We start from the raw sequence: 72,089 nt of genomic DNA on the forward strand, positions 1-72,089 counted from the left end.
CAGATAAAAGGCTTGGTCATATTATTTAGTGAGTTAACCTTCATCCTCACCCAGAAATTATGTGTATTCATAGGTGCACAGAGGTTCTCCTGCATATGGTTCTCCCTATCAAATGCATAAGTGTTCCTTCTGTGTACTCAAATAATTATCATGGGTCAACCTCATCTACCAAAATCAACAGGAAATCCCTATATACGCATTGGAGTGCAGAGAATAAAAAGGGAGTCGGATTTTGTTCGACACCACATATAAAGATTAGACGGATAACTAAACCCAAAACCAAGCCTATTTAAAAAACACAACTCATCTAATACATCTCAAAACAAAGAAATGACTTCTACACTGGATGTCTGCATTAATTCAAGGGAATTGCATCTGCTATGGCTTCCAGCTACACAGGGCTTCAAGATGGAAACTCTCCCTAGCTGTTGATCGATAAGACTCATCACTTACTCTTTCACTTAAGCAAGCAAACAAACAAAAAAACACACAAGATAGAAGAATAATTTCTATTATTTCCAGCTACCGGGGAGCATTTATTAAAAAATCATTCAAGTTACTTGTGCAATGTATAAGTGCAATTGTGAGGAAACATGTTGGGTGTATGAATCCGTTACCTGTCCATTTCAGTCCTTATCTTTGGTAGACTTACAAGTTCTTCTGTGACTTATCAATGGTGCAATTCTTCTAGCTGTGTCAAAGCTATGGGTGTGCACATTGTTTTCACACAATTTATCCTTTTAAAAAAAGAAATAAAAGATAAAATAGTAAATAAATTTTCAATGTTCAAATGCTTTAATGAGAGAGAAAAAAGTTATATCAAACAGAAGTTTTCGAAGCATTTTTCCTTTTATTTTGTCAGCCTTCTAGAGATACTTTCTAAATTTTATTTTTTATCTCTTAAAGCAAACAAGGTCAAGTCTTTCTTCTTTTTTTCCTGTCAATAATCGTATTAAAAGGGTGAATATACTACCTGAAATTTTGTGCATGTTACATTGTAGTTGTAACCTTTTCTAATTCAAAAAGAATAAGAGATGGTTGTGATTGTGCAGTGTATCAATAAAGTTTGAAGAAATTTGTACCTTTGGGGAAATTTTATCTGAAGTACAATTTTATTCTTTGGCTCCACATTTCTCAGCATCTAAACCTTTTCCTCTGCAACTCACTTGACATCGTGTCCATGTTTATTTTAAAAACTGCCCAGGAATTCCTTCAAAACAATTTACATCAAAACATTTCAGGACAATTTAATAGCACAACACAACCACTCAACCCATGGGACCAGTTCTGTGGTTTCATCTAAAAATTCCCTACTTTAGGAATTTTCTAGGGCCTCAGATGATCACATGGCATATTTCTTCTGGAAGTTACTTATTTACAATATTTCTACCCCGCCTTTCTCAAACCCAAAGGTGACTCAAGGCGGCTTTACAACATTGGCAGTTATTCTATGCCATTAAATCAATGTAAAAATTACAATAATCACTTAAAACAGAATTATAAAATACATACATTAAAATCTTTTTAAAAAAACATATAAAATCACTACCTTCACTATTAGCCTTGTCATCCAAAAACATCATCTAAGCCATTTCAGTATTCAATTTCACATAGTTCCATGTTTATCTATAGTATTAGGTTCCCAAAAGCTTGATCAAAAAGCCATGTTTTCACTTTTCTGAGAAAGGTCAGGCTGATCTAATATCCCTAGGGAGGAGGTTCCACAGCTGAGGGCCACAACTGAGAAGGCCCTGCCTCTCATCCCCGCCAGTTTCACCTGTGAAGGTGGGACCAAGAGGAGGGCCTCCCCAGATGATCTTAAACTCCTAGATGGTTCATAGGGAGAGGTACGTTTGGAGAGGTAAGCTGGGCCATTCGGAGAGGTAAGCTGGGCCGGTTAAGGTTTTATAGGCTAAAACCAGACTTTGAATTGTGCTCAATAGCAAACCGGCAGCGAGTGGAGCTGCCATAACAAGGGAGTTGTATGCTCCTTAAACGCTGCTCCAGCGAGCAATCTGGCTGCTGCCCTTTGGACCATGTGAAGCTTCTGAACAGTCTTCAAAGACAAACCCATGTAGAGTGCATTGCAGTAGTCTATACGGGATGTAACCAGAGCATGGACTACAGAGCATCATCCTAGAAGACTTAGTAAATTCTTAGAGAGGATACCCATCTAAGGATTTTCTAGGTCCTCAAGTGATACTTTTTAGTAACTTCTGGCAGAAATCATTCATTGCAATAGGGTTTGCTATTATCCATGCTTTCCTGTTGAATAGTAGGCTCAGAAACATATCCACATGGATGCAAAGGTTGTGTTGTATACAAATACAGAGATAACAATTGGACCAGCAAAAGCAACCGAGTCAGTGCAAAATACATGTGATATTTTTGTCACTGAACATCAAAGACGGCGAGGTTGGGTGCCTTAGTAGAGATTTTGCAAATCACTAGCCATGGTTGAAAAAGACTCCTCTCTAGCACTCCTGGTCACAATTCATATGTCAGTGGAACACAGCGCAAAGCCTGAAACCTTAGTCCCTAAGCAAGTTCAAATGGGGGGACGGGACAATCCTCCTGGTACCATAACCCCATGCCTTTTAGGGTTGTGAAATAGTCAGTGTCCGCACAGTACAACAGAGCAATTCATTAAGGATTTTCACTTTAGACACTGACGTGCATGTACCAGGAACAAAATGTGCAAGTAGAACCCAGTATTTGCTAATTGTTGAGTTCAATCCATGTAAGACAGTGAACCGCTCATCAATGGCTGCACAAACGTTTTCCTTCCACACACATGCAAAACAACACCACAGGAAACAATTAATGACTAATTTTTGTATTATGAATATTACTAAAATTATTTTTAATTTATATAAATGTATATAATATTGATTAAATTTATATTGTGAAAATGACACCTTCAGCAATTAGGTGGCCTCATTTAATGATATAGTGAAATTTATGTATTTTGTAAATAATGTGAAATTGTATGAACAAGTCCTTAGGACAGTGTTTCTCAACCTGGGGGTCAGGACCCCTGAGGGGGTCGCGAGGGGGTGTCAGAGGGGTCGCCAAAGACCATAAGAAAACACAGTATTTTCTGGTGGTTAGGGGGATTCCATGTGGGAAGTTTGAGCCAATTCTATCGTTGATGGAGTTCAGAACGTTCTTTGATTGTAATGAACTATAAATCCCAGCAACTACAACCCCCACATGTCAAGGTCTATTTTCCCCAGACTCCACCAGTGTTCACATTTGGGCATATTGAGTATTCGTGCCAAGTTTGGTCCAGATCCACCATTGCATGAGTCCACAGTGCTCTCTGGATATAGGTGAACTACAACTCCCAAACTCAAGGTCAATGCCCTTCAAACCCTTCCAGTGTTTTCCATTGCTCATGGGAGCTAAGTTTGGTACAAATCAATTGCTGGTAGAGTTCAGAATGCTCTTTGATTATAGGTGAACTATAAATCCCAGCAACTACAACTCCCAAATGACAAAATCAATCCTCCCACAACCCCAGTAGAATTCACATTTGGGTGTATTGAGTATTTGTGCCCAGTTTGGTCCAGTGAATGAAAATGCATCCTGCATATCAGATTTTTACATTATGATTTATAACAGTAGCAAAATGACTGTAATGAAGTAGCAACAAAAACAATATTATGGTTGGGGATCACCACAACATGAAGGACTGTATTAAGGGGTCACGGCATTAGGAAGGTTGAGAACCACTGACTTAGGACAATTCTCAATTCTCCAGAGTGCTGGCATTTCCTATCATCATTCTAAATGGATTCCGTAAAATATATTTTTAAAAGCATCAGAAGCAGCACTTAAGTCCCTGTAGGTCAGGCCTAGTGGTGATGAAAAACAGTCTGCTCACCACACATCCATATAAAATAACCAGACATTTTTTACAATATTGTGTTGTTGTCTGCTTTCAAGACATTGTTGACATATGGTGACCCTAAAGTGAACCTATCACTGAGTTTTCTTGGCAAGATTGGTTCCCAATATTACTTACATTTCAAAGAGTTTTACAACAAAATAATTCAAGATTGGTTTTTCATTTCCAATAGTAAACAAATCTTGTTAACCTCCCAATAACCCAGCGTTTCTCAACCTGGGGGTCGGGACCCCTAGGGGGGTCGTGAAGGGGAGTCAAAGGGGTCGCCAAAGACCATCAGAAAAACACAGTATTTTCTGTTTGTTATGGGGGTTCTGTGCGGGAAGTTTCGCCTAATTCTATCTTTGATGTGGTTCGGAATGCTCTTTGATTGTAGGTGATCTATAAATCCCAGCAACTACAACTCCCAAATGTCAAGGGCTATTTTCCCCAAACTCCACCAGTGTCCACATTTGGGCATATTGAGTATCCGTGCCAAGTTTGGTCCAGATCCATCCTAGCTTGACTCTCTGGATATAGGTGAACTACAACTTCCAAACTCAAGGTCAGTGCTGACCAAACTCTTCCGGTATTTTCTCTTGGTCATGGCAGTTCTGTGTGCCAAGTTTGGCCCAATGTCATCATTGGTGGAGTTCAGAATGCTCTTTGATTGGAGGCGAACTATAAATCCAAGCAGCTACAACTCCCAAATGACAAACTCAATCCCCCCCCCCCAAAAAACAAAACAAAAAAAACTTCACCTGTATTCAAATGTAGGCATATCGGGTATCTGTGCCAAATTTGGTCCAGTGAATTAAAATACATCCTACATATCAGATATTTATATTACGATTTATAACAGCAGAAAATTTACAGTTGTGAAAGTAGTAAAGAAAATAATGTTATGATTGGGGGTCACCACAATATGAGGAACGGTGTATAGGGGTCGCGGCATTAGGAAGGTTGAGAACCACTGCAATAACCAATGCCTTCCACATGAAGCCGTTTGTTGGAGATTAGTCTACATAAGAAGACTTCTCTCTATGGGAATAGAACTGAACCATTTCATATTTTCCACCTTCTGCAAAGGGGCTGTCTGATGTTCCTAAGCAGGGAAGCCCCCCTCAATGAACTTCAACACATCAGCTAGGGAGTACTGGTATGCATCAGTAGAGCTGGGAACCAAGATGAACATCAAGAGATTCCAATGTACATTAGAATTCAGCAGTTTCACATTGTTCATGTTCAGCCAGAGGCTGTCAGATGTTACTAAAAGCCAGCAAAGTGAACATTGTGCATTGGGGCTACTATGTATTGGGTGCCTATATACATCAGGCATTCTCGGTGCATATCAGGACACCAACTAGGGCATGTGTGCTGGTATGGCTGTACCAGGAGCTCCTACTTCATTCTCTTTCTATTGAATGTTTGCATGTATTCCAAGGTTCCATGCATTTTGCAATAAGGTGGTTTCCCTTGCTCTGCAATTATAGGGCCAATGACCTGTCAATCATCATCATGTTCTTTAGTTCTGCCACTTTCCCCAGGGCTCTGGAAGGGAAAAGAAAGACTTCAAGGCAGTCTTTCAGTTTTGGAAGCCCAGTTACAGGACATGAGCTTTCCCCACCTGTAGAGAAGCTTCATTTCTCACAACATCCGGGGGAAACAGCCCAAAAGCTTCTAAGGAAAACAGTTTTACAGAACAACCCTTGTTGGGGTTAAAGATACAGATCCACACCATTCGTGGAGAAAATCCAAAATGACTCCAGCTGGAGAATCTACAAAGCCTTGGCTGGTAGGTCTACGTGGGACCCAAGAAGCAGTTTGGAGCCGGGAGTAGGGCCCACACCAGCAAAGTTTAGAAAGTAGATTGCCCAAGGTTAAAAAGGGTTTTCCTTGTTAAAGAAAGAAATAATTCTCTTTTGTAGAGAAGTTAAGAAGCATTTGTTTAATTTTGTTGAAGATCTGAAGTATTTGATTGTTTGATGAACACTTAAGCAATAATAAAGGACTTTGTTAAACCTTTCAAGCTTCTAAAGACTTTTGTATAGGAAAATCCTTAGGGCCTCTCAGTCGAGGCACCCCGGCTTCCCACTGGGCACAAAATGCACGTCCTGTTCAAAAGCCAACTGCTATAGGCCCAGCGCGTGACAGCACAGCATGCCAGTGAGCATTGGTAGATGCCAATGTGCATCAGGACATACTGGTTTCCTGATACCCACCTGTGCAATTCACTAGAAGCATTCTGTAGTAGCACCTTTTTTAGATAGCTGAGTGTGCATAAAGTTACACAGCTTTGACCATGATATAGAACCATGGCTGTTATTTTCACATTCCGGTAATATTTCAAAACAGGATTTTTGATCAGCTGTATTCCCCTCAGGACCAGCCTTTACATTCTTGCTGACAGGCCTATTGCTGGTGTCTTCAGAGGAAAATAAGTCTCCTGAGCGTGCTCCGAGGGGAGAAGGGGAGGAGGCAATCGATAAACCCTCTGTTGGGAGCACACAGGGATGATCTTATAGTGTACTCCATTTACACCTGACTCTTAATACCAGCTTAAAAGACAAGTATGTGTTAGATGCGGACCAATTTAATCAAAGGTGAATAAACAACACTTGGCTGTTAGACAAAACATGAGTCAAGTCAAAAGCAAGACACATTTTGTACACTTTTTAATATACACCAAATTAATGTTCTTTTCTTGGATAAATATGCAGACCAAAGTACAACCACATTTTGGGTTTAACATCTTTTCACTTTTTACAATGCAATTCTCCATTGAAAAAAATGCATACAGAAATTATTACATAAAAGGCTGCACCATACAAAGTTCAAACATCAAAGAAAATGGAATAAAATCAACTATTTGGTGGATACACAAGTTTGCAAGATGTCCATATGTAGGAAGTTACATACAAGAAGTGCATAAGTTTTTCAGGCACCCTTTTTAAAAAGGAAAGCAAGTCTAAATAATAGATAAATGGGATAGAATAAACTCATGTCTGTTTGTTTGTTTGTTTGCTTTTGTTTTTTTGTCGTGTCAGAAGTCGCTTCTGGTGTGAAAGAATTGGCCATCTGCAAGGATGTTGCCCAGGGGACGCCCGGATGATTTTGATGTTTTTATCATCCTTGTGAGAGGCTTCATTCATGTCCCAACATGAGGAGCTGGAGTTGATAGAGGGAGCTCATCCGCCTCTCCCAAAATTAGAACCTGCGACTTGTCGGTCTTCAGTCCTGCCGGCACAAGGGTTTAACCAACTGCGCCACCGGGGGCTCCATGTCTGGGGTAAAAGTATGTATGAAGGACAGTAAAACAATGTCAATTCACTGCCTGGAAAACATAGACCAAAAACCTCTTCATTTATCTCAATGAAGGTTTGCAGAGTCTTTGACTTTTAGAGAACTGCAACATGACTCCGTATCACCATTGTGAACAAATAAATAAGGTAAATCCTTTTATACTGCACAGTTATGCACTATATTATATTCCATGTTGGCTGCTTGTCTCCAACCTGTGGAATCCTGAGATTTGCAGTTTAAGGACGGGTACTTTAATGTCCTGTAGGCCTGAATACCCTAAGACAGCAGGTTCTGTCCTGGAAGCTATATAGGATCAGCCTTTGTTAATACTTGCATGGGAGACCACCAACAAATGCTAAGTGTTGTGGTCTATATTTCAGAAGAAGAAACTGGCAAACCCACCTCTGTCAGAATTCCCTGTCTAAAATGTTATGAAACCCATGTGGTCTCTATAACTCAACAGGAAACTTGAAAATAGCAGAGACTGTGTACACACACAAACCCCTAGCCAAAAACTTGAGTGCCTCAACAAACTACAAACCACATGATTCCACAGGATGCATAGTGCTACAACTGTATACAGTGTGGAAACGGGATCTGGCGTTCTGTAGAGGAGATTCTTACTTTAGAAAAAAAGAAATTGTACTGTTTCATTATTGAGGTGGAGTCCAAAAAGGGGGCCTAGATCGAGAAAGATACTCCACGTTATATGGGGAGGATTAAGGGAGGAAAACCATTTCCCCCACTGAAAAAGAAAGAAAGAAAGAAAGAAAGGACTCTCTCTCAGTGATTTCTTTTTACACACACAGTCTCCGCATTTCCATTTTACATAGAATGTACAGACAGGACTGTCCAAGGACATTTTATACCTTACACAAAGGGTATGACAACATCCACCTCTCATTTCAGGCATATATTCGGATAAGAGCAAGAGCTGGATCTTGCTCCAACCCTGGTGTGATAGGTTAATTTCTTCTTCTGCACTTGCAAACAGTAAGTTATTTTAAGGAATGTGCGGCAGACTGTCTTGTCTACACAACTGTCTCCCTCAGCATTTTGCCACTGCTCTCATCTGCTCTTCATCATCGGTTGCCTGAGACATTTTTCCCACTCTGCCAAATGGGCATAGAAGACCAAAATATATATCTGAGTCTTTCACACTTGATTACACTAGAAGGGATAAGGAAAGACTTCAGATTCTACAGAGACTCATGCACATAATGGAAGAATTAGGAATATCATTGGGATCAGAGTATTTTGTTTGAGGTTCACTGTGAAGCCCCAAACTTGGGAAAGAATGACATCTTGATCTGCCAATTGCTCATTCCCAAAGTAGCCTTACAGTTACAAACCAGAAATAGAAGATACTGTGATGACTCTCCAGATTTCTAGTTTTGCACCACAAGTCCCTTTAGCCTTATTTTTTTTTTTTGGTCGTGTCAGGAGCAACTTGAGAAACTGCAAGTTGCTTCTGGTGTGAGAGAATTGACCGTCTGCAAGGACGTTGCCCAGGGGATGCCCGGATGTTTTTCCATCATTGTGGGAGGCCTCTCTCATGTCCCCGCATGAGAAGCTGGAGCTGATTGAGGGAGCTCATCCATGCTCTCCCCGGATTCGAACCTGTGACCTGTCGGTCTTCCAGCACAGGGGTTTAACCCACTGCACCACTGAGGGCTCCAGCCTTAATCGTTGAATAAGGATAATGGGAGTTATATTCCATCAACATCTGGAGAAACTTTGCCCACCCCTGCTATAGATAATTCCTAACTGAGAACCGTCCTGCTCCCCATTTACCCATCATTTTATGGCTCTTGGTAGTTATTCAGTCATTTGACTAAGAGCCATCACATATTTATTGATGGTCTTTCTAGCCCACCTTTCTCAACCTTAAGGCGGCTCAAAGCGAGTTAGAGATTGGCAACAATTTGATGCCACACATTAATAAAAGATACAATTAAAAACACATCCAACATATTCCATAACAAAACACAAATGTACATACAAAAAAAGTCAACAAATGACCTCCCCCTGCATTACCTATAGCAGTATCTCTCAGAAAATGTCACAAATACTTTCTGAGGCCTTAGCAAATGCAGCTGTTTTATATGTGCCATGTGGGTCACAGCCTGAGAGGAGCCAGCATATTCGACTATAAGAGCACTCAATCTGTAAGGAAGCCAATATCTGTCCCAAAAAATTCTTCCTGGGGTTTTGATATTACTAGCAATAAAGTAAAGAGTGTGAAATATCCTCTACTTCTCCCATGCCACAAATGCAGAGCCTTACATTTGTTGGAAGCAAAGAAGCATCAACACTTATATAAAGTGATTTGTGAGAGTGGAGTCTATAAAATGCTTGCGCTTTGCTTTCACCTTGCTATATTTTTCTTTGGTCTATATGCTCAAGTCTTTTGCTTTCTTCATACCTGCAGGTATCACTTACAACTTCTCTCAAGGAGTTAATCTCTATTTTCCTTTGTCTGGAAGGAGCATCCATGAGGCTCTAACAACAGTAATGGAGTATACACACATGAGAGCCAGCTTCTGGGGCTGAAATATGGATAAACTTCTTTTGTCAATATCTTTTATCAGATGGATTTCCTGATAAATGTAGGTTTTCTTTTTAATTTTCCAAGAGTATCTAGAGAGCATCTGTCTCTACCACAAATTCATATTGCACAAGCCCATGTGCACTCAGATTAACATAGATTCCAAAACAGTCCTCCAAAAATGGTCCTTTTTTGTCATTCCTCCATGGCCATGAAGTTGGTATCCACAGATCCAAACAACCATGAATCAAAAATATTGTGGGAAAATTCAAAAAGCAAATTTTGAATTTGCCACATTATATCTAGTAGACATGGATAGAGCCGCGTCGAATTACTCGTTACTCATAATAATTTCGGTAAAGTTAACTTTTTGAAGCGATTTTGAAACATTTAAAAAACCCTTTGCCCTTTCAAAGCTTTTTCTGCCATTATTGTTATGACCCAGGAAGTGAGTCAAAAATGATTCCACGTATTTTCAGCCCTCTAGCCTGCTGAGAGAAGTTTTAGGGAGGGAAGGGGTTTTGGCACTGGCAGCCATTGCTGTATATAAAGGGAAACACATGGCTTAGACGCTCATTCGGAGCTGAAAAGGGAGAAAGGAGAAGGGAGAAGGGGAAAGGGAAAGACTAAGACTAAGACTAAGGGAAGGGAGATTGTGTTGAAGGGAGGTTGGAAGAAGAGCAAGCAAGCAAGCAAGCAGAAAGGAAGAAGGGCTGAGAGAAGGGCTGTTGCCAGCCATGCCTGCCTTCCTGCTTACAGTGGGGAGCCTGCCTTGCCGCTTGTGTGTTGTTGCCATTGGGGTTTGGGTCAGGTGGGCACATGAGGGTAGTGTGTGGGTGAGTGGAGTGGGTGGAAGAAGCAACACGGAGGAACCAAAGCACTCACTCCAAGATTTTTAAAAGCCAATATTGTACCTGGTGTCTCTGGCCTCAGTGTTTTCTAGTTTGTGTTCCACATTGCCTCAAAAGAACTAGATCTCCCATCAATTCAAGCCACTCTTTGAACACAAACTCTCCTTCCCAAAGTAGTGAAATCAGCTTCCAAGGCAAAAAGGGCAGAGCTGTTTGTTATTTTCTTTGTTCACTGTGAGTTGCCTAAGAAGACACTAGAAATCCCAAACTTTCATGCCTATACTTTGCTAATGTTTGAAATCAGGGAGCGAGAATCCCCTGAAGTTTGCCCAGTACCATTTGCTGTTTTTTGTGTATTGCACAATCACATCTGCCATTAATGAGGCAATTCGGAAATTTTGGAAAATTCCAAAAAAATTGTACAGAAAAATTTGGAATTCAATTCTGAATTGAACCACCAGCACTCTCTACATCCAAAATGAATTTTTAACCTTTCTTTAAATCAACCAAGCCTTATATCTAGACATACCCTGCCGTAGCCTCCCACCATTTGTTCATGCACCATTGGTGGAGAGAAACAGTGCCAAACCCATTTTCCACCACCTTGTTTGCTGAATCTGCCCTTCCTTGTATCCATAAATAAAGCTATTTATTTCCCTATATTTTTTCCATACCAACCATATACCTATAGATATAAAAGCATGCTATACATTCCTATTACTTGCTTGCCCCCACCATGCTACTCCCTGCAATATGTCTATCTATCAATCTGCCTTCCATATGCAGCCAGCTGCACTGACATATCCTTGCATCTATTGTGCCAATCCATCCAGGCATCACCTATCAATCCATCCACCTGTCTCACTTTAAAACTCAACTTGTACCTTTCTCCAGGAACACGTCAGCATAATGAAATCTTTCCTCTTATCTCTCTTTCAGCATTCAGCAGAAGCTCAATGTAGCCAGTCTATAATACGCCAGTTAAAGTGAGCTGATAAAGAAAATGTATCTTGTCCAGAAAAGCCAGCAGACTATGTGTGTATGTGCTTTTTCTTAAATAGTGTCCTTGTAAAAACAACATAAATGCTTTCCACAAGACAAAATCGTATTAAAGATGCCTTTGTCTTTGAATGAACTGGTTCCCGTGAGTGAGGAGGGAATGAAAAGAGATCAAAAAGGAGCTGTGCATAACTCTTCTCCCCTAGCCTTATCTAATTTGACCTTTAGGAAATGTTATTTGGATGCTGCAAAACCAGCAACAATTACAGCAACAAAAGTTGTGGGCAATTGGTCTTTCATTTCAATGTAAATAAAATGTCAAGAGAAGGAAAAGAAAGAACATACTGCAGGGACCGTATCTGCAAAATAAACCCTTTCTTTCTTAGGACATTTTCTGGATCACTTTTTTTCCTGGATTTGATGCACACTTGTATGGGAATAAGCAGCTCTGAACTCCATATAGCACATATATGTAGACATGCAAACAATTGTGCTGTTGGCCTAGCAATGAAAGTAGACTCAAAGGAGTTGGGAAAACTCTGTTTTACTTATTGGACCTTGCTTCTGAGGGTTGCAGCACATTTTCAGGTGCATCTTCCAGTCCAATGTCATAAATACTTTACAAATAATATATTCACCTTGCGTCCCAGGTTAGAAAAAGAGATGGAATGCAAATAAAGGGATGGAGGGATGGAGAATGACATTGTTGAGGAGACATTTGAGAAAGCTCAATATGAGGGTGCTACAAAATACTCCCTACCTTGAGGATTTCTGAAAAACTCTGTTCTGTGCTCTGACACAACTATTGTCTCCTGCCTTGGGTTAGTTCATAACACAAGTGAAAAACCTACCATCAGAACTATCATTTGCATTATAATGCTTCTCCTTTCCCTCCTTGTTTGAGAACAATCAGATTGTAGGGCAAACTGGGGAGGTTCACAGAGAATTTGGTTATATTCATCAACTGTTTCCACACTTCTTTTGCATATTACACTACATGCTCCCCAAGTAGGGGTTGGGAATCTGTGGCCCACCAGATGATGATAGATTCCGACGCTCATCAGACACCTCTGGCACAAGATTAAGCAAAAGGAAGAATGAAAAGGAGATTCCACCTGAACATGAGAAAGAACTTCCTAACTGTGAGAGCTGTTCAGCAGCAGAACCTTCTGCCCCAAAGTGTGGTGGAGGCTCCTTCTTTGGAGGCTTTTAAACAGAGGCTGGATGGCCATCTGTTGGGAATGCTTTGAATGTGATTTTCCTGCTTCTTGGCAGAATGGGATTGGAGTGGATGACCCATGAGGTCTCTTCCAATTCTATGATACTATGGGGAGTGTAGTGAATTCCCTACTTGTTAGGCTAGGAAAAGGCTAAAAATGTAGGCCCAGGAAGTTTGGCAGCCATTTTGGAAAGGGTGCTGGGGGGCATCCATTTTAAATCCCATTTCCTGAAGGGGGCATGCTTAGGTACTTGGAGGGAAATGAGAGGAGTTAGTGATTGGCTAGGAGAAAGTGGGTGGAGCTTAACTTAGCAAAGGGAAAAAATGACTTTAAGGAGGCGTTTTAAAACCCTGTCAGGGGAGATTGAATCTGGGTGTCAAAGGAGAAGGACTTAGGAGTCTGGAGTGGAGAAGAGATTAGTGAGAGAGGCCTAAAGTGATCAGTTAGCTAGCAGAGATAGCTAGTGGGAAGAATATAGTTATTAGGGAAGATAACTGGGGAGTGGAAAAGCAGGTCCCAAAAGGAAAAGGACTGTCTGTGTGGAGTTTGGGGTTACTTTCAGAGAAGAAGTCCTGTCAAAAATCTCTGGGGGGAGAAAGGAGTTTTGCTTGCAACTAAGTTTGGAACTGCAAGTTCTTTTAAATAAACATCTTTATTTTATTGTTCACAACATCTGCCTCACGTGTGCCTCTGTGTAATAAGTTTCAAAAGCAATCTACTGAAGAATTAAAAGGTTTAATGGTGGCTGTGTATATTCTAAAGGAGAAATCCTTTCAGTGTTTCCTCAGTGCACAGGCCTGAGTGCAAATCCAGCACACTCTAGCCAACAGATACTTCAAGTAAGCCCAGGGCTTTACACTACTTTTAAGTTTGGTGGGTGCCAGAGGTCTTTCAAAAGGTTTTCCGGCCAGAAGAAAGTTCCAGCTTTATTACAACTTTTTGATTTTTGGGTTTTAATTACCTAAAGCCACATTCCAATACAAGTGTTGTCTAGCTAGTGGGGATTTACACTTAAATGATCCCCCTATCTTTTACATATTGGTAATAAGCTTCCATCTATTATATTTGGTTTGCAGCATTTGGGATTTGTTCACAAATAAATCCTTAACTTTTATAGGGAGCATGGTTTCCAAAAAATTCCTTGTTGCCCTGCCAATATGTGCCATTTCCATACTGGGACAACAGGCAACAAAGCTCAAAAACCTTAATTAAAAGTGACTCAGACAATGAGGTGGGCACAAGGTTGATGGGGTTTGTAGTCCAGCCTCTGGAGTACCAATGGCATCACTATTCTTGCTTTTGAAGAACAAACTTTTATCCCTCCCCATCCAATAATGATAATAATAGTGATTTAGCCCTCTCATAAGGAATTCTTCTGAAAAGGCTAATGGCAAAGGGGAGATAATAGGAGCTAGACTGGGAGTTGCCAAGAGACAGAAATTGCAGGGGAGTCATTCCATACCCCTCTGTCCTTGCTACCTTCTTCAAGTAGGGAACAAGATAAGGGCCAATTACGATAAGGTAGCTGTTTAAGTTGAAGGGAAGCAAGACATTGTGAAGTTTCTCAGTAATCAAGACAGACAATGCAGGCTTTTTTCTCTGAATGTGAATACAGCAAGACAGCTGAATGCTGATTTGAGACATTTATCATCCCTACAGACAGACTCACATTAAAAATAAATAAAAAAACTGAGTTGCACAAAGAGGCTCAGAGATGTCTTTGGCCTTAAAAGTAGAGGCCATTTCTATTCAGGAGGCTTCATCCCAAAAAACCATGTTTCCATTCATTTTCTGCATTTGCATTCTTAAAGGTACGACGACATCACTCATCACTTGCAAATGGACATTAATAGTTGAAGATTTGGTATAAAGGCGAAGGGTGGGAAATGAAGCAAAATACCAGTTACTATTCATGCTTTGCTTTGACATGTGCAGTCCCCAGGCTTTGCTCTAGATCATTTCACCAAATGGGTGTAGGTGGAGATGTGCCTCAGGTCTCTCGATTTTACTTCTTTTGAGTTTTTTGGGGTTCTGTTCCCCAAAATCAAATCAATGCATTAGGAATTATATGTTATTCATTTTTTCAACACAGAGATACTACTGCATATTTCTGCTTCTTTTGGGGAGGAAAATATATGAAATAATGTATCAGAAAGTACTGGTCTTGAATGAAAAGATTAGAACTATATATGGTCTGCACTGCAATATAAGGGCATCTATTCCAGAAACGCAGGGTGCATTCACACCATGAAATTAATGCAGTTTGACACCACTTTAAGTGGCACAGCTCAATGCTATGGAATCCTGGGTTTTGTGCCAGCACTCTTTGGCACAGAACACGAAACACCTTGTAAAACTACATAGTATTGAGTCATGGCAGTATTAGGGGTGTCAAACTTCATCTGTAGTATAGATGCATCCACAGATATCAGTATAGTGTGCAAGATTTTAGAAAGTGGATGAAGGAGAAAGATATAGGATAGAATATGTGCTTGCAGATTGGGGGTGATATGTAGAAGAACTCTGCTGGAGTCTAGGTGAACCCTAAATGTTGTGTGAAATACTTCCTTTTGTTTGTGTTCTTTTTTAAAAAAACCTTTTGTTTACTGTAGTTTTAACATATTCAGTGTTTAAACATTCTTATACTTATCACTTCCCCTTAACAAATTGTACAGAAACAAAAAGAAAACCCTCATTCCCTGAAATTTACTCTCCTCTTCCAGGAGGTCATCACTCTTCCTTAACTGGAAATGGGAAGCCTCCTTAAAATGCCATGGAAAGAGGCTGCTGGTGTGGTGCAGTCCAGGAGAGAAAGTGTGTGTCTGCCTGCAGCCAAGCGCCTCCTCCAGAGTAAGAAACAGACAACTTGCCTTCTTGCCTTGGATAATGTGTTTGGTGTGCATGGAGGCCCAGAAAGTGCATGTGTGCCTGCTGGTAGCTGCAGCCAAGTGCCTCCTCTAGAGTAAGAAACAGGTAATATGCCATCTTAAAGCACGCACCTGCCCACAGCTGAGCGTCTCTCCTCTAGAGTAGAAACAGTAGTGAAGGGGAGCCTGGAAAGCCGCCCCCCCCCCCTATAATGGGCCAATAGGAAACTGATATTTTGGCAAGCCAGAGTGAAAACAGATATTTGTCATGCTAATTTTGGGAGGATCCCAAAAAAACATATCAAAGGCTTCACCAAAAGTCGGGACAAAAAACGGGTCAAGGTTTACCCCAAAAGCACAACCCTACTAATTTCAGCTTCCTTAGATATAAATATAAATATAGGAAATAAATAAATAAATAGATGGCATTGCCATATGTTAATATCATAGACTTTTCTTGGCAAAGTATTTTTTCATAGAAGATGTGCACCACATGGTATGGATGACTCTGATCCTTTGGTAAAAACTTCATGCCAGGACTCTATTTATGTTATATTCTCTCACCCTCATCTTGTTAGAAACTGGAGGAACTGAGTTCCAGGTTGAACCTAAAAGATGTGTTTCAGATCTGAAAAGACTCGAGATTATAGTATTGCTGTCTCTGAGTGTGTGCCAAGTAGAATTGAGCAATGGGAAAACTCCTAAGGAAATCTGGAAAGGCTCCATTGTAGAACTGAGCCTTCAAACTTCTCTTTTTTACATCATCTTTTGCAAACCAGGTCATGTAAAAGCTGCTGATAGCCACGACTATATTGTTAAAACTTATGCCTGGACTCCACAACACCCAGCACTCGCTTGCTTTCTCTACAGCTTCCATCCCCATTGCAATTCCCAATTTCATGCTAGTGACTTTCTTAGCTGTAGGGAAGGACCTGCTCTCCCCTTGAGCAGGCCTGCCCAGTGCAGCAGCTCCAGCGGGACGAGACACGCACAGTTGCGGCAATCAAGGAGATGGGATGTGACATTTCCGCTGTCTAACACAAAGGGTCAGGCCATTAATCAGAGGGTGATGTGGGAATAACAGGGGACAGGAGGAGGCCGGAGTGTAATTCGCTGCCATTTACCTGCGAGTCTTCCAGCAGAGTCTCCTAGCTTGCCACAGGTAATAACCAGCTGCTGATTCGCTTTCCACACACACTGCTTTCCAGGAAGCCAAGGTGGTCCCTAGTGTCACTCCCTGACTTGCAGCTTAATATGGTTCGACACCAGGGATGGGGACAAAGCTTTCTTTCAGACCCTGTTTTTAAAAGGAGGGATGCTTCTGAATGGACCAAAGCAAGACACAAGATGCATTGCATCAAAAGGTAGGAATGAAACAGCACCATGAAAATATTTTAATACTGAAGCAAATAAATATGGAGCTACTCATCACAAAGTTACCTATAGATTCAAAATACTCTTAGTTCAATGACTCAATAGCAAGCATACCTGTGTTTGCAACAACTGTAATGTGAAAAGTGATACACTTTGTGGCAGCAACCATATACAATTACTTTTGGAGGAATACTGGGATGTGTGATGCAAATCTGTTGGTGACAAATACTTGAAAAATATGGTTCATCTGCAGAGGCGGCCCTAGGTAATTTTCAACAGTAAGCAAACAATATTTTGGCGCCCCCCCCCCCCCAACCAATCACGGATATATATTTTCTGTTCGTCGTGGGAGTTCGGTGTGCCATATTTGGTTCAGTTCCATCACTGATGGAGTTCAGAATGCTCTTTGATTGTAGGTGAACTATGCATCCCAGTAACTATAACTCGCATATGTCAAGGTCTATTTTCCCCCAAGAGCGCCTCAAGAGCGCCCCTGGGCAAAATCAACTATACTGCAAATGCTTACTTTGCGTAATGGGTTGAGCCGCCCCTGCTCATCTGATACACGATTGCACCTCAAAACGCACTTTGGAATATCAAATATCACTTTATGTAAAATACGCCATCTTTTCTTGTTAAAAAGTTAAGTTTCAACATTCCCTTCAATGTATGTGCCAAACAATAAACTTTGGAAAAGAGATAGTCCAGAACTATTCTGTTTTCTATTGGGAAAATACTGAAATGGATGCAGAGGAAAGACAAGCTAAAGGTGTTAGAAAACTGTGCAGTGCCTCTCTCAAATGTGTGGCATATTTGGAGCTACATCAAAGCCTCTCAGGTTAGCAACCTAAATAGCATGGATGTTCAATCCTTTGTATACCTTTAATAAATTTTTGTTTGCTTTAATATCAGAGAAAGGTAGCTTATTGCCAAGTAAATGAATTCAGAATGCAATGTAGAAAGGGAGGCTTCGGAATTGTTTGGTGGCATTAACGGGGGGTCACTGCCAGGCAGTGAATATTGGAGTCAAAATAGGAGCATTAGCAGTACACAGGGGTGACCCAATTTTCATCTGCAAAGAGAAAAGGTAGTCTCCCAATACATAAATCAGAAGTGAAAGTTGTTTGGACAGCCTGCCCATTGTGATCCATTTAGCTCACCAGGTGGAATCAGAGGCATAAAAAGAGAAAACATAAAAGGAGACATTAGAGGAGTCAGTGAGGGTTTCCTATCAAATGAATGAGTATTCCCTTGCATGGAGAAGGCCCAGGCGTAGCAGCCTGAAAATTTACTCCTCTTCTGATGTCCAAACAGAGACTAAAAACATACTGTTGCCAATATTGATTTTCTGTCCTCCAAACACATGCACCACCTTAATTGTGATTTGTGCCATAGTTCATGGGCTGAAAGCTTTCGTTTATCTCAACCTGGTTAAACAACTTTAAATAATAACAGGTCAATATATCTGTCCATTGGCCAGGCTCACCTGCCCTTCCAACTTTAGTGAAAGGAAGCTGTTAATCTCCTTTCGCTTAAGAGTTACTTACAGAGAAGTCACATAACTGAGCAACTGTAAGCTTTGAAGGCTACATCCTTTTGTGCATGTGGGGAGGACGTAGTGTAACTTAAAGAGATATTTCACCATCGTTGCTACTGTCCAAAACAAGCAATTTCTTAACAGACTTTGTTCATTTTCATGGAAGAAACCTTGAAAATGAACAAAATCTGGCTACCAGTATTAAAAAAAAAAAGCTCTAAATCAATGCGCTTTACATTGATTTAGGATTGTTGTACGCTCCCACTAACGCCCCATCTCTCCTACCATATTCATGCCTAGCATTATTTTTAACTTTAATTACATTTGGCCCAGACATAGATTTTAATTGTGTGTTGTATTATTGTAATTGTATATTGCTTTTTTGTTATGAGTTTTATTTAATCTGTTTTACTGTTGTTGTTATTGCTTGTATTGATGTATTGTGGGCTCAGCCTCATGTAAGCCGCACCGAGTCCCTTGGGGTGATGGTAGGTAAAGGTAAAGGTAGTCCCCTGACATTAAGTCCAGTCATGTCTGACTCTGGGGTGTGGTGCTCATCTCCATTTCTAAGCCGAAGAGCCGGCATTGTCCGTAGACACCTCCAAGGATGGTAGCGAGGTATAAAGTTTAATAATAATAATAATAATAATAATAATAATAATAATAATAAATCATAACAGTAAATAAAAACAGGGGAGCTGCAGATAAGAAACAATCAGGGACAGCTAATCACATCTCAGGCAAATATTCCCCCAGGCAGTAAGAAGCCACACCTTAAAAACTGCTAGGCCATTAAATGCTAATCAAGGTGGCCAACTGAAACATTCACACCTACCTCCACCAGACAAGAGTTCTGTCTACCATCCCGGACATTCCAATATATATAAATCCAATTTTTTCTAGTTTACAGCACATCTCACAACCTCTGAGAATGCCTGCCATAGATGTAGGTGAAACTTCAGATGAGAATGCTTCTGGAATATGGCCATGCAGCCCAAAAACACTTACAGTAAAACCTAACAGACTGCTTATACTAAATGATAAAAGATAATACATCTCTCTCACACACATGAAATGCCCCAAACTCTTTTGAATGTTAGAAAGAGAATCTATAATGTGTTGTAATAGCCAATATTACCCTATGTGAAAATCCATCTAAAGTGCAAAGAAAACTTTAAAATCAAGTCATCAATGGTATAGAGAGCAATAATATCATGAGTGATGGGCTAACCCTACAATATTTATTTATTTATTTATTTATTTGCTTTATTTTTATACCGTATTTTTCAGCCTAATTCGGCGACTCAATGCGGTTTACAATGCTATTTATTACAATAACAATTAGTTAAAAACACAGTATACACAACGGACAATACAAACGACACAACAACACAACATAGTCATCAACGCCTCAGTAAAAATCAGATTCCGTTCTCGTAATCCTTCTACCATTCCTTGTTCATTTATACCGTCTTCATGAGTTCAATTGCCATGTTGACCAAACGCCTGTTCATAGAGCCACGTCTCGACCTTCCTCCGGAACTCCAGCAACGAAGGGGCCTGCCTGATGTCTACGGGTAGGGCATTCCATAGCCGAGGGGCCACAACCGAGAAGGCCCTGTCCCTCGTCCCCGCCAGCCGCGCCTGCAACGCAGGCGGGACCGAGAGCAGGGCCTCCCTGGATGATCTTAACGTCCTCATCGGTTCATAGGTGGAGATGCGTTCGGAGAGGTAAGCAGGGCCGGAACCGTTTAGGGCTTTATAGGCTAAAGCCAGCACCTTGAATTGTGCCCGGTAGCGGATTGGCAGCCAGTGGAGCTGGCTCAGCAGAGGAGTGGTATGCTCCCTGAGTGCCGCTCCCGTTAGTAACCTGGCCGCTGAGCGCTGGACCATCTGCAGCTTCCGGGCAGTCTTCAAGGGCAACCCCACGTAGAGCGCGTTGCAGTAATCAATCCGGGATGTAACCAGAGCGTGGACTACCGTGGCCAAGTCAGACTTCCCAAGGTACGGGCGCAACTGGCGCACAAGTTTGAGTTGTACAAATGCTCCCCTGGACACCGCCGAAACTTGGGGTTCCAAGCTTAGCGAAGAGTCCAGGATCACACCCAAGCTGCGAACCTATGTCTTCAGGGGGAGTGTAACCCCGTCTAACACCGGCTGTAACCCTATACCCTGTTCGGCCTTTCGACTGTATAGTATAGTATTAGAAGAAAAGTACAAAAAGAGTTGGTGCATCCCACAAAAAAAGAGAAATTCAGAACAACATAGTGCACTCCCTCCCCACAGCTACATGGTTCTGTTGATGGAATATAATATTTCTATTTCATTGCACTGCATATTATGTTGTACTTTTTAACTGTTGGTTAGCAGCTCCACTGCAGTCTATGCTATAGAAACTACTACATAAAGTATGATGCTATGTTGAGATACTTGCCAAAAATTATCAATTTTGCACCTTCTGAGACATGTTGAGAGACAAAACACACCTTGCCTCGAACATTCACTCATTTGCAAGACTTACAGTGTCATCTGGAGAAACAGAATGCATGCAAATGGGGCATATGTTTTAAATATACGAACAGCTAAAAATGCATAGAACTAAAAAAAATTGCACAAACTTAGTCAAAGGAGAAAACCATAAAAATGTATTGTTTTGAGGGAAAAAATCTGTAAATACATCAAGAGCAAGCATGGTGTAGCATTCTGGGTGCTGTTTGGCTTTGGAAACCTGAGTCTGAAGCCCTGCTTAGCCATAGAAATGAACTGGATGATCTTGGACTAGTCACACTGTCTCATTTTTAAAAGGAAGTACAGGCAGTCCCTGAGTTACAAACACCAAACTTATAAATTACTCACAGTTATGAACGGGGGTGAGACAACAGGAAGTGAGAGAAATCTACCCCTAGAAAGGAAAATTCATTCTTGGAAGAGTTATTATCATGGGGGAAAGGTGTCTCCACTGAAGCTTCCTCACCAATCTTTGTTTCCACAAGCCAAATTGTTCAAAATTCAATTCTCACAGTGACAGAAAGTGAGATAAAATCTTCTGAACAGGGGCACAACAGAAAAACAAACACAACCCGGGGGGGGGGGGGTGTTGTTAACTCTTCCCTATGCTATCCAAACTTTATCCGAAGGACTGGGCTATAGAACAGCTCATAAATCACCACCAGCAGCAATAAGATCTACTAACAAAAAGGTTGCCAGTTTGAAGCCTGGGTTGGGATGACCACCTGATTGTCAGCCCAGCTCACTGTTTACCTAAGCAGTTTGAAAAGAGCTTAGAGCTGTAAGTAGAGAAATTAGGTACCACTAAAAAGTGGGGAGGTATTTTATGACACTATGAAAGAAAAAAGACCAGAAAATGCTGGCGACGAAAAGGAAGAAGTTCTGATGGCTCTTCATCATAAGAGGATGGAGCGACAGCACCCTCCTGTGGATGGATTTGAGCACAACCTCCAACAGCACTGAAAGTTGGACATCGACACAACATATCTCCTGTGTGTTCTCATTGTCCACCTCAACACTTTGATGACACCATCCCCAGTCCTATCTACTTGATTGTTGAACTTTCGCACTCCTCATCAGGATGTATTGCACTCATGGAACCTAAACCTCAGTTATGTGTTTTTTTCTTCTTCTTCTCAGCCACATTGTTTGATATTGTTTACAATTGTGTTTGTTTTATATTTTATCTGATGTTTTTAACTGTGTGTCCTGTTTGTAACTTTTGGGCTTGTCCCTTGTAAGCCGCCCCAAGTCCCCTTGGGGAGATGGTTTGCAGGGCTATAAAAATAAAATTATTATTATTATTATTATTATTATTATTATTATTATTATTCTGTCCTGTCTGTCCAAACAGCATTCAATATTTGCTGTATATGTGTACTGTGATACGCCCTGAGTCCCCTTGGGGAGATAGGGCAGAACATAAATAAATTATATTATTATATATATATCACACATACACAAGGAATTACACTTTAAATGTACATGTTCTGACTTAAAAGCAAATTCAACTTAAGAACAAACCAAATGAACCTATTCTGTCCATAACTTGGGGGCAGCCTGTAACGTCAAGCTCCATGATTGCCATAATTTGGAAAGGGCTTCAAGGCATCTCTGTATATGAACCCACACGATCTCTTCGATCATCTGGAGAGGCCCTGCTCTCGATCCCACCAGCATCGCAGGCGCGATTGGTGGGGACGAGAGAGAGGGCCCTTTCGGTGGTAGCCCCTCAACTCTGGAACTCACTCCCCAGGGACATCAGGCAGGCCCCAACTCTGGCAGTCTTTAGGAGGAGCTTGAAGATGTGGTTGTTCCAGTGTGCCTTCCCAGAATAATGATCCCATAGCGCTTTGTCCTCCGAAGCACTTTACATTTCTGCTTATATGCTTTCCACAAACACCACTACCACCTTTTTGTCCATGCTCCAGCATTATTTTCTATTTTAATTTTACATTTCACCTTCCCACAGTTTTAATTGTGTGTTGTCTTATTGTTAATGTTGCATATCTTATTGTCCATGTTTTTTTTAAATTTTAATTGCTTGTATTGTTGTTGTTATTATTGCATGTATTGTTGTATTTGGGCTCAGTCTTATGTAAGCCGCACCGAGTCCCTTGGGGAGATGGTAGCGGGGTACAAATAAAGTATGGTTGTTGTTGTTGTTGTTGTTGTTGTTGTTGTTGTTATTATTATTATTATACAAATGCCTGTGTGGAAAGAAAAGTACAGGGCTCTGAGCAAATTGTGTCAAGAAATTCCTGTGGTAGGTTCACCTCAAGGTGCCCATAGGGCAGAAATAACTTGAAGGCACTCAACAATACATACATTGGAAATGATTTGAAAGCACACAACAAAACATTTTGACATGTTACATGTTCAAAAAAGGAGGAGGAGGAAACATTTTTGGGTAGGTTCCATCACACCTTCCGAATCCTTCTAAGGTTGCACCCAGATTGGTTCTACCACTTATTCACCAAACTTCTAAACTGAAGATCAGGATGGACTGAGACAGACAACTTATGTGGTTTTGGTGCCTGCTTAATTTTGCACTAAGTAGAGGATTCCTACACTCTCATCTTGTTACTAAAATTTGTCAAGGGGCTGTACATTTTCAGTTCTATTCCACTGCTCCTTTAACCAATCAATGGTGATTTCATTAGCATGCAATCACTGTCTAATTAACTCTCTATTCAATCACCGCCACTAAGTAGTATGGCAAGGAGCATAAGAGTCAGGGGGGAGGGGGGGGTCATTAGCCATTATACTCATTGGCCTCTGTCATATTATTCCTCCATTCCTTAGAAAACCAGATTACAATAATTCAAAGCAGGGACATAAATGATTCTTTAGTTGAAATCATTGTATGTCTCTCCAGTTCATCTGCTTGGATCTTGATTTCCAATTCATCCCTCTTTTGGTCCCACAGGCTCTTTCCCCATCCCCAGGCATAAGACTGTTAAGCTTTTAAAAATGTGGGCAGGGGTTAAACTGGCCTGAATTTGCTTTCCAGGACATATCCCAGCATGTTTCTACAAGGTTTCAGTTCTTTAAAAATTATTTCCAGCCACAATTTTAATCCCCATACAAACAATAGTTCCTTCTGCGTATACACATATCACATTGCCAACTCTCCTTTTTCCATATCACTCACCATACAAATCAATGGTCTTCCAAATAATGACATGTTGCATATGTAGCAATCATAACATTCCATCTCATTTTTCCAAAAATTTCTGTTGATCTAAGGGAGGTTTTAGTCCATTATTGCTTTGGTTAAGTTAAGCAATAAAAGGTTTCTAAGTAATATCAAATGAATCTTACCTATCTGAATGTATCTCTCCTTACAAACCATCCAGAATGCTAAGATCTTCTGGGGAGGCCCTGCTCTCACTTCTGCCTTCCTCACAGATGCATTTGGTGGGGACAAGAGACAGGGGCTTCTCAGTGGTGGCCCCTTGACTATAGAATGCCCTGCCTAGAGAGAGATAAGATTGCCCCCCTCCCTCCTGTCCTTTTGAAGAATGGTAAAAACCTGGCTTTTTGAATAGGCCTTCCCAAATATGGCATAGATATATGATATTATGGACAATTGACAACGCAACTGGACAATGATTTCAGATGGAGACGCTCTGACAATGTTTTTAAATGTTAGGTATGATTTTTATGTTTTTATATTGCTGTTCGTATTTAAAGTATTTATCATTCTTTTAATTTGTTGTCACTGTACTGGCATCGAATTGTTGCCTATTGTTAACTGCTCCGAGTCACCCTTGGGCTGAGAGAGGCAGTATATAAAGGTAGTAAATAAATAAAATAAATAAATATTCATCCTGTCCTCTCCGGATACTCTTATCTTGTTAATTTTTCTGAAAGAGCTTGAGACCATATCATATTTAACCACTTTTGTATCAGAATTTTTTTAATGTTGTCCTATTGTTAGCTATTTCTAACTTTGGAGGACTTAAGATATAACGTAGTGTTTTGCTAAGTTTTGTGCTGCAGCACTTAAAATAGACGAATGATGATTGACCCCACAAGACAACACACTGTGGGGAATGTAGTTACATCAACCTGTTACAGCTGAAATGCTACTAGGCGTGTAATGTGACCCTCCCATTCCCTTTAGTGCCCACCCCCAGTGTTTTGACCCCTCCTATCAGTCTCCCCCCCCCCCAACTTGATTCCATACCTGTTACATTAACAGGTGTTTTTAAACTGTGCTTTTAAAGTGTTTTCTAATCTATTTTTAGTAACTATTTCACTGGGGAACTGTGTTTCCCCTTCCCAGGGCACTTGTGCCCTGCTTTGTGCTGGTCAGTGACCATAATAAAGTTTTGTTGTTGTTGTTGTTGACTTAAGATATAAGTGCTAAAAAAACTTTATTTGGCACCACCGGGATTGTGGCGCAGCTGGCTGAGTGTCAGCTGCATTAAGATCACTCTGACCAAAAGGTCATGAGTTCGAAGCCAGCCCGGGTTGGAGTGGGTTTCCGACCATTGTGTAGCCCGTTGTCGACCTTTGCAACCCAAAAGACAGTTGCATCTGTCAAGTAGGAAAATAAGGTACCACCTTAAAAGTGTGGGGAGGCTAAAATTAACTCATTTATGAGGCCATAAAGAAGCACTCCAGCGGGGAAGCATCCGAGGAATGCGGTATGCGGAGGTACTTCATCAGCATCGCAGATGGACGATGAAAGCGACAGCTCCCCTGGCGGCCAGAAAAAGTTAAATAGCCTCTATGTAAGTCTGTATATGTCTGTACATCAAAATTGGCATTGAATGTTTGCCATATATGTGTACACTGTAATCCGTCCTGCGGGGTGAGAAGGGCGGAATATAAAAGCTGTAAATAAATAAATAAATAAATAAATAAATATTCATTTTCGCTTTTGAATATAGAAATTAATAATAGTGACCTCCTGAAGTGGACTTTTTGGCTCAACATTTAATCCATTGATCCTTCTCAAATCTACATATTTGGCCATTTTTTAAATGTCAGAAGCGACTTGAAAAACTGCAAGTTGGTTCTGGTGTGAGAGAATTGGCCGTCTGCAAGGACATTGCCCAGGGGATGCCCAGATATTTTGATGTTTTATCATCCTTGTGAGAGGCTCTTCTCATGTCCCCACATGGGGACCTTCAGCTCACAGTGGGAGCTCATCCAAGCTCTCTACAGATTCGAACCTATGATCTGTCAGTCTTCAGTCTTGCCGGCACAAGGGTTTAACCCACTGCACCACCCAGGGCTCCTTTGAACATGTTAATCACATATGATTCCATCCACTCCAAGAACTGTAGGATTTATGAGCCAACCTCAGAGGCAATTTTCTTCTGAGAGAATGACTTCCAAGACAGCAGTTTTAAAATACTATTTGCAGTTCAAGACTTATTATGCATAATATTCACATGTGTCTGTTTTGCCCAGCAAACATTTTGTTCAGAAAAACATTCTTTCCCTACAAAACAACCACATGTGCTGGATTGCAAAAAATATCAACAGCCAGTGTTTCTCACTACTTGGGAAACACATTTTGACCATCCCCCCCCCCCCCCCCCCATTTTTAAAAAAATCTATTTCCATCCATAATCCTGACCAACTATATGATTCTGGAAGCTGCAATCAAAATATGCAGCATTTCCAAACTCTGATGTGAAGTAGGGAGACATCATTGTCTTCAAAAAGAGCTTAGATAAGTTAAAGGCAATCTTATGCAAGTTAAAGGACTAGCCTGTCAGCAGTTATTAATAAGCATAGCTAATCTGAACGTCTACAGAAGGAGGCAGCATAGCACCAAAGTGACTTTAACAAAAAATAGCCAACGAGAAAGACCATCACCTCCATATTCTGTGTAGCCAGAGAAGTAACCAACCAGTCTGTGCTGGAAACAGTATGTGGAATTAAATGGGCTTTTGATTCAATGCAACCTTATGTTCTTGGATGTACCAAAGCAACTACGCCTTTGCAGCCAAAGCATATTTATATTAAGGTTCAGGCAGCTGGCCGGCAATTCTGAAATGATTTTCTTCTGCTCTTCCTACTGCCGTTGAAAGGAAGACTTGGCAGCAGGCAGCTAGCTCAGCCCCACAGCCATCAATCCCAGCTTATCTAGAGAGCCTTGCCATGAACCCAATTGATCATAAATTCCAGTTTTATTTTCTAGTCATAATAATCCAGGCGCAGAGGATAGGACAAAATATCTCTCTCCCATTCCCGCTCACACACATACATTTAAATTGGCCCAAGTGATGCATTCACAAGACATTTGACAAGACCTAGTTTCCTAAAATCAATTGCTGTAGTTTGAGTTTCTCAACACAATACTATCCTGAAAAGTATGTGGATCTTAAGCAGTGATTCCCAACTTGTGGTCCGTGAACCACCGGTAGTCCACAAGAACTAAAATATGGTCCGCAGCCTCACAGTTACTACACCATTGCAACAAGAGCGACTGGTTGACTCATATAACCCTCTTATAGTGCCAAGGCTTATTAAATATGGTTTTCTGTGGACAAGCAGATGGCAACAACCGGATGGCATATGTTCTGTATCAGAAACTAGAGCTATGTGGTGTATCCAAGGCAATTTTCTGAATCAGCACCCCAAATAACCAAACCAAATTTATTTATTTATTTACGACATTTATATGCTGCCCTTCTCACCCCAAAGGGGACTCAAAGCAAGATATAAATATATACAATATATTATATTATTAGCATAGTACAATATCAGTATTATATATTACCATATTGTACTATACCATTATATTATAATATTATTAGTAATATTACATGTAATATAAATATATATAATATCATATTATTAGTAGTATTATATTGCATTACATTGTACTATTAGAAATATTATGTCTATACAATATATTGCATTACATTACTATATTATATTATATTATATTATTAGCAAAGCACAGGAGATAAGGTGGAACTGTCTTCTGTGCCCCCTCCCCCCACTCTTCACTCTGGCCCAGAGCAGCAATTGTTGCTGGGGGAAGGGGTCCCCAACTGATGACATATGCAGGAGACGAGATGGAACTGTCCCCTGGCCCTCTCTCTCTTCACTCTGGCCCAGAGCAGCAGTTGGTGCTGTGGGGAGGGGTCCCCAACTGATGACATATGCAGGAGACAAGGTGGAACTGTCCCCTAGCCCCCTCTCTCTTCACTCTGGTCCACAGCAGCAGTTGGTACTGTGCGGAGGGGTTGCCAACTCATGACATATGCAGGAGACAAGATGGAACTGTCCCCTGGCTCTCTCTCTCTTCACTCTGGCCCAGAGCAGCAGTTGGTGCTGGGGGGAGGGGTCCCCAACTCATGACATATGCAGGAGACAAGGTGGAACTGTCCCCTAGCCCCCCCCCCCTTCATTCTAGCCCAGAGCGACAGTTGGTGCTGTGGGGAGGGGTCCCCAACTGATGACATATGTAGGAGACAAGATGGAACTATCCCCTGCCTCCCTGCTCTCTTCACTCTGGCCCAGAGTGGCAGTTGGTGCTGGGAGGAGGGGTTTAAATCTAAAGTTGACCAAAAACTGATTCGTAACCCTTTTGGTACTAATGTGGGAGAGTGGTCCCTGGTCAAAGTGGTCCATTGTCAAGTGGTCCCTAGTCAAAAAAAGCTTGGGAACCAGTAATGTTAAGGAACAATTGACATTATCACAAGAGACTCTAAAACCCTGTCTGGTGTTGCAAATCCTGTCTAGGGTTTAAGCTAAAGCACGGCAGGATAGTCACTCTCCTTATTACATCAATAAGTTCCCCAAGCACTTGAAGAAACTTGCAAGCACTTTAAGGTTACTTTTTTCTTCTCAATCCTAGCATTTCCTCTGTTCATCCATGCCAAAACAGACATTCAGTAACAAGAGCTCATCCTGAGAGTATCACATACTCCAGTATCATAAACAAAGCTCTTTACATACATCCTGCCATCTCAATGTTTGCAACTATGGATTCCTAACTTCCTTACATATATCTCTGGTCAGCCAATGCAATGTATATCTTTATACATATTGATGGGTGAAGCAGTTCTACCATCTTTTTCCTGCATTTTTCCTCCATACATGACTAATTTCATGTCTGTGGGCGGACACCCATCGCCTTTACCCAAAAGAAGAAATATTTGTGTGAAATGCTTCTTAGTTTAGTTTCAGATGACTAAAATGAAGCTCAGTGAGAAAGAAAGAAATCCTAGAGTTGTCATCAAATTTCACTCGAAATATTCAGATGCTGTGATTTTCTTCTGGCAAAAAAAAGTATTCAAAAGCTTCATTGAGACGACCCAATTGTTTTGCTGATTCGACACCACACAATTCTCCACATCTCACACAGAAGTCCTCCCCATACATTTTCGAGATGAACACTTCAGTGGGCGCTGTATCCTAGTAATAATTTTGTTTTTCGTTCTAAACATCTTCGGATCTCATAAAGTTCATCTGATCAGGGCTTGCTCAAGGCTTTTTTGCAACATGGAGCAAAGGACAAGGTTCTTCTACTCCACACACAAAAGTTATGCCTGAAGCCAAGAGGGAGAGATTTGCCGGATGTGAATCCAGAAATTCAGCATAATCAAACCCAATTTTGTGTGGATATAAGTTCCAGGCACAGTCAGGTGGGACAAGAGTCAGGCGGGACATGAACAAGTCATCCTCAAGGCTTGCATTGGAATGCATCTGCTGAAATGTACCAAGAGGGTAAGAAATTTCTTATTCCAGGAACTTCAATGAGCTGGAACCAGATTTACCTTTGGACTTGACTTAAAAGTAGATTCCCAGGGTGTTAGCCCCTTTTCTGGGGAAAACCAGTTCAATTAAGAATCAGCCTCCTTTAGCAGAGTTCACAAGTGGAACTGCTGAATCTCTTGGGTCTCTCTGATACAAATTTCAGCAAAGTAAAGCAAATAGGAATAGCTAAACCCCTTTTAAATTACACTTAAAGCTACGTTCAAAAATATATGCATGCAGCACCAAAGTCCTAGCTAATATAGGAAAGATAGGAAGCACAGTAGAGGCTGCACTCACTTGTTTGGAGGAGGAGGAAAGAGAGAGGAAAGAGTCCTTTATATACACACCTGGTAGGTTTTCTAGCCATCTTCACAATGAGAAACTGAGGAATATGGTGAAAGCTCTAAAGAAGCCTGTGTATGGTGGAGGCATATAGGAAACCCTTATGTCTAACTACCCAGTCAGTTCTCAGAATGAGTTTTACACTTGTGTCTCATGCTTAATATCTGTTCTGTGTTTATTATTATTATTTTACTGACACAAAAGCACAGTATGTCACAGCAAATGAATATATATATATATATATATATATATATATATATATATATCCAACACCAGCCAACCCCTCTCCAATGCCAGCGATACAGCTTAATGGTGTAACATTAGAAAATGTTGATCATTTCCGCTACCTTGGCAGCCACCTCTCCACCAAAGTCAACATCGACATCGAAATACAACACCGCCTGAGCTCTGCAAGCGCAGCATTTTTCCTAATGAAGCAGAGAGTGTTTGAGGACCAGGACATCCGTAGGGATACCAAGGTGCTTGTTTATAAAGCTATTGTCCTCCCAACCCTGCTCTATGCCTGCGAAACATGGACTGTCTACAGACGTCACATGCAACTCCTGGAACGATTCCATCAGCGCTGCCTCCGGAAAATCCTGCAAATCTCTTGGGAAGACAAGCAGACAAACGTCAGCATGCTGGAAGAAGCAAAGACCACCATCATTGAAGCGATGGTCCTCCGCCATCAACTCCGCTGGACCGGTCATGTTGTCCGGATGCCCGACCACCGTCTTCCAAAGCAGCTGCTCTACTCCGAACTCAAGAACAGAAAACGGAATGTTGGAGGACAGGAAAAGAGATTTAAAGATGGGCTCAAAGCCAACCTTAAAAACTCTGGCATAGACACTGAGAACTGGGAAGCCCTGGTCCTTGACCGCTCAAGCTGGAGGTCAGCTGTGACCAGCAGTGCTGCAGAATTTGAGGAGGCATGAGCGGAGGGCGAAAAAGAGAAACGTGCCAAGAGGAAGGTGCGTCAAGCCAACTCCGACCGAGACCGCCTTCCACCTGGAAACCAATGCCCTCACTGCGGAAGAAGATGCAGAGCAAGAATAGGGCTCCACAGCCACATATGGACCCACAATAATATTGGAAGACAATCATCCTCGGAAAGCGAGGGATCGCCTAAGTAAGATATATATATATATATATATATATATATATATATATATATATATATAAAATGTAATACAATATAATACTATTGTTAAGAATAATAATAAAATATTATAATTATATATTTTATATTACATGTAATATTACTATTAATATTACAATATATATATTGTGTGTGTGTATAGTCATAAATAAATAAATAGCTATTTGTCATTTATTGTGACAGTGTCTCTTCACATCAGAGAGATGTTATGTCTACATACTTCTGCAGTACATGCAATGGAAGGTAAGCTCTTTGTTCAATTTATAAGATCCGTCTCATATTTTTGCAGATATGCCTCTGCTGATCCATGAAAGGAAAAGCCATCCAAGCATCACAGAAGGTATCAGTTAGTTCTGCACTTAAAACAATTAGCAGTTGTATTCTCTAAACTGATTTCACTGAAAATGATTATATTGGGGGCATTGTGCAAGTTATGTGATGCTTTGTATGCACTGACTCCTTCAGTCATGCAAGTTGTTATTGTGATACTGTATAAATCAAGCCATGCATGAGCAAGCAAAATGGGCAGCACATTTAGTTCTCTGATAAAGAAATATAGATTTGGGCATGGAATTCCTCCTATAGTTTGTGCATGTCTCTATATAATATTCTTTGCTATGTGTGCTAAAAGCCTATGATGCATTAAAACTCCATCTCCTATCACTAGACAAAAGCACACAATACCTCGAGTTTCTCAAGATCCCGTAAACCCATGAGGTAGACTCCATAATCCATAGGAGTTCAAACTTGTGGCTTTCACTTATAACTTACAGATTTGGTTTATTAAAGAGTGATTTAGACGCCACGGTATGTGCCGTACTTTCCTGCGAGGTAAATCCACTGCAAAACTCCCTTTCCTTGCTGTAAGTCAGGCTAGTCCCTAAGCTACTTTTAAAAATGGGTCTTTATAGAAAAAACACCCTCCAGGGAAACAGTCCAGGGCTTATACTCCTTCGAGGAAAATGCATTCCAAACATGACAAATTGTAAGAAAGTTCGGTCCTCCTCTTCAAAAATGATTTGGGGAAATGGTTATTCTCATGAATCTCAATTAAGCATGCACTTCATTATAAGCTTAGAATTCTCCAGATAATGATATTCTGAGGATGTCTTCTTTAAAACTCGAAAAGTTGCAGTTTGTGGTTTAATTTTGCCATGCCGTGTCTGCTGCATTTGCATTCATATAGTGCCCAAGAGTAGATTAACTTCTGGTCTTGTAATGACCAAAAGCTATCAGATTTTTTAAAAATCCATTTGGGAGTTTCTGCAAAATCTCAGATCTTATAGAGGCCTCTTGTAGAAGTGAAGCTGTTATTCATGTTATACTCCTGCTTTCTGTGCTAGCTGGTTATATGTAAGGTTTGGCTACCTTTTCTCTATGGAATTACTTTTAGGCCACTGATAGCAATAGACCAGATTTGCTATTGGCCTGCAATACTGACTTAACTTTTGGACATATAATGAGAAGATAGGAAAGCTTGGAGAAGACAATTATGCTGGGGAAAATTGAAGGAAAAAGGAACAGGGGCCGACCAAGGGCAAGATGGATAGATGGTATCCTTGAAGTGACTGGCTTGACCTTGAAGGAGCTGGGGGTGGTGATGATCAACAGGGAACTTTGGTGTGGGCTGGTTCATGAGGTCATGAAGTCGGAAGTGACTGAATGAATGAACAACAACTGACTTAACTAGAATAGATATTCAATTTGAACTGGTTCTTTGGGAGACTCAAATACCAATACAGACAGGCTTATCCATCAGATAATTTTCCTGGTGGAGGGTTCCCAAATGTGGAGAATTCATTTTTTCCAACTAGGAACTGGAAAAGGTGGGGGGGAAAATTCTTCCCCAACAGTGCAAACTTTAAACTTGTGTCATAGCAAATTCCAAAATAGAGAGGGATTTTTTGATAGCAGCATGATCGGTTTTAGATCATTACCCAGAATGCTTCAGATCCAAATTCTTTCCATCTTGTTTACAAATAAGTTTTGAATTTTAGAAAGATGATATTGACAACAAATCAAGTAAAGTTCTTATCCAACTGAACTGGTCAAACCCAATATGTACACCTATTTTAAGCATTGACATACATATCAATATGAAAGATATGGATCTGTTTAGAAAAAGGAAAAGTGGCAACTACATTTCAGCAATAAGATGGCTAGATGTATTTATTTGTTTGCCTTATATGTGAAAGACCTATGATCTAAGCATCGAATCAACCCTGGACGGAAGCTTGGCTAGATGTGCATGAATTCAAATCTAGAGTTGTAAGTGCTCGTGGCACAAAGCACTCTTCTGGATGGCCAACTCTGTCAATGTCGATTTATTCCATGTGTGTACATACACAACAGCAACAATGTTACCAAACTAAACTTTGTCTAATTGACATAAACTCTGTTTAACTGATGATAGATGGGGGATCTGAGGCTCCTAATTGTATTTAGCCTTCAAATTCTCCAACAAACACATTTAACTCTCTGCCATGGCCTAAAACGATTTGCGAGAAGGCCTGGTTTTCTCTTGAGCTTCTGACAATAGCATCCTTGGCCAATTTTCCTAACTCCTTACGCAAGAAGAACAATGCTGTGTTCATGTCTTTACCTCATCACTCCAACATTAATCTTGGGTGCCTAAAGATATACACATCCAAAGAGAGGACATGACAGAGGGCCTACAATTATGTGCCATTTAACTACAATTATGTGCCATTTATTCTTGACAGGTCAACAGCAAAATATCATCTATATGTTGCATGGAATTCGAGGGTTGACTTCATGTACACGTAAGCCTTTAAGAACATTGACAAGGTAGATAACTGATTCTCAAATACTGGTTCTCCAGATGATTTTGGACTTTAAATTCTAGAATTTCTGATAGTTGGTCAAGTCAACTTGGGCTGCTAGGAGTTGAAGTCCAAAAAACCTGGTTCCATGCCGTTATCCCTCTCATGTTGTATTATGTAGTGTTTTGGAAAACTTTGGAGACTCTTAAGACTGTTCTCCCCCGGAAGATCTTAAGGGTTGAAGCTTTTGTACAGGGGAAGCTTGCACACATCCTGTACATTAGCTTTCCTTGCTGAGACTAACTAAAAATGGCTCCCTTCCCTTCCCAATTGCCCTGAGCAAGGGGCAGAACCAAAACTTAACAATGATGGACAGGTGACTTGCCCTATGAATGCAACCGAAGGAAGGCACCTATCTGCAGAGTCCCTGAAACCCAGGGCTGCAAGCAAACATTTAATACAAAGCAAGTAAGTTTGGAGCTCCTGGTATAGCCGTACCAGAACAATTCTCATTTTGAAAGTTATTTTGTCTTGCAGAATAAGAAAGGAGACATAGTTCCTTGGACCTGATCCTGCATATGTGTCAACTGCATATTAACTTTTCTTCACACCTGAGCACATGTGTTAGAATGGGAGATGAATGATATACCATTTAAGGCCAGGATGGGATAATTGTGGGCTTCCAAATTAAGGGTTCTGAACCCCTCCCAGATCTGGCTAGCTTGGCTAATGCACAGTACAATAAATGTTGGGCCCACTATTTACCACTGTTTCAACTGAGGTCCTGGCATTTGCTAACCTATCTCTGGTTGTCTCTTTTAAAAATATCTCATTCTATCACATTCTGTGAGAGAGGAATGGTTTTAGACAGAAGAAAAGCTCTGAAAGGTTGTACAGGTAATGGTGGTGGAAGCAAAGATTTCATCTCCCGGAAACCAAAATTAGGAGACCTGAGTGGCTGATAGCAGGGGCTGCTTTTTTCTTGAACTGAAAGGATAGAGAGGACTTGCTGCCTTTCCTTGCCTAATTGGTGACCACTTTGTTTAAAAAGCATGAAATCACCACTTCGCCTTCCCAAGGTACTATTTACCAGAGAGATGATGATTATTATATCAGAAGCAATGGGACTCACGTAAGTCCAGGCGCTTCAGTCGGAAATTATCAGCCAGTTACCTCACCAATTTCTTTGCATTTGTGAAATTTGCTTAAAAGGTGGGCTCACAATATGTCAACCTTTCTTTCTGCACAGTACCATGGGCATAAATCCACACGTTTCCAGGAAAGGGGAAGAATTGGTTAGCTGTATAACATCTTTTATAATATATTGAACATACATCAAAGTTGAATGCATGAATGAAGCAGACCTGAATGTGTCTGGAATCATGTACATGATTGGGCCGTTGTAGGTTTTTTCAGGCTATATGGTCAGGTTCTAGAAGAGGCATTCTCTCCTGACATTTCACCTGCATCTATGGCAAGCATCATCAGAGGTAGTGGGTCTGTTGGAACTAGGAAAAAGGGTTTATATATCTGTGGAAGGTCCAGGGTGAGACAAAGGACTGGGGCTAGGTGTGAATGTTTCAACTGACCACCTTGATTAGCATTTGATGGCCTGGCAGTGCCTGGGGCAATCTTTTGTTGAGAGGTGATTAGATGTACCTGATTGTTTCCTCTCTGTTGTTTTGCTGTTGTAATTTTAGAGTTTTTTAATACTGGTAGCCAGATTTTGTTCATTTTCATGGTTTCCTCCTTTCTGTTGAAATTGTCCACATGCTTGTGGATTTCAATGACTTCTCTGTGTAGTCTGATATGGTTCTTAGAGTGCCCCAAACACTGCCAGGCCATCAAATGCTAATCAAGGTGGTCAGTTGACACATTCACACGTAGCTCCAACAGACAAGAATTCTTTGTCTCACCCTGGTCATTCCACAGATATATAAACCCATTTTCCTAGTTCCAACAGACCTCACTACTGCTGGGGATGCTTGCCATAGATGCAGGTGAAACGTCAGGAGAGAATGCCTCTAGAACATGGCCATATAGCCCGAAAAAACCTACAACAACCCAGTGATTCCAGCCATGAAAGCCTTTGACAATACATGTACATGATATTCATCTGCCTCTCCTGTCAATCCCCAATTAGACACAACCTAGATTTTTCTGCCACATACTCTGTGGATGGAAAGCCAGCATGACATAGTGGTGTCTGTACTGGACAATGACTCTGGAGACCAGGGGTTAAGTCCTATGTATCAGGAATGGAAACCCATTGGGTGATCCTGGAAAAGTCGTATTCTTTCAGCATCAGAGGATGGTTAAGGCAAAGCCCCACTGAACAAATCTTGACTCTCTCTCTCTCACACACACACACACAAACTCCCTCATGATCTGCTCGTCATAATATTGCCATAAGTCAGAAACAACTGATGGCACACAACAATGAATTGTGGATTGCCCAGATTTCTACATTGGGATTATTCAAACAGGTATTATTTCGATATGCAGCTGGTCACATTTTGTGCAGGATGAAGATATAATGTGCAGGATTTCTTTGTGCATGGGTTTTTAAGGAGGAAAACTTTTTTTAAAACATAGAAGAGGGGAAAATAAGGACAATTAACCTTACAGTCTTCACAAATTTTAATAATAGTGTATCATTGGGACCAACAACCAAACTTCTCCATCTGTAGCCAGGGAACATACATGCATGAAGACCTGTTTTATCTGCCTTTGGATGCAATTCATTGCTGCACACATTTTCAACTGTATCCACACATTTCTTTTGTACCATGGGCTTCATTGGCACTCTGAAAGTCATCACCAGCTTTTCGTTGTCACATAAACATTACCCAGTCTGATTCAGTCCACAGTGCCATCATACCTAAGGAACAATATCAGTGTGCGGTCAGTCAGTGTCTTAGTGAGATTGCCTCTGTCATTTGCTACAATGGTGATGCAAATTAACATGGAATACTGGGCAGATCAGGAAAAAAAAACACATCTCCTTGGTTCAGGTTGAATATTCCTTATCTGAAATAGCTGGAACCAGAGGTGTTTTATATTTTACCTTTTGTTGCCTTGGATTTTGGAATATTTGCATATACATAGAGATATCTTAGAGATAGGCCCAAGTCTAAACACAACATTCATTTAGGTTTCATATACAATTTATTCATTTACCCCGAAGGTGATTTTATACACAATAGTTTTAATAATGGAAGAGGGATTGGATGATACTTTCCCCAAAAGAGGGAGGGCGACTAAAATGATCAAGGGTCTGGAGAACAAGCCCTATGAGGAGCGGCTTAGGGAACTGGGCATGTTTAGCCTGAAGAAGAGAAGGCTGAGAGGAGATATGATAGCCATGTATAAATATGTGAGAGGAAGCCACAGGGAGGAGGGAGCAAGCTTGTTCTCTGCTTCCTTGGAGACTAGGACGCGGAACAATGGCTTCAAACTACAAGAGAGGAGATTCCATCTGAACATTAGGAAGAACTTCCTGATGATGAAGGCTTGATGAAAATACATAATACACATATTGGAAAATATATTTGATATAACCATATTAGAAATAGGAGTTAGAAAATATATAAGAAAAATGTATTTATGCATGGATAGTTCACTGGACTTCTCAAAGGCTGCAAAATTAGAGGCCAGCTCCACGAGAGGAATGTGGTGCCTGACACTTCAAGGCCATAAGATAAGATACATACCAGGCACCAGGCACCAGGCACCTTATCGTCCATTAAGAGGTGCCTGGTACCTTATCGTAAAATTGACTAATGAAGTGTCCATTAGGGGGTCTCAGGAATGTTATCTCAAGATGGATGGAGCAGGTCCGGAGACATCCTGGCGCTGGGAGTACAATTAATAGCCACTCTTTAGATAGTAAATTAATGAGGATTGACAACTTGTTGATTTCCAAAATATGCCTTTGAAGTCAGTGAAAGAGTAGATGTTTGTGACGCACATTGTGATGTTTCTATGATGCATGAATACTTATTTTCAAGAAGTGTATATATACTCTGCATTTCTTTTGTTCGGGACCCTTCTTTCCTGGGCTACCAGGGGGTCTATATCCGGTTGGCGCCAACCGAGAATAAAGCGTGCTTTCCAGTACTCTGGATCTCTCTTTGTCTTTGTTCCTCAAACCATCTCTCTTCCATAACACTGACTGTGAGAGCCGTTCAGCAGTGGAACTCTCTGCCCCGGAGTGTGGTGGAGGCTCCTTCTTTGGAAGCTTTTAAGCAGAGGCTGGATGGCCATTTGTCAGGGTTGCTTTGAATGCAATATTCCTGCTTCTTGGCAGGGGGTTGGACTGGATGGCCCATGAGGTCTCTTCCAACTCTTTGATTCTATGATTCTATGATTCTATGATTATTATATATACACTTATGAAAAAGTCTAGAAATTGCAGCCCAAAAGTTGACTTCTCAAAAATCTTGGTGGACTTATCCATAGGTTAATTTAAATACTGTACATTAACTTTTAGCAAAAGAAAGAACTATCCCCTCCTCTGAATAGAGTGACAAAAGGCAAGAGGTCAATCTGTCCTGGGTAAACTCACAAAAAGCACTGACCTTGTCCACTTCCTCCACTGCAATGCCAATTCTGGCCTTTTTGAATGCCCAAAGGGGAAATGGAGGTGGGAGCAATTGGCCCCTTGAGGGAACACCAATCTTTCCCACTTTCCATGGAATGACCATTGACTTATCCACAGATCACATCAAAATCCATACTTTCCCCAATAAACCTGCCTTGACCATTACATCATAATGTGATATTATACAAAAATGTATAAAATCAAAAAAGGACTACCACCTCACCCGCCTCATAGGAAACCTGCTACAAAACAGGAGCTTTTTTGTTGAGTTCCAGAGCCAGAGAAGCAAATGGCAGAAACAGAAGAATGCCCTGTCTCAGGGGAGCGTACTCGCTCCATCAATGTTCAACATTTACACAAATGACCAGCCACTGCCAGAAGGGACAGAGAGCTTCATCTATGCTGATGATCGTGCCTTTACCGCTCAAGCAGGGAGCTTTGAGATGGTTGAACAAGAAGCTCTCCGAAGCTCTAAGTGCTCTTACTGCCTATTACAGGGAAAACCAACTGATCCCTAATCAATCTAAAACATAGACATGTGCCTTTCACCTTCAGAACAGACAAGCATCCCGAGCTCTGAGGATTACCTGGGAAGGAATCCCACTTAGAGCATTGCAGCACACCCAAACATCTGGGAGTCACTCTGGACTGTGCTCTGACCTACAAGAAGCACTGCCTGAACATCAAGCAAAAAGTGGGCGCTAGAAACAATATCATAGGAAAGCTGACTGGCACAACCTGGGGATCACAACCAGACACAGTGAAGACATCTGCACTTGCGCTGTGCTACTCTGCTGCTGAGTACGCATGCCCAGCGTGGAACACATCTCACCACACTAAAACAGTGGATGTGGCTCTTAATGAGACATGCCATATTATCACAGGGTGTCTGCGCCCTACACCACTGAAGAAATTATACTGCTTAGCTGGTATTGCACCACCTGACATCCGCCGGGAAGTAGCAGCCAATAGTGAAAGGACCAAGACAGTGACATCTCCAGCTCATCCCTTGTTTGGGTATCAGCCAGCACGTCAATGACTTAAATCAAGAAATAGTTTTCTAAGATCTACAGAGACACTCGCTGGAACACCTCAGCAAGTGAGAGTCCAAAAGTGGCAGGCCCAAACCCAGCACCTCAATCTGTGAGTGATACCAAATGAGAGACTCCCCCCTGGGCACACAGAAAACTGGGAGACTTGGAAGGCGCTGAACAGACTGCGCTCTGGCACCACGAAATGCAGAGCCAATCTTAAGAAATGTGGCTACGAAGTTGAATCCACGACATGCGAGTGTGGAGAAGAGCAAACCACAGACTACCTGCTGCAATGCAACCTGAGCCCTGCTACATGCACAATGGAGGACCTTCTTGCAGCAACACCAGAGGCACTCCAAGTGGCCAGATACTGGTCAAAGAACATTTAATCAACTACCAAGCTTGCAAAATCTGTGTTTTTTTATCTGTTTATTTGTTTTGTTCTGTTAGAAATGTAATACAATAGTATGGTTGCTGATGACATGATAAATAAAAATAAATAAATGTATGCATGAGTATAAATGATAGATTTAAGCATATAGCTCACCATTCATCTCCATTAATTTGGGTTTACAGGCCATCTACTCGCCACCAGTTTCTTCCATTAGCCTCAGTCTTCTAAAGCCCTTTCCCTCCCATGTCGCACTCTCAGTCACTTACACAATCTGCACTTGACCCATTAACTACAGTTTAGTTGCTAAATGTTTTCATTTGTTCTCTGCACACACCAAGCGTTGAAATTTATACCAGGGACTGTGTCATTGCTTACACCACGCCATAATTCTGCAAAGCATTCTAAAGATTGCAGGCTGTATGAAAGGAGCTATACAAAATAGACTTGTAGGGTATCGATTGTGCTGTTAGCAAGCACTCTCCAGTGCAATATCCATGCGCAGCCTGTTGAAAATGCTCTCTCCAAATCAGGTTAGCGGAGAAGAAAAAAGAAAACGATGAACGGACAAGTCATTATGGTCCCATAACACCTAATTTAAAACATCTTCAGCAGTTGTATCCTGCTGCCCCCACCGCTATGGTAAGCTATAGTGCCATTTAAAGATCTAAGAGCCATGCTTGACAAAATTGCAACACATCCTTGAATCTAAGAATACGATTTTAGAAGAATGCAAAATAGCAGCTCTCTCTCTGTTATTAATGTTCAGCATGGCAGTAGGGACTGCAGCATGGAAGAGTAAACGTTTGTTTAGATTGTGATGAAAGATCTACTCCATACAGGTGACACCCTTAGAGGAGAAGTTCTTTAAAACTGGGATGTAATTATTGACCACCCAACAAGTACATTAGGTTTCAAAGGATGCATATAACATTATGTTCATTGGACTCTAAAGCTGTGATTCCCAAATCCTCCTTTGGTCCTCCAGATGTTTCGACTTTAACTCCAAGAATTCCTGACTGTTAGTCAAGTCAGCTAGGGCTCCAAATAGAGGATGGAACCTAATGGGCATATGTTGAAATGTACATCGGATCCATTTCTGTCTGCAATCATGATGAAGGGAACCTAGAAACCCCCCCTTCCCCTCCCCAAGGGACTAGCATTCTAGAGCAGTGGTTATCAACCTTCCTAATGCCGCAACCCCTTAATACAGTTCCTCGTGTTTTGAAGACCCCCAACTATAAAATTATTTTTGTTGCTACTTAATAACTGCAATTGTGCTACTGTTATGAATCATAATGTAAATATCTGATATGCAGGATGTATTTTCATTCACTGGACCAAATTTGGCACAAATACCCAATATGCCCAAATATGGATATTGGTGAGGTTGGGGCGGTGGGGATTGATTTTGTCATTTGGAAGTTGTAGTTGCTGGGATTTATAGTTCATCTACAATTTAAGCGCATTCTGAACTCCACCAATGATGGAATTGAACCAAACTTGGCACACAGAATCCCATGACTAACAGAAAATACTGGGTTTGATGTACGTTGAACTCGAGTTTTGGAGTTGTAGTTCACCTAAATCCAGAGAGCACTGTGGACTCAAACAATGATGGATCTGGACCAAACTTGGCACAAATCCTCAATATGCCGAAATGTGAACATTGGTGGAGTTTGGGGAAAATAGACCTTGACATTTGGGAACTGTAGTTTCTGGGATTTATAGTTCACCTACAAACAAAGAGCATTCTGAACCCCATCAATGACAGAATTGGGCTGAAATTCCCACACAGAACGCTCATGATGAAAAGAAAATACTGTGTTTTCTGATGGTCTTTGGTGACCCCTCTGACACCCCCTCATGACCCCTCCCCCCCAGATCCCGACCCCCAGATTAAGAAACACTGCTCTGGAGCAGTGGTTCTCAACCTCTGAGTCCCCATGTGTTTTGACCCACAACTCCCAATTTACCAACTGTTAGGATTTCTGGGATTTGCAGGCCAAAACATCTGGGGACCCACAGGTTGAGAACCACTGCTTAGACAGATGCCCTTGAAAATGGGGAAGCCATAAAAAGTCAGAATTTATTTCCTTAAGGGACAACTAGATTAAAAGGGTTTTGAGAAGATTAGACATATGCAACCAATCAATTGCTGTAGGTAGTTCAAAATCCAGAGACAGAACACTTCTAAATACTTAATGCTAGAAAAAAACAACAAGGAAAGAGAACTGATTTCAAGCCCTTGGCAGAAGCTTCCAAAGGGTGCGTAGCAGTCCTTTTTTAAAAGCAGATTCATATAGTAAGCAGAACATTCGACAAACACAAGAGGGCATTCCTGATGTCTGTGAATAATTGAATTGGTTACTCTTTCAATAGTCTAGCCATTACTTGGAATATATAATGCCAAAGGTTGAACTGTTCTTCAGTGTCATATACAACTATCTCAATTGATCATATCAAAACACGTTTATTTTCCCATAGCATACCTGCTAAGAAATTTCCTCACTCACACATCTATTTTCTGACAATAATGACATGATTAGCTCTTGCAGGCTCGGGGAAAAAGCTGGGTACAGTATAATGTGAAAATGCCATGCACTTATCCCACTCCCTCCTCTGTTAGGAGTATTTGGAAGCTGCTTTCCTAGAAAGGCTGAGATTGACGGAATGACCTCAACGGCTTTCATTATTCTGCATACAAAAAAAAAAAAATAAAGGCAGGGACGGAGGCATAAGAACTAGAATGACTGGGAAAAGAACTCTCAAGCAGTGGCAGTTAATACAGTTACATTCTCTGGGTCAGTGCAAATTATACCTCATTAGCTGCATCATTCATTTATATAAACATCTTCCACAGAAGAGCGGAGCCCGGGCCGATCCTTAGCAGGTGTAAACCATTGAGTTGTATGAAGAGTCAATGGGGTTATGATGATTTAAACTGCTGGAGGAGCTGGCCCAGTGTTTTCAATATCACATTTTAAATATTAGATTAATGAAGTTACGACCCCGGAAGGGAGCTCAAAGGAGCTGAAAGCCGACGGGAGTTTGCATGTCAATTTCAGTTTAATCAGGAATTTCTCATCCACTTTGCATTCCCTACCAAGAGATTCAGAAAACGACGCACAGCAGGAAGCGATCCAGTCCTTTGGTATGCATAAGGAATATGGCATTGTTTAGTCCTGATTGAATGGGCCAAATTCAATTTCAGAAAAGTGAGATGACATTCTGGTGGTGGATAAGGCCGACAAAAGCACTGAATGGAAAATTCTGCATATTTACATGGTAGAACTAAGGCAGTTTGGTACCATTTTAACTCATTGCTTTATGATATTGAATCCTGGGATTTGGATGAATCTACACCAAAGAATTTGCAGTTTGACACCACTTTAGCTGCCATCGCTCAGTTTTGGGGGAATCCTGGGATTTATAGTTTAATGAGGCACCAGAAGGCTAAAGACCTTGTAAACTACAATCCCTATAATTTCATGTTATTGAGCTATGAAAATTAAAGTGGTATCAATCTGCATTAACTCTACAGTGTATGTGCTGGTATGGCTGTACCAGGAGCTCCAACTTTATTTCTTTCTGTTAAAGTTTGCAGTTATAGGGCAGGCCTCCTGTCCATCTTAATTAAGCTTTCGTTCTGCCCCTTGTACGGGCTTCTGGGAGGGAAAGGAGCCATTTTGGGCAGTCTCACACAAGGTAGCTAAGCTATAGGACATAGACCAACACGTCCCGTAGAAAAGCTTCCTTTCTTAAGAGCATCCAGGGAAAAGGAACATCTGGGGATACAGAAACAGAAATTCCAGGGGAAAGGTCCCAAAAAGCTCTGGCTGAGAGCTCACAGCCTCTCAGCATCAGAAAGAAACAGCCCTGAAGTTTTCAAAGAATTCTCGGAGAGAGGACAGCATTACAGATCCACTGAACTCCAACTGAAATACCTTCAAGCCTCAGCTGGTAGGTCTCACTCTACACTTGGATTCGGTAGTAGCACCCACACCGATGAGGCATAGATAGAAAGCAGCCTGGAGAGGTTAAAAAGGATTTTTCCTACAGAGAAAGTTTAGTTAATCAAAGTCAGGTGCCAGTCCATTGAGGACTAGACTAAGAAAACCTTGAAGTGTTGTTTGAACCTTTGAAGATTTGTTGTTTGTTCCATAATAAAGACTTTGTTGTATCATTAAAGACTCTAAAGACCATCGCTTCAGAAAAATCCCTAAGAATGTATTGTCGAAGGCTTTCATGGCCGGAATCACTGGGTTGTTGTAGGTTTTTCCGGACTATATGGCCGGAATTGCCTCCAGAACATGGCCATATAGCCCGGAAAAACCTACAACAACCCATCCCTAAGAATCTCTCTTTGAGGCGCCCCTGGCTTTCCGCTGGGCTTAAAGTATACGTCCTATAGAAAAAGTACAACTGTTACAGGCCCAGCGCGTGACAGAACAGTGTAGATGCACCCTTAGTTCATAGTACACTTAGGTGGCACCTCCAAATTTGCTCCACAAAACCAATCCCATGTTGTCTCTGGAAAAACTTGATGAACACTAGTCCTTTGGGCCACATTTTGCCTCCAACCCTTTAATGTGGTCCCTAGTTATCCCCAAACCTCTGAAAAACAACCCTATCATCACAGAAATTTGCTGACATAGGCCCCTTCTACACTGCCATATACAACCCAGAGTATCTGCTTTGAAGTGGATTATATGACAGTGTAGAAGGGGCCACAATCCTCACCTGCAAGATGTAACAATTATATTGGGTTGTACCACCCCTCAATTCTCATGTATACTGGTAAAAAGTCAGTCTCCTCTTAAGACAGCATTTCTGCTCAGAAATAGTTGTTTTCGGTACAAAGATGCTTTTAAGTACATTTTCATTTTGTGCAGAAATTGTCCTATTACTTTTTAAATCCATAATTAGTCTTATTGGGGTGTCGCAAAACCCAAGAGACATATAAAATATTTCTGAAACCATGTTGAATACTCTCATCTTTAAACTTAGAAGATAGAAATGTGATTCTCCGTGTGCTTATGCCCACCTCTCCCTCTTTCCCCCCTTTCTTTCCCAATTCCAATCAGGAAAAAGAGTCATATTTCTAAGGGTGGAATAGGATTCTCAATGTTGTTGCAATTTATCTCCCAGCATTTCTTATAGTACAGCCAATGAAGAGAAATGCTTGAGGGCCATACGTTCACCTAAAACCACATATGAATATAAAGACAGAAATATACATGGGGGGGGGGGGGGAAGGAGTAATATCACCATATGTAGTAATTAAATCCAACATAACTTGAGAGGAAAATGCAGCTGAAAAGCAGGATTTCAATGTAATAACCTGAAAATACTCCAGGCTATAACAATGAGCAAAGAATGGGCTGAAGATTTAGATATTTTTCACTGTTAAGAAGATACAACCCAGAGATTGAAGGTGTGTCTCAGTTTCTCCACTGTTGGCTCTTGATTGATGTGGATGAGAGAGGAGAGGAAGGTCTTAACTTGCTAGTCTCTACTTAAAACAGTAGTAACAATTCAGCTAGCTCTGGGGCAGGCAACTATTGGGAAGACAGTCCTCTAAGGAAGGGTCCTTGGCACATTTGCCAATTATATATTTTTCCTGAAAAGATAATTTTACATTTTGAGTAATATTTTGAGCCATTTTAAGTCCAGGATGGCCATTTTATAACAGAACTGGTGTAGAAGTGATGTTTGGGTGTGTTGGGAACGGTTTCTTCTGAGTCTAAAACAGCTAAGAAGGCATAACATTTGGGACACTGAGACAAATGTCTTTTTGGGGGGGAAAATGTTTTAAAAACCATGGGCTCCTGGGATCTAAAGGTCACACTTTCCCAGTACAGTCTACCTGCTGTATTATTTAGCTCAGTTGTTCTAGAACAGTGGTTCTCAACCTGGGGGTCGGGACCCCTGCGGGGGTTGCCAGGGAGTGTCAGAGTGGTTGCCAAAGACCATCAGAAAACAAAGTATTTTCTATTGGTCAGGGAGTTCTGTGTGGGAAGTTTGGTCCAATTCAATTGTTGGTGGGGTTCAGAATGCTCTTTGAGTGTAGGTGAACTATAAATCCCAGCAACTACAACTCACAAATGTCAAGGTCTATTTTCCCCAAACACCACCAGTGTTCACATTTGGGCATATTGAGTATTCATGTCATGTCCAGATTCATCATTGTTTGAGTCCACAGTGCTCTCTGGATATAGGTGAACTACAACTCCAAACTCAAGGTCAATGTCCACCAAACCCTTCCTGTGTTTTCTGTTGGCCATGGTAGTTTTGTGTGCCAAGTTTGGTTCAATTCCATCATTGCTGGAGTTCAGAATGCTCTTTGATTGTAGGTGAACTATAAATTCCAGCAACTACAACTCCCAAATGACAAAATCAATCATCCCAACCCCACCACTATTCAGATTTGGGCATATCAGGTATTTGTGCCAAATTTGGTCCAGTGAATGGAAATACATCCTGCTTATCAGATAATTGCATTACAAGTAATAACAGGAGCAAAATTATAGTTATGAAGTAGCAAAATAATTTTCTGGTTGGGGGTCACCACAACATGAGGAAATGTATTAAGGGGACACGGCATTGGGAAGGTTGAGGAACACTGTTCTAGAATACACGAACATTTGTAGTAGGTCTACTAATGTGGGGTAGGCAAAATGGGGAAAGTTTGGTCAGAGACAGATCCTCAAAGGTAGAGTCTATCCATGGTAACCAGGGAGAGCAGACATATATGCAATAAGCAGAAAAACCCTTCAGCCCAGCCAAAGCACAAGAAAAATCCTTGGCTGTACACATAAGTGTTTTGACTGTAAATCATCAACAGTTATTCTTGTGCAGCATAAATGGCCCTAAGGGAGAACAATAGGAGCATTTTCTTGAATGCCTTATTATATCATCGTTATTACAAAAACAAGGGAAGGTGGAGCCAAGGGCAACCATCCTGGTGACATGGGGAATTCTTAAGCTTTGTTATTTCAAAAGGTCACAGGAAGAAAGAGGAGGACAACAACTAAATGAATGACACTTTGCCATTGAAGGCAATGGGGTCTTTGCAGCAGAGCCGGGAGAGGAAAGAAACATTTATAGATCACCTAAAGTTGACATTTGTGTGTACGTGCCTTCAGGTAGCCTCCCAGCTTATAGAAACTCCTTGGGTTTCTTCAAGAATTTTCTTCGGCATGGAATCATTATAGTTATAAAGTTATAGTTTTGCCAATTCCTTCGTCTGATCTCAGCCTGTATCAAATTCAAAAGTTTTCAATTAGGAAGAAAAAGCAACTCTTAAGAGAAAAAAAAAAGGTGGAAGACATGGATGAAGACAGCTACTAATGTGTCCAACTGGTATTCCAAAGAGAGTTCCAGTGTCAGGTTTTCATTTAAAAAATACATCTGTTAAGGCTCTCCTGGAATTGTCCATTATAATTGCAGTTGGAATTGGCTGGATATGAACCTGTCAAGGATCAAAATTTCAGTGAAAGGGATATGACCCTTTCTTTCCTCAGTTCAATCCTCGGTCATCCAAGATATGCCTGGGAAATAAGATCAATAACACCATGAGAACCACACATACTCAGTACACACAACACAGGGCACTCTTACATAGGGTTCTTGGGGCTCTGTACTACAGCTGGCTGAGGATGTTAGAGCCTGCATCCCACATTGTCTCCAACCTATATAAAAGGAAAAGATCACTTCTCTAGAATAATTGGGAAAATGGATGTTGGATACAGCAATACAGAGACATGTCATGAGTCCCTTTGGGGAGATAGTGTGGGATATAAATAAAGTTCCATTCATTCATGTTGTGGCAGCCGTGTTCAAGGGGCTAACTAAAGACATGGCCAGTTAAAGCATTCTTTTAGTGATCTCAAGTCAAGCTTCTGAAGTAAAGACAGGTGATAACTGGGAAAGTCAGAAGCAAGTAGCAACAGCAACAGTAAGGTGGAAGTTCCAAGAGGCAACTTGGCAAGTGCTGGTATGTGAGCATGTGTGAGAGAAGAACCAATAGTAAGATTGAAAGACATTGTGAGAAGGGTGCAGGAAAACCATGCCAGGGTGAAAGTATGATAGCTGGGACCCAGTGCTGGTAGTGCTATGCTGGTTACATAACACAGCTCCGAACTAGAGAAGGGAACACATGCTCCAGACACAGCACTACGTGCGTGAGAGACTGCTGTGTGAGGACTGCCAGAGTAAGAACTGGAGAGGACTTAATGGTTGTATAGAAGAGCAAATTTCAGCAGTTGCCCGTCTTTGCAATCTGGTAACTAACCAGCAACACCTACTGGAACACTTTGCAGCACAGTCCTACAAAAGAACCACAAGATATAGGAAACCTTTCTAATTTTCACTTCCACATCTTAAAGTGTTAAATGGTCTTCCTTTACAAGCCCAACTGATGTCCAAACTTGGAGTTTCCAAAAAAAGGAAAAAGAAAGCATTTTTAGTGAGACCTTTTTGGCCCTAACTGATGTTATTCAGCTCTGTTCACACACAAGTTTAATTGTCAAATTGTCTACTGTGATATGTCTTTAGTCTATTTAAGTAATTTCTTGCTGTTCCTATAGGTATGTTGATTTTATTGCATGATGCAGGGTACAGGATGGGGTATCAGGCTGAAACTAATGCTACTTTTTCAGAAAACAGTAAGCTACACAAACAAATGATCTGGGTGTTCTGTCACGCGCTGGGCCTGTAACAATTGACTTTGAATAGGACGTGCACTTTGTGCCCAGCAGGAAGCTAGGGTGCCTCAAAGAGAGGCCCTCAAGGGTTTTCCTGTAGAAATGGTCTTAGAGTCTTTAATGATTTAACAAAGTCCTTTATTATTGAACAAATTGAACAGATACTTCTCAAATCTTCAATGAGTCAAACAAATGCTTAAAGGCTTTGAGTTAACTGGAGACTTCCTTACTCTTGTCCTCAAGGGACAGGCAACTGTCTTCATTAACTGTTCTTTCACTTTAAGGGAAAAACCCTTTTTTAACCTGTCCCAGGCTGTCTACTATGTAAGCCTTACTAATGTGAGTTCTACTACCGGATTCAAACTGCGTCTTGAGCACCGAGTAGACCTACCAGTAAAGGCTTGCAGATTCTCCAGCTAGAGTTCTTTGGGTCTGTAAAGCTGTTTCCCCCCGGAATTTCTTAAGAAACATTTCAGGGCTGTTTCCCTCAGATGCTGCAAGGCTGAGAGGCTATAAGCTCCCTGCCAGAGCTTTGAAACTGTTCTCCCTGGAATTCCTAAGAAGTGAAGCTTTTCTGCAGGTGAAGCTACTCCACGCCCTATAGCTTGGTTTCCTTTGGTAAGACTAACTAAAAATGGCTCCCTCTCCTCCCATGACCCTGAGAGAAGGGGCGGATCCAAACTTAACAATGATAGACAGGTGGCTTGCCCCATGACTGCAAACCAAGGGAAGTCAACTTTTGCAAAATCCCTGAAGCCTTGGAATGCATGCCAACATTTAATAGAAAGAAAATAAAGTTGGAGCTCCTGGTACAGAAATACCAGCACACTGGGCCTCTGTTATTTCTGTTTTCTCATGTTCTTCATACAGATATTTTAAAGATTTCAGCAAGATAAGCCATATTGTTTGGTATTAAAAAATAGACTTAAATATATTTATCAGTGAACTGGCCAAAAGACAAACAGAAAGATTGTGTACTTTAAGACCATTGCAGTAGGGGGCTGCTATAAGTGCCTTTCTAATATACAGAGTGTTCTAAAATATATACACCATTCACAACTAATAGTAGATTGTTTGAAGGCTACGTAAGTAGATTTCCATCAAAGAATAAATGTTATAATAATGTTTAAGCGGAGTTACAAAATCCACTTTAAATTACAATGTTATGTAAGGCATTCAAATTGGCATTGTCGAAGCGGAAAGTTGCAAAACACATTTTAAAAGTTTCTCCTGTAATTTTGGCAACATTCCTCTACTATTAAAATCTTTAATCCTGTTAAAGGTGTATGCATTTTGTGAAAAATATATTGGAGGAAAATGTCAAAATTATAAACTGTTAAAGGTGCATTGGTGTTGGGGGAACACACTGTAAATCTCATAGCAAAACCTTGGTGTTCCTTAAAGCATTATTCCACACAGATTGAAACCTTCATGAGAATGGGGTAGTATTTTGCTCAAAAATTCACTTAGCTTCATATCTTTGTTGTTTCATATTAGAAAAGCCCCAGAGCTAGCAAAGGTCTAGGTTCAGCAAAATGATGGCAGAACAGCCTGCACTACATTCAGATAGAGGGAGGTGTTTCTGACTTGAATATGCCTCTATATATTTAAATTAAAAATATCTTACAAATACAGAATTAGTACAACAGGTTTCAGTGTGGCTTTATGCCAGCTGTGCTATCTCCTGTGTGCAGCCACTTGGTTTTGAGTCCATCTAGGTTTCACATTGCAAGGAACACAAGAGAGTGGTATGTCCCCCCTGCAGTCTGAACTGATTTAGTCCACTTCATTGGGCTGAAGGTGTGCACCAAGGTCTTAATAGCCACCAGCTTCAAGGCTACTCCAGCTGTTTCAATTAACCAAGAGCTGGTTTTCCTGAGCCAAGTTTGGGAAAGGAACTGGCTGACTGTATTTGAGTTGGAAATATAAACTCAAATTTAATTGTTTGCCGAGTGCTTGTCCTTATAGCTGTTACAGCACTTTCTCACAGGACCATCCCAATCCTGGGATTTCAGAATCACACATGTTTACATGGTCATTCCCATGTTCCCTGGGCTTGGGTGGCCATGGGACACAGAATGACACCCATCACCCTCTCCCGTTCTCCTTGTTGCCTGGAGTTTTATCTCCAGTGGGTGCAACGGTGATAGTATGATAGCAGTGCTGTGAGCGTTACGCTGATGGTGTAACGGTGGTTGTGAATGAGGGAAGTAAACATGTGTCTGACTATGTGGTCTAGAGAAGGGGTGGAGTGAGACCGGCCAGAGCTGGTTGTGACTTTTTGTCATATTTTGGTGGTGGATGCTGCTGGATCTCCCCCCCCCCCCCAGGTCTGTTGGATTTTCGGTATCCTGACCTGTCTCCTGTAATCTTGGAACCCTGGAACCTTGAACCTTTTGACTGGCTTTTGACTACGGTATAGACTCTTGATCCCTGGACTTTGTTTATTGAACTCTCGGCGTTTGACCACTGGACCTTTTGACTACGGTGTAGCTTTTGCTATCATTTTTCATTTATTCTGTGGCTGAGTGCTATTTTTATGTTTTAGATTTTGATCTATTAAAACAGCCAGAAAGTAAGTGCTGTTTTAATTAAACTGTTTTATACAAACTGGGAGTTTGGTTCATCTCTACCTAAATAAGGCAGAGCCCTGGCAACATGACACTTTTTTTCCAGGGAGATAGAATTATTGCCCAACCCCATCCAGTTTCTGGGCAAGCTGGATGTGGGCTGGGAACAACATGGAAGCATTTAATAATCTTTTCAATCTGATTAGTGATTTCTATCTCATTTAAGCTCTTCCCAAACTGTTTCCCAAACTGTTGCTTCTCATTTTTTATCAAAGACCTCTTTCATTCCTTCACTGCTAACCCAAAAATATATAAACATTACATAGAATATTAATATTAATATTAAAATACTTAAAATCCTTAAATCTATACTAGTGTGTATTCTTTAATATATGTTTAATTTTAGTATTTTATACTTTTAGATATACAACACAGATAGTATTTTGTAATTATTTTGGCAAATTTTGAAATGTATATTTTATATATCAAGGTACATTTAGTTATAATTTCACATTTTCCCAATATATTGTGACTTTTGGGACATCCTGTGTATATGTGTGTATGTGTGTGTGTGTGTGTGGGAGAGAGAGCATTATATATATACACACACATTTTATATGTAGATCAATTTGAAGGTTAAACCCTTGTGCCGGCAGGACTGAATTCAGACAGGTCAGAGGTTCAAATTTGGAGAGAGCATGGGTGAGCTCTCTCTGTCAGCTCCAGCTCCCCATGCAGGGAAATGAGAGATGGTAAAACATCAGAACATCTGGGTTTCCCCTTGGAAACATCCTTGCAGATGGTCAATTCTCTCACACCAGAAGCGACTTGCAGTTTCTCAAGTCGCTCCTGACACACAAAAAATTGAAGGTTTCTGTGTTTGTTCCACGGGGGCAGCAACAATTTCCAATAAAGTTTTCCAGTAGTTTCATTGTCCACAGCTACATACATATAGCTTTAGTAGTAGCAGAAAACATGGCAACAGAGACTGCAAAATATATTTCCTGATATATAGGATTGCAGTGCCTACATACCCGGACATCACCACATCTTGTCTGGTTTTGGAAGCTAAATTGGTTAGTACTTGCATGGAAACCAACACTGAATATCAAGTGCTGTAAGCTCTATTTCAGAGGAAGAAACTGTCAAAACCACTTTTAAGTATTCCTTGCCTAAGGAAACCTTATGAAAATTCATGGGGTTGGCATAAGTCAACAGGAAACTTGAACACACACACACATATATAGGATTTATAGGATTACATGCTCAGCTTCCAACATTAGTCACCTTTCATAAGCAGAATATGATGGGACAGGCACTCATTTCACTCTCAGCATTTAGATTCTCAGAGATATGCTAACGCCGAAGATAGGAATTTCATTTAAAAACAAAGCAAAACTGCTGTCACGGCTAACAGATATCGATAGAACTGTCTGAAAAATTTGTGAAATTCATGTTTAAAGCCTATCCAGTTACTGGCAAGCACAGCATCTTATGAAAACTGAATTCCAATCAGCAAAACAAACATTAATTATTATGTCTGCAACTACCATTTGTATTTGTACAGAACAGAAACGTTATTTTGTCATTGCATATCTATAGGCGGAAATGAGGGCAGTGAATAGAAGAAAGGTGAGAGATTGTGACAGAAACAAGCCAAAAACACGGTTGTGCATTTGAAAGAGGTAAATTTTCCAGGTGCATATGCAAATGGTCACCCAGTCCATGAATTCACATTTTGTACAAAACAATATTTCACTTTAAACAATAACGAACAATATTATTATAATAAATTAACTTATTAAAGTCTCTAATTCCAATATAGATTAGACCCTGCCTTCTGTTTCCCCTTTCCATCTCTCAGATCTACCAGTGTTGCCTTTAGAAGCACTACGGGTGCATCTACACTGCAGAATCAATGCAGTTTGACATCACATATAACTGCACCAACACTCTTTTGGCAGAGAAGACAAAATACTTTGTAAAACTACAACTCCCAGGATCCCATCACATTAAACCATGGTAATTTAAGTGGTATCAAACTGCATTAATTCTACAGTATCGGTGCCCACACTGTCTATGTAAGTCTCAGAAGAGTGTGAAAAAAATATGTTGTCTTTCCACTTGCACTCGCTGAAAACTTACCTGAACATCTTCTTTGCGTGTACTTGCATGGGAGGGCCTTTGAGATTCAAAGAAGTTGAAAATAGTAGGAAATGTCAGTGAATTCAATTTTTTTTAAAAAAAAATCCAAAGCTTACCAATTTGAATGTGTTAACTGCCCTTCAGAGATATACATCACTGTTTTGACTTTGGCTGGAGAATGTTCTTGTTGACAGGAACCTGCCCAGGTGCATCAGACAAAATATAACCATTATAATATTAAAGAGTATAATATAATATAATATTAATATACTTTAATATTAAAGCCTTGGTTACATCCAGATTGGACTATTGCAATGCACTTTACTTGGGGGTGCCCTTGAAGATGGCAAGGAAGCTCCACCTGGTACAACAGGTGACAGCCAGGCTTCTTACTGGAGCAAACTATAGGGAGCATAAACAGCTTCACTGGCTGCCGATAAGTTGCCTAGCTAAATTCAAGGTGCAGGTTATGACCTATAAAGCCCTAAATGGTTTGGGCCCTGCCTATCTTCGCGATTGCATCTCCCTCTATGAACCGGCGTGAACTTTAAGATCTTCTGGGGAGACCCTCCTTTCACTCCCACCACCGTCACAACCACGAGAGTGAGGGCCTTCTCAGTGGTGGTCCCTCTCCTCTGGAATGCCCTTCCTGGAGAAATAAGACAGGCCCCATCCCCCCTCCTTTCGTAAGAGCCTGAAGACCTGGTGGTTCAAACAAACCTTTGAGAACAACTAGTTCTAGCTCTGCCTGAGATACTGTTGAAATAGGCCACATCTTTTTCTACCTATTACCCAGGTCCCTTTCTTCTGTTAGGCCCTGGAAATAAATGTACAGCCATAGACTCTACCTAATTTCCCAGGCCCTCTAAAATCGCATTAGCCCGGCCCGGTCTTTTAAACTGCCTTGAACAGTCAGGATTATTTTAAATATATGTGCTATTGTGGTTTTTAATGCTTATATTGTCTTGTTAATTTTATGTTTATGCTATTTTCTTTGTATGTATTGATTATGTTACTTGGAAACCGCTCTGGGGCCCCATTGGGGACATAGAGTGGTATATAAATAAAGTATTGTTGTTGTTGTAAAGAATAGAGCTATTTTACCAACTATAGTGGTCATGGAAATCCAGACTCCTGTGGTTACCTTCCCAGTTTCCTGTATTATCCCATATTTTTTCTTAGTGTGGTTGCCACATGCTAGTTCTTCAAATCTGAGCATTTAATCTTCGTATTATGCAAATAATAATATTTTATGATTATGCATATTGCTAATATTTTGCATTCAGATTATGCAAATTTAATACATTAATCATTGCATTTACTTCTACCACTACATTTCAACCGTGGTTTCATTTTTTACAATAACTAGTCTTCTGCTAGAACTAATAGAGTGATTTTTCTATTTGATGGAACTTACCTTGTGACCTATTGCTAGTTCGTATATGATCTGGGAATTAATTGAAGGGGAGGAACCATGTTAAATGGCCTGGTATATTCTTGTATGGTAAGTAACAAAAATACCTTTTTTTATCATGCACTCTGAAAGGGTTGGTTTCAATTTGCTTTCGTTTTTAGCCATCCATTTTCTTACAGGTAGCAAAAAAAATGTGTAGGTGAGTAACAATGTCACTTGAAGCCCCTGGCATTTGAATAATAGAACCCTGGAGAAAAATGCTGAGGAAAAAAACAATAATGGTACAAGAAGGTAGTTTTTTGGTGATCCTTATGGTGTCTTGCTTCTTGCTCGCAACTGAGGAATTTGGTGGAATGACTTGGCTAAACAGTTGCCTTTTTGTTCCATCTTCCATAGTACCTAGCTTGGCCCATACAGGTAGAAGATGTGGCACTGGTGACATTTTTGGATTAACACACAACTCTCTTCCAGAGTTGCACACCTGGTGAACTTATTGGGTATGACCTACTTGGAAATTGGCATTCTCAGTCATAAGATTCTGGATGTTTTCTGGATCATAAGGAGGATTAATACAAGCATAATGTGTTTAGTATTTCTGCTTTGAGATTCTTTTTACACACACATGATAATTACATCCCAGTGCTGTTGTCATCTCCTCTCTTCTAAAAATGGCCCATTTGGCTCATTATTTCAGGTTTTCACCCACAGGCAGTGGGATAATTTTTCTGCTATCATGAAATTGAACTATTTTTTTCCCTAGACATCCAAGAAAAGGCATTTTTCCCCCAGAAAACAACAGGCTACACAGAAACTTCAAACACTAACACTTATTTTCCAGGGGTTACTCTACTTTACTGCATCTGTCTTCCATAACCCCAGTGGTTCCACTGTTTTTTGTGCAATCCTTCTGATGGATCTTCAAAACAGACGCTGGCTGCAGTTGACTCACTTACGTTTGCTGTAGATTTGAAACCTCAATCCAGGAAACTGGAGACTTGTTTTGTGAGGACAAAAAGCTTTAGGCATGCCTTAATTAATAAAGTCTTTGACAAAGAAATGTCTTTTTTAGTCACTTTATGCTTACTCTGCCTGCAGAATCTTTTGTTTTTCAGCAGCATCAGCATTGAGAGGAAAGTAAAGCAAGACTGGAGAAATAGTATATCTGTAGTACACAATAAAACAAAACTCATGTTGGGAAAGAATGGAATTCTGTTCTTGCTGATCTTACTGTAGTTGGATGTGCCTAAGTACAGCAGCCAAAACAAAGAGTAGCTGCCTCACAGCAAACAGAGAAAAATCCACCTGATCTTACTGTAGTTAGATGTGCCTAACTACAGTAGGCAAAATAAACAGCTACTGCCCCTCAGCAAACAGAGAAAAGGAGAGTGAAGATAAGCCCACCTGATCTTACTGTAGTTGGATGAGCCTAACTACAGCAGGCGAAATAAACAGCAACTGCCTCACAGCAAACAGAGAAAAGGGAAATGAAGATAAGTCTACCTGATCTTACTGTAGTTGGATATGCCTAACTACAGTAGGCAAAATAAACAGCAACTGCCCCTCAGCAAACAGAGAAAAGGGGAGTGAAGATAAGCCCACCTGATCTTACTGTAGTTGGATGTGCCTAACTACAGCAGGCAAAATAAACAGCAACTGACTCACAGCAAAACAGAGAAAAGGGAAGTGAAGATAAGTCTACCTGACCATCTAACCCCACTTTTTATTTTTAAAAAATCAGTCTTGGATATTTTGAATGGTTCAAATTGTTACCTATTTACCCCAACCAGGTTATTTCATTTCCCATGTTTATATATTTAAAAGTTTGCCAAAGGTATTAAAGTACTCTTAATTTTTGTGGTGCGGGAACTTTGCCATTCTTTCCACATTAGTTCTGCCTCTAGAACCAAAATGTTTGTCGAATAAGTAATGCCTAGGAACACATCTACTTCATTAATTCAGGTTTATCTCTATGTTAGGTGTGAAATGTACCCCATTGCCTTGAAAGCACTTGAAGATGAGCCAATTGTTTCTCAAAAAGTACTGGGCAGAGGAGTGGCCGTACATTTTGCCCTACAACTCCACTTATAGAAGAGCTAGATGAAAGAATGAAGAAAAAGAAAGAAGAGAACGAAAATCTAGCAAGCCAGGACAGAAAAAGATCCAAACACCCATGGCATGCCTAAAAACTGTAGGAAATCCAGTAAAACCTGAAATGGATGGATTATAAATCCATATGGACATAACATCAAGATTCCCCAGACTTATTGCATGGAAAATGGGACTGAGGGAAGTCATGAATGAGGCAACTTATAATAAATATTGTTCTCAAATTATGTAGTGAGTTATATTAGTATCTTGAGCAAAGAACTTGCTGTGGGCCACCTTAATGAGTGTGACATACAAATGAGCTCACAGCTCTCTTGGAGAAGAAGCTCTATGTCAACAAAATCTAGGTGATTTCTTTAAGGGGAGCACATTCTCATTTCTTGTATGGGACAAATTCCCCACATATTAGATGATGGAAAATGAGCAGCACAACATAGCCAGTTTTTGGACAAAGTTATTCTCACTGGGCATGGTTAATGACCTTTGTGTCTTCTCTGTTGCTCACCCATCATAGCTAGAGGGAAGGCCACAGCCACAATCCGATCAAAAGTCTATGACCTGAAATCAAGGACAAGATGAGACAAAGAGGTTAACTCTCCCTTCCAGCACTACCATCTGAGTAACTATAAAGTGTGAGAAAAGTGATTGTAAAAATAAAAATAAAAATCCCACTTGTAACCTTTATATCTCTATTTCCCAGACCTCATTACATGCAGCTCTGCTTCTTACATTCAGTTCCGCTCTTGAAGGACACATTGCTGCTCTATTAACCACTTCCCTGCAACCATTTCTGTCTGAAAATGTCTATAAAACATATGGTCACACATAACTGGTGATCCACAATATGTAGCTAGTCAATTATGTAGTATTACATAACAAATGCATGACAACTCCCAGCCTCATTTTTGCAATCCTAGGAATGCTGACACACATTATTGGTGAGCTGTATTATTTGGAGATCATAACTTGTCCATGGAAGCAATAAATGAATGGGGACTAATTTGTTATGTTTTAGCAATCCCAATGTTTTCCAAAAACTAACTCAAGGGTTAGACTATGAACAAAATCCTGCATTGTTCAGAATAGAAGTTCTGCAGGTGGAGCTGCACTACAGCTAACCGCTCACCATCTCAAAGTCTGATGGTTTAGCTGTGATTCCCATCTTGTTCACATAATGCAACCATTCCAAGACTGGTGGAGCAGACAGGAGAACCAGTGAAGTGTCTGGGCTGTACACCATAAATAGATGTCAACTAATATCGAATTCTGAGATCTGTGGCATTTTTCAGAGCATTGTTTCTCAAACTCTGCTTTTCCAGGTGTTTTGAACTTCAGATCCCACAATTCATAATAGCTGGTAAGATAGTGGATTGTTGTAGGTTTTTCCGGGCTATATGGCCATGTTCTAGAGGCATTTTCTCCTGACGTTTCACCTGCAGGAGAAAATGCCTCTAGAACATGGCCATATAGCCCGGAAAAACCTACAACAACCCAGAGATTCCGGCCATGAAAGCTTTTGACAATAGCTGGTAAGATAGCTGGGATCTATAGGAGCTTGAAGTCCAAAATGCCTGGAGGAAAGAGTTTGAGAAATACTGCTCCAGAGGATGGTGTTATAGGGGCATCGCCAAAATGATTCCCCATCCCACACACTTTGCCAGTTGTAGAAGAGCCATTCATGGGACATATAATAGCAAAACTCTGAGTCCTAGGGGAATTTTGGTCAAGGTGGAAAGGAATGCCAATGTTTGTAACAACAAGAAAAGGAAGAAAGCAGGTATTCTTGGATTTGTGAAATCCTTTAGAAAGTATTTATTTTTCTGGAGCCTAGAAAGTGTTCCCCAGACAGATAGTAGAGATATGATTAGATATTGTATCATCAGGATAAGGAAATTCAGTATGACCACAATATTGAAACCAATGATATTGGGAGACTGAATACCAAACTCAAGGCAGAGATGTTAGCTCATGAACTTAGGATTTCAGTCCAATGACAGAAGAGGGCAAGGATTTTTTTAAAAAAAACCAATGACAGGCAGAAAGAAGACATCTAGAATCAATGAAGAGTAAATAGGAGAAACATGGACGGGGTTAGCAAAATGATAGCTGGTTTGATTTTCATTACTTGTAAACTTCAATACAATGCACTATTTTACATTTCATACTATATTTTGGTGGGGAACAAAAAATTAGAAATCAAACCAATCAAACACACACTTTTTTCCTGCGATTTTCGGGATTTTGAAGCACCTCTCAACCCAACGTCATATCAATTTATAATAGCCCCTATATGATTTGGAGGGTTTTGGTTTCCTCGTCATTTTGCGTGAATGTGACACTATCAATTCAGTTCTCATGTACTATTCACATCAATGCTATTTTCTAAAAGGACCTCACCAGGACTCGTTGCTCAAATCTTGGTAGAGAAGGAACAAATAAATGGCATTGAAGCAAGAAGATGGTCTTCCTCTTTGAATCCTCAAACCAGAGCTTTTCTCCACCAAAGTTCAACATTTAATTGATGAATGATGTTGATGTATTAGCTATTGACAAATATCCCCTTTCACAACCAATTGAAGAATCAAGTATCCCCAAACAGGCTGAAAAGCAATGTAGATTTTTAAAAAATCAAGTCGGAGGCAACATCCACTATTGATCTGAAGACAATGTTGTTCATTCGTTCAGTCGTCTCCGACTCTTCGTGACCTCATGGACCAGCCCACGCCAGAGCTCCCTGTCGGCCGTCACCACCCCCAGCTCCTTCAAGGTCAGTCCAGTCACTTCAAGGATGCTATCCATCCATCTTGCCCTTGGTCGGCCCCTCTTCCTTTTACCTTCCACCTTCCCCAGCATAATTGTCTTCTAAGACAATGTAGGCCACCAATTTCTGGTCTATTCCAAAACATCCATTGATGTGCATTTCTCTCAGTTTATGGATAGATATGCACATATGAACAAAACTAATGAGTTGATTTCGCATATAGAGGTGAGAAATCTCCCCCCCCCCTCTTTCTCTTATAGAAAGGACACAGGAGCCACAATCCTGTTAGAGAGGTATGTCTTCATAACTTTGTTATCTGAAATTAGAATTAGGCAGTTCTATAATATCCATATCCAATAAAGGGCTGCTGTTGTGTTACTACAAAAGGAGCCAGCAAAGTGTCAAAAGTGCATTGGGGTCAATATTCATTGAGATCAATGCACATTGGGGTTGTTGCACATTGGAGTGGATGCACAAGGATTCCATTGTGTACTGGGACACTAGGAATGCCGTTGTGCATCAAGACACTATTGCCAGTGTCCCCATAAAATAGCATAATGTACACTGTGATAAAGAATTCTGGGCATTATTAGTTTAAATTTCTTTTATTTCATGTTTGTGTCCTTCTCATGTTCCTAACTGAAGCTGTGTAGAATAGAGAAAATGAAGCATGTGTATTAGTTTTAATAATCAATACCCCTCCTCATAGAAATCCAAATCTGGAAAGAGACACTACAGAATTGTATATATTTTTTTCTTTTCTTTTCTCTTATTTTTTTATAAATCTCTTCAACATGTAAATAACCCACGGGAAGGCCAAGAAAAAGAAAGAGTCAGGAATTAATTACACAATTACCAATAAAACTCTACCCTTTTGTCTGAAAAGACCAATACACAGCTAACTCCATATACAGCATGCAGTAATGTCAGAAGAAGGACCCGGCTGAGAAATAATGTGCTAGAATGCTAACAAATAATAATAATTTTATATATATACCTCATATCTGTATATATAGATATATATACCTCATAAAAAAGAATAAGCATATCCATCTAACTCAACATACAGTGAGCATCAACCTTTGCACTTCCAAATGGTATGAAAACAGCGGAAACCTCTCTTGAGCTTAACACCAGAACAACGAATGGAGACTTGATAATGCTGGTGGAGTCATTGCTTGTTCATTCTTGCATTCTCTTGCTTTTCTGGACATTTTCAATTCTCATCTAAACAGATCACACAAACAACTGGAGATATTGACCGTTCACCTCCTAGTTAAGAATCCCGCTATTCATTTTGTTTTTAATACTTAATAAACTTCTTTTCCCCCCATTTTTTGTTTGTTTTTGTATTTTTTTTATGAACTAACAGTTCTAGGCTCATATCAGAAAATATAATTAATAAAATTAATAATGAATCAGAATCCCTTATTATCCATGATATCCATGTAGTACAATGAATCCGTGTCTTAACAATCAGGTGTTATTGTTGCTGTTGTTTTTCCTTCCCCTTTGCTGTCGCTTGTGGTTGCAATTTGCCAGAGTGGTTGTCATCTGTAGTTGTTGTGTTGTACTTTGTGATTAAAGGGATAACAGTGCAGTCTGTGAGAGGAAGAGAATCGGAGGACGAAAGCCATGACGTGTTGCGCACAAGGCAGCAGACATTGTAATCCTCCCAGAAGGAGAGTTGGGCAAGTTCAGAGGGAAACAAAGACAGGAAAGACAAATGGAGGGAAGGTCAGAAAAGGAAGGAAGGGGTGTAAGAAAAGGAAGGAAGGACTCAGGTATCTTGCTAAGATTTAATGTGGAAAAAAATGGGGAGCAATGGTCACTCAGCCAAATGAACTGGTAGGTCCCCAACAGCTGTATACGTGTCCATATCAGGAAAAATGGGGAAAAATTAGAAATAAAACAGCACTCAGTTGTGTTGATACATCAGCAGAACAATATGGACTCTTCTTGTGTTTATTTTTTTCAAACTTCCTTTCTTTCTCCTCAAGATTTCCTCATAATATACTCTCTTTACTATTCTGATTATTTTTTAAAAAATTTAATATTCTTCTTTACTTTTTCTTCTTTTTTTCCTTTTTTGAGTGCCACAGTTGACGGGGTCAAAACTTGAGCAGCAGGTGTAGGAGAAGGAAGGGGAACAGCCAGATGCAGACAACTCTTCTTGACCCACCACTGTTGCCATCATGCACTGCTCCAGGCCCTGTAAAACGATAGGAGGCACCATGTCAGCAAATGGGATCAACAATAATTAGTAAGAAAATGCCCCCCCCCCCCCACAACTGCCATCCTTGTAAAAACTATTGCAATTTGCAAGTTGGTTTCAGTCTCACTCACCCATCCATAGCTCCAGATCCTGAGCAAAATTGAAGCTCGTTTTCGCACTCCATGAACCTCAACTAGAATAGCTATAGAATTGTATTGTCGAAGGCTTTCATGGCTGGAATCACTTGGTTGTTGTAAGTTTTTTGGGCTGTATGGCCATGTTCCAGAAGCATTCTCTCCAGTCGTTTGACCTGCAGCTCTGGCAGGTATCTTCAGAGGTTGTGAGGTCCTCACAACTTCTGAAGATGCCTGCCTTATCCGGTGAAACATCCATAGAGAATGCTTCTGGAACATGGCCATACAGCCCAAAAAAAACTTACAACTGCTATAGAATTGCCATAAAATAGAACACGGAAACAGCCTACCAACCTGAGTATCCCAACTTTTACATGAATCAATAGACATGCTTGATAGAACGGGCAAGGATCTGGAGCTGTGAAGATCTGAAGAGTGTCTGGATGGAGAACTAATAGCCAAAAAATGCAGAACTACAGACAGAGAAGCTCAGGATCCAAAAGCCCACTAAACCATCTCTGTGCTGTTTCTTTTATTCAGAGCAAACACACTATTTCAGAGCGTTTTCCCTCTTAAGTGGTCTGTTGGGTTGGAATTGCCCATTCCATAAGCAGCTGTTTCATATCAATTTGTATAACATCTGCCAAAGTACCTATACTGCCATAACAACTTATCTCAATATAAATCAGAAACCAGAACAACCATGTCTGGCTTATCTCCGACATTGGTTGAGATCATTTCAGAGGTAATGTTCCAAAATGATCAACAATCATGCTCAATGGGTTTCCCAGATAAAAAAAAAAGATTATCCATTGAGAACATATGAGAACGAAAACACAATAAGCTGAAAATGGTTGGCCTGGAATGCCCTGCTGAGTTTTCCTTCCAGGTTTGGACCATTAAGACATGCAGAGTGCTGTTATTGGTGGTGTTCCCATACCAGTGAAACACCTTTCTCCCACAGATTCCCCCAAATTTATTGCAGATGAACCATGCCTATAGTTGTAAGATTGGTCTATTTATATTCATAAAGGCTAAGCAGACATCGATGGGAAATAACCGTAGGCCTTGCATTTGATTTTCTAAAGATGTCCGAGCTCACCAAGCTATCTCTTCCTTTTTGTTGAACACTAACCCTGCGCATACCCAAATATAAATGGTGAAAAATGATCTTATGATTGGTATTCTATGTTCAGAAAGCTGAGTCCAGCACATCTTCTTTTCTCCTACTGAGTCCAAACTATTTTTTGTACTTTGAGCTCAGTTTGCACATAGACAATGAATGGAGAAAGTGGGAAGAAAAAAAAGAGAGAGAGACACTGGGGCATTGTTAAAACAGCTGGAAAAGTCATATGACAGAGGATTAATCAGATTTGTCCCTGCCAAACTGGGACAGTGGGAAGATATGTAAAGGCGATGCAAGTTGTTTTAAATAAAACATTTAAAAACATGGATAAAACTATTAAAATGTACAAATGATAATAACTAATACATCTCAGTTTTCAAAAAAAGTATGCCTTTTGTGGAGTATTTTATTACCACATTCATTTATAGCTTTCCCCTGAATGCCTAAAGGAATATGGATAGAAAACACCACATGAAGTATTGAGAGGCACCTGAGTATTCATATCTGCAGTAGGCTAGTGAAGTTCAGCTGAACCTCAATCTGTTTCTGCTTGCCAAATTTCGGGAGACCACCAAATTCGGCGGGTAGTCGAATATCTGTTTTCGGTCCTCAGCCAAAAAAAGGGGCTAGATCTGGCGGCAATGAGGAAGGGGCTTTCCAGGCTCCCCTTCCTGTCATTTTTAGGGCTATTGGGATGAAAATGACCACACTTGGAGGACACATCAACCATTGTTAGCCTTAAAAGTTTCAGAATCATTGAGTAATCCCCTGATTTTTAGGAATTTCTTTTCTTTATAGAAATAAAATCTCCTTAAAAATTCCCCAAAAGGTATCTCCCTGATGGCCCTGACCTGTACCTTCTCCAGAAGCAACAGCAGGGAACCATTCCTTCCTGCCAAACGTCAAAGATGCACTTCCACATCACACAGCCCTGTGCCCCACTATTACACTTTTTTCTTTACTTCTGGCAACAGCCAAAGGATGATGATGATGATTATTATTATTATTATTATTATGTGAAATTCAGAAGGCAGAGAGCAGAGAGAGAAATATAAACAGAGAGACTTGCTTGCAAAGGAATGAAAGTATAGGTAGGTAGGTAGGTCACTATGTAGATTTCTGAGAATGAGGCTTTTCTGTTTGTTTGCTGGGGTTGTTGTTATTATTATTATCATCATCATTATCATCATCATCATCATCATCATCATCATCTTTTTAAAAATCTTTTCTGAAGGAGAGGAAGGGAGATGATGGGTTCTGGAAAGGTTTGTCCACGGATTGAAGCCCAAAACTAAGTTTTGTAGTCCCTCTTACTACTGGCAAGTGGCAAAAGCCAAAGGATGACTACTAATACTTATTAACAATGACGACTAAAGCTTTGGAAACGGACTATGATAAGCAGAATGAATTTATTAGTTACGGACTTGGCAAAACGATGGCCACCAGGCTGGCTTTTTATTGTATTTTATTGTATTAATGTAATGTTGTAATTGTTATAATTACTGTTATTATGTATTTTATTGTGTGAATTTTAAGCATTAACGTATGCCGGTTGGAAGCTGCTCTAAGTCTCCCTTAGGGGGTTGAGAAGGGCGGGGTAGAAGTACCCGAAATAAATAAATAAATAAATAAATATTTTTATTATTACTTAAAATTCAGAAGACAAAGAGCACCGAAAGAAATATAAACAGAAAATTTATTTGCAAAGGAATGAAATTATAGGTAGGTTGATAGGTAACTAGACAGTAGTTTTCTGAGATTGAGACTTTTCTGTTTGTTTGCTGGGATTACTATTATTAATAGTAATAATTATTATCTTTTAAAATTATTTTCTGAAGGAGAGGAGGGGAGGAGAAAAAGAAACTAAAGGATGACTCAAGGCTCTCAAAGCCACCCAAATATTTTTTTAAAGAAAAGCACACCAAGAGCAAAGAAATGCTCTTTCTTTCTCCCAAGTGCCCAAACGTGTGCACACACCCCACTCACCCGCCCCGCACTTTCCCAACCCCCAGTCCCATTAAATATAAAGAATCAAAAATTTTAAGGAAAATAAAGGAAAATCGAAAAGATTCAATGCTAGAGAGGCCAAGCCAAAAAAAAAATAAAGCTGAGAGTAAGTGGCAAGGCAATCAGACTGAAGCACCTCTCTAGAGCCAGGATGCAACTGAAAGCAATGGAGGAACTCGCTCCATTAAATAGACACAGCTTGCTTAACAGGCAACATGGCATTCTTCTATCCTGATTGGCTCAACAGGCAGAGTTCATGGGGAAACTCCATGAGAGTACACAGCAGCCTCTTTGAGTGTTGTGTGATGCATAATAGGTGAGGAGGAGCCGTGACCGGCTTCCACGTAGCCCGTTTCAGCCAAAAAATCATGGTGACTGAGCCCTTATTTTTATGGCCTGCCAAACCGTAAGCTGGATTGGCCAAAAGAAAACTGATCAAACCAAATCCATGCACAATCCTAATCTGCAGCACTGTAATTGTTCAGGTGAATCCATCCACTAATACAGCAAAGTATATTTTGATATTAGAGTCACTGAATAATGAAAATATGTACACAAAGCATGATTCTGAATAAAGATAGATTAGAAATCTTCTTCCACGCTTTGCACTTCACAGACAGGTCATACAGAGAATGTTAAAAGGGATTTTGGGGGAACGCCAAAGCAAAAAGGGAAGGGTAGGCACACAGCAAACAAAAGCAGAAGCTGTGCAGAGATCTCTAGCACATGTTAAGCTGCAAGAAATGAGGACGAGGCACATTATTCTGTAATGAAGTTGGCTGGCTACAGGGGAAGTTTTACTGTCAAGGTAGATTCTTTGGAAGCAGGTTTAGCAGGTTTCCAGGGAATGAAGCAAAGAAGAGGCAAGGGATTTCACAAGGAAGCTGGGAAGAGACCATTTCCATCTATGAAGGACCAATCCCTTGATGTTAGCTTAGCTGCAAGGGAAAGATACGGAAGGATGGATTGGGGTTCACAATCAGAATCTGGGGAAGCTTTTGCAGGTTTTTACTGACCTTTCCAGGGTGTCTGGACAGCGGTTGTCTCTGCTATAAAATTAAAGAACAAATTATCAATATGGAAAAAAGAGTGAAATAAAGCCTTCTTCTGCTGGACAGAGTTTTGGTCCCCTTTGTGCCTCTTTGTTATTATTAGGTGATTCAAAATTTTGATTTCCTGTCATCTTTTAAATATGTTATCTCTTCTAAATATATTATTATTATTATTATTATTATTATTATTATTATTATGAGAATTTGATTTAAACAAATTCAACATTGTTGAAATAAATGTATGGATATACCTAGTGAGAGAACAGAAGGGGCCGAATGCAGTCTTCACTGCTCTCCCCACAAAACGTTGCCATTTCCTCTCTCCTAAGTCAGATGAATCCTGTTCGTTTGAAAAGTCCCTGTTTGTGCATATTACTAGGGATGGGGAAATCAATCAGTTTCACTTTTGACCACATTCAGTGTTTCAAAACTTCAATTTCTTTCCATTTTAAAGAGCCTATTTGGAAACATGAGTGAATAATGCAAGAACAAGTGGAAATGAACACATAAGGCACATTTTCGGGTGAGAGGAAGAGGTGGCACTCACATCAACAGTAATATGGTTGAATGCTTGGAATAATCAAAAGGTTTGACAAATCAAATCCAAAACTTACTACCAACTTTGATTTGGTCCTATTATTAATATGTGTATGTATATACATATACATATATATGGGTTGGTGATCAGGGAAAAGGTTTAAATTGTTTGCAATAACATTTATTATTATTATTATTATTATTATTATTATTATTATTATTCACGCCTACTTTCTTCTGGGGAGTGTCCAAACATACACCTTAAAAAGAAGCCCTAGAAAATGGCATGGAAGCTGACATATCATCTTCCTGAAAAACAGTGACATTTTCAAAATTACAGTGCGAGATATTTTCTTGTTAGTATTTGGACTCTCTGTTCATGAGACTTAAAACATCACAAGTTAAGTACACAACCATTCTGACTCTAATCAAAATTATGAAATATGATCTTGGCCAAATTGCCCATCCTGCCTATTATGACAGCATCACCAAGGACTTGGTGTAAACAAAGAGAAACGGACCCTCTTTTCTTTAGAATTTCAGGAAAATACAGTACTATTGCAATGAAAGTAGTAGCAGAAACAGTTCTAAAGATACAACCACGAGTGCTTTTGTTGTGTGTGAGAGAGAGGAAGTGAAAGAAAATTAGAGAAAGAGAAAAGAGTTTAGAAGAATGGAGTGAAACAATGTTTTGGGACTAGATCCAGTTCTTAGTCTCAACTAAAGTAGACCTATTGAATCAATGGTATTTGTGGGTTGCTAAACACAACCTACAAACTATCTACAGACCCACTAAGAAAAACCAACAAATGCTATGTCCAGCACAGGACAAGAGGGATCCTCTCACCTCTGCAGGAGTCTACTGTATATCATGCAGCTGTGGACAAGTCTACATAAGGACCACCAAACGGAGCATTGCCCAAACAAGAATCAAGGAACATGAAAGGCACTGCAGACTACTTCAACCAGAGAAGTCAGCCATAGCAGAGCACCTGATGAACCAGCCTGGACACAGCATATTATTTGAGAACACAGAAATGCTGGACCACTCCAACAACTACCATGTCAGACTACACAGAGAAGCCATTGAAATCCACAAGCATGTGGACAATTTCAACAGAAAGGAAGAAACCATGAAAATGATCAAAATCTGGCTATCAGTATTTAAAAACTCTAAAATCATAACAGTAAATAAAGAACAACACTCAAAAACAGGGGAATTCCAGATAAGAAACAATCAGGGCCTGCTAATCACCTCCCAACAAAGGATTCCCCCAGGAAATAAGAAACCAGACCTTGAAACTGTAAGCCATCAAATGCTAATCAAAGTGGTTAATTGAAACCTTGAAACTGTAGGCCATCAAATGCTAATCAAGGTGGCTAATTGAAACATTCACACCTAGCTCCAACAGACAAGAGTTATTTCTCCCACCTTGGACATTTCACTGATACATAAACCCAATTTTCCTAGTTTCCAACAGACCTCACAACCTTTGAGGATGCCTGCCATAGATGCAGGCAAAACAACAGGAGAGAATGCTTCTGGAATGTGGCCATAAAGCCTTGAAACTCACAATAACCCAGTGACTCCAGCCATGAAAGCCTTCAACAACATAACAGTATTTGTTATTTCAACACTTATACAAATCTTATTGATGTGGAGGCTGCCCTGTAATACAGATGAACAACGGGATCTATCAGTGTGTGTATATGTGCAAGTATGTGTATGTTTCTTTCAGCTGCAAAGCTTCCCCTCCCCATAACTCCCCATAAGCCTTGAGGGAGGAACACTTGCCTTTGATAACTACTAATTGTCCTTCTGTGATGTTAAGAGTTTACCACACTTCTATGTTTGCTAATAAATTGGCTCGACAATCATTGTGAAGCTTGCAGACCGTAATCAGGAAACAATTTTTCTTGAGTGCCAATGCCTTCATTAAAATGGTTTTAATGTTGGGGAGATGAAAGATGAGCGGTCTCCATAGGGAATAAGAAAGACAGATCAACAGCCGGCGAGACTGCTCTGGATGTTCAGAAGGAAGAGATACAGAAGCCCAAAGTCAAACTTCTGCTGAGATTCTTCATCTCTTGCATGCAACGTTGGTGTGCACTAATGACTTCACACATTTTCTGCAGTGTTATTGCTCTCTTTATTTATTGTATTTGCTGCTCTGCCCCAGGCAGAGTTCTCTTGGGCCTAGTAAACTGCAGTAGATCTGCAAGTCTTTCTTTCTCTCAGTTCTTTAATGGCAAAATATAGCAAAATAGCTCTCACTCAGTCACTAGATTGAAATGATGAATAGTCCAGTCAAGGAAAGGAAGAAGGTGACCAGGAGTCAATTTATGTATGAAACATTTGCCAATTCAGCTCTGATAATGAAATCTCAGCTCAGAGGAACCTTGTATCTTACTGGTTTTAGACAGGCTGTGAGCCTCTCTTTTTCACCTGACTCTGGTTGGTTTTTTTTTTGTTGTTGTTTTATGTGTTTTTTGTCGTGTCAGGAGCGACCTGAGAAACTGCAAGTCGCTTCTGGTGTGAGAGAATTGGCTGTCTGCATGGACGTTGCCCAGAGGACGCCCAGATGATTTGATATTTTGTCATCCTTGTGAGAGGCTTCTCACATGTCCCTGCATGAGGAGCTGGAGCTGATAGAGGGAGCTCATCCGCCTCTCCCCGGATTCGAACCTGCGACCTGTTGGTTTTCAGTTCTGCCGGCACAGGGGTTTAACCCACTGTGCCACTGGTTAGTGGAATCTTGATATGGTCCCTGGTGGTGCAATGGGTTACACCCAAAAGGTCGGCAGTACAAATCCAGGGAGTGGGGTGAGCTCCCATCTGTCAGCTCCTGCTTCTCATGCAGGGACATGAGAGAAATCTCCCACAGGATGGTAAAACATCCTTGGGGATGACCAATTCTCTCACACCAGAAGCAACTTGCAGTTTCTCAAGTCGCCCCTAACACAAAAAAAGCCTTCAAATTTGTACATTTAACTTATGTTTAAGATTGTCTGGGGAGGCCCTGCTCTCGGTCCCACCTTTGTGACAAGTACGTCTGGTGGGGACGAGAGACAAGGCCTTCTCAGTGGTGGCCCCTCAGCTATGGAACGCCCTCCCCAAGGATATCAGAACAGCTTCTTCCTAATTAACATTTCAAATAATGCATATTGTTATAACATTTACCACTCTTCTCAGTTGAGTTCTTAAAGAAGCACCTTGAGTCACAAGGTAAAAGACTAGGAACTTGCAAAGCCAGGACACATCAGTGTTGGCCCTTCTGAAAGAGTCTCAAGCTGAGGAACATCATCATATCCATGTGATGGGCAGCAGGGGAAACCATTGTCTTGTGCCCCGCCTGCATAGCCCACAATACCACGTTCCCCATCACACGGGGAAAAGTTGTCACTACCTGACTTCCCCCATGCTGTCCCTGGCTTACCTAATGAGAACTTAGGCATCCACCTGTATTTTCAGGGCTTTGTCCTAGGATGCTTCCAGGAGGGAGCCAGGTAGGAGCCTCACTGCAAGTAGCCCTACGTCATGTATCTGTCCGAACGGATCTCCCTCTATGTCCCACCTCGAAGTTTAAGATCGTCTGGGGAGGCCCTGCTCTCGACCCTGCCACTCTCACAAGTGAGGTTGGCGGGGACAAGGAGCAGGGCCTTCTCAGTGGTGGCCCCTCACCTGTGGAACTCACTCCCCGGGGAGATTAGATCGGCACCCTCCCTCTTATCATTCAGGAAAAAACTGAAGACCTGGATGTGGGACCAAGCCTTCGGGCATTCTGGCAGCTAAAGGAAAAAACCTGACGAGGAGCAGGAATTGATGAAACGGAATGGACACTCGGACACTCGGAACTCTAGACACTGAGCATGAGATTGTTTATGTTTTAATATTGTATTGATGTTTTAACCTGTTAATTTGCTTAAATTGTTTTCTATGTTTTGTATAATGTGATATAGGCATCGAATTGTGCCTTCGCTTGTAAGCCGCCCTGAGTCCCCCCTCGGGGGTGAGAAGGGCGGGGTAGAAGTAATTGAAATAAATAAATAATAAATGTGTTAGACTCTGACTGGCTCAGTCCTGGAACCATTCTAGGATGGAGCTCGAGCCTCATGTGATGGGGTCCTAAGTAGCTATTGTGGAGATGTAAGTCTCTATTATTACACATTAAAAACATCAACAGTGAACAAATATCTAGCCTTCAGTGCTAGCAAAATGTTTCCTCTGTGTGTGTGTGTATGTGTGAAATATTCCACAGCAACATATGTCTTCTTTGGCTGGCATGCTTGTTAAGATCAACAAAGGATGTCATGCTCTAAATCCTGTTTATGAAAGAATTTAGATCAGATGTAGGGATGAGCCACTTCTAATATTAATAGTATATACTTAATACTTACAGGCTAGCATCTTGTTAGTTATATACACATTTGTAAGTTTCCCTTATGTTTGTGTGCATTCTTTCTTGAGCATTACAGACATTATCATTCCTTTCCTATTTCTTCAGGATCCAAACTCCACAACTTGACAGCCTCTAAAGCACCCTCCCAACAGCTGTTTCATGCCTCAAAGGAAATAGCCAGGATTCATGAAGATTCTTCAATAACCAGATGCAAAATAACTGCAACAGCACTTGAATGCTCTGTTCTTTGTGCCAAGAACAACATTTTTGCAGAGAAATCAATACATTACGTGCAAAACACTTTCTTTTCTGCTGCAAAAAAAGTTTTTCACAAGCACAACCATTTTTGCTGAAAGAAAATTGTTGGAGGGGAAAAAAATCCCAGAGTGCAAAAAATGTTGGAAATGCACAATAATGAAACTCATTCCTATATACAAGAATATAATAAATAAGATTAAAATTCCTCCTTGTTTCTAGTAACTGATGAAACAAAAATATATGCACCCTCATTAAATCGGCCTGAGGAAAGAAACCTTAAGGAGATGACTTGAAGAAGGTTTAAACAGTTTACTTCTGCAGACCATCTTCTGGATCTTTATCACTATATGAAAAGATACAAAGGTTGAAAACTATACTTCTCAAACTATAGTAAAGGTTTCCCCCTGACATTAAGTCCAGTCGTGTCTGACTCTGGGGTGTGGTGCTCATCTCCATTTCTAAGCCAAAGAGCCGGCATTGTCCAAAGACACCTCCAAGGTCATGTGGCTGGCATG

General features: G+C 40.6%; 2 protein-coding genes and 1 long non-coding RNA gene across 13 annotated transcripts in view; 2 read left to right on the top strand and 1 right to left on the bottom strand.

The window, feature by feature from the left end:
• Positions 1-1,093, top strand: part of LOC132782822 (opioid-binding protein/cell adhesion molecule homolog) — a 1,106,315-nt gene extending 1,105,222 nt beyond the window's left edge. For all 4 annotated transcript variants that reach the window (XM_060787768.2, XM_067470764.1, XM_060787767.2 and 1 more), the window contains one exon: positions 1-1,093. This exon is cut by the window's left edge and continues 5,270 nt beyond it. The gene's annotated coding sequence lies outside the window, so the exon portion shown is untranslated.
• A 28,631-nt stretch (positions 1,094-29,724) lies between these two features.
• On the top strand, positions 29,725-57,028 carry LOC132782669 (uncharacterized). The gene is made up of 3 exons (XR_009632091.2): positions 29,725-29,799; positions 31,620-31,670; positions 56,955-57,028. It is a non-coding gene; the product is annotated as an uncharacterized lncRNA (long non-coding RNA).
• A 1,834-nt stretch (positions 57,029-58,862) lies between these two features.
• The window catches only part of LOC132782807 (protein CEPU-1-like), a 1,227,856-nt gene continuing 1,214,629 nt past the window's right edge, over positions 58,863-72,089 (bottom strand). For 2 of the 8 annotated variants that reach the window (XM_060787738.2, XM_060787740.2), the window contains 2 exons: positions 66,344-66,373; positions 58,863-62,057 (listed from right to left, as the gene is read on the bottom strand). In XM_060787738.2, the coding sequence (XP_060643721.2) occupies positions 61,957-62,057; positions 66,344-66,373 (131 nt within the window). In that variant the 3' untranslated portion in view covers positions 58,863-61,956. Of the gene's footprint in view, positions 62,058-66,343; positions 66,377-72,089 lie in introns of all 8 variants that reach the window. The other 6 variants (XM_060787737.2, XM_060787739.2, XM_067470763.1 and 3 more) reach the window with 3 other exon arrangements.

The sequence above is a fragment of the Anolis sagrei genome, chromosome 7 (genome assembly GCF_037176765.1).
Source record: "Anolis sagrei isolate rAnoSag1 chromosome 7, rAnoSag1.mat, whole genome shotgun sequence".
In the NCBI taxonomy this organism is placed as follows: domain Eukaryota; kingdom Metazoa; phylum Chordata; class Lepidosauria; order Squamata; family Dactyloidae; genus Anolis; species Anolis sagrei.